General features: G+C 39.5%; 5 protein-coding genes, 1 long non-coding RNA gene and 1 pseudogene across 6 annotated transcripts; 4 read left to right on the top strand and 3 right to left on the bottom strand.

Annotated features, from left to right (window-relative positions):
• Positions 1-2,329: 2,329 nt before the first annotated feature.
• LOC110043303 (regulatory-associated protein of mTOR-like) lies at positions 2,330-26,768 on the top strand. Its single transcript, XM_020748745.2, has 33 exons — positions 2,330-2,649; positions 2,743-2,845; positions 3,840-3,922; positions 5,143-5,220; positions 5,799-5,879; positions 6,101-6,247; positions 6,749-6,912; positions 7,076-7,135; positions 7,781-7,881; positions 8,107-8,251; positions 8,749-8,824; positions 9,807-9,992; positions 10,332-10,442; positions 11,145-11,219; positions 11,363-11,428; positions 11,963-12,154; positions 13,016-13,156; positions 13,901-14,183; positions 15,261-15,418; positions 15,845-15,925; positions 16,834-16,943; positions 17,221-17,386; positions 18,316-18,453; positions 19,103-19,211; positions 19,723-19,831; positions 20,465-20,589; positions 20,726-20,839; positions 21,115-21,227; positions 21,693-21,823; positions 22,252-22,338; positions 23,006-23,122; positions 23,861-23,990; positions 24,165-26,768. The coding sequence occupies exons 1-33, from the start codon at positions 2,491-2,493 to the stop codon at positions 24,228-24,230; spliced, it is 4,005 nt and encodes a 1,334-aa protein (XP_020604404.2). The 5' UTR covers positions 2,330-2,490; the 3' UTR covers positions 24,231-26,768.
• Positions 26,769-28,496: 1,728 nt separating this feature from the next.
• On the top strand, positions 28,497-31,504 carry LOC110043273 (uncharacterized). Its single transcript, XR_002295986.2, has 2 exons — positions 28,497-29,080; positions 31,431-31,504. It is a non-coding gene; the product is annotated as an uncharacterized LOC110043273 (long non-coding RNA).
• A 5,753-nt stretch (positions 31,505-37,257) lies between these two features.
• LOC110043443 (IQ domain-containing protein K-like) lies at positions 37,258-42,515 on the bottom strand. The gene is made up of 7 exons (XM_089290193.1): positions 42,074-42,515; positions 40,673-40,770; positions 40,500-40,552; positions 39,401-39,478; positions 38,720-38,804; positions 38,314-38,370; positions 37,258-37,699 (listed from the first exon to the last, which is right to left on the bottom strand). The coding sequence occupies exons 1-7, from the start codon at positions 42,423-42,425 to the stop codon at positions 37,610-37,612; spliced, it is 813 nt and encodes a 270-aa protein (XP_089146319.1). The 5' UTR covers positions 42,426-42,515; the 3' UTR covers positions 37,258-37,609.
• Positions 42,516-45,168: 2,653 nt separating this feature from the next.
• Positions 45,169-48,051, top strand: LOC110043464 (extracellular calcium-sensing receptor-like). The gene has a single exon (XM_089290688.1). It carries the CDS (start codon positions 45,317-45,319, stop codon positions 47,846-47,848), a length of 2,532 nt encoding a protein of 843 aa, XP_089146814.1. The 5' UTR covers positions 45,169-45,316; the 3' UTR covers positions 47,849-48,051.
• Positions 48,052-51,465: 3,414 nt separating this feature from the next.
• Positions 51,466-53,533, bottom strand: LOC149112354 (uncharacterized). The gene has a single exon (XM_089289845.1). The coding sequence runs from the start codon at positions 52,088-52,090 to the stop codon at positions 51,614-51,616; it is 477 nt and encodes a 158-aa protein (XP_089145971.1). The 5' UTR covers positions 52,091-53,533; the 3' UTR covers positions 51,466-51,613.
• A 997-nt stretch (positions 53,534-54,530) lies between these two features.
• LOC149112353 (uncharacterized) lies at positions 54,531-54,983 on the bottom strand (annotated as a pseudogene).
• Positions 54,984-55,551: 568 nt separating this feature from the next.
• On the top strand, positions 55,552-69,591 carry LOC110043421 (polycomb protein suz12-B-like). The gene is made up of 14 exons (XM_020748873.2): positions 55,552-55,765; positions 55,868-55,914; positions 56,168-56,235; positions 58,400-58,474; positions 60,283-60,341; positions 60,752-60,852; positions 61,985-62,249; positions 62,601-62,890; positions 64,448-64,810; positions 65,502-65,659; positions 66,164-66,256; positions 66,830-66,935; positions 67,571-67,650; positions 68,275-69,591. The coding sequence occupies exons 1-14, from the start codon at positions 55,552-55,554 to the stop codon at positions 68,471-68,473; spliced, it is 2,118 nt and encodes a 705-aa protein (XP_020604532.2). The 3' UTR covers positions 68,474-69,591.
• The last annotated feature ends 1,157 nt before the right edge of the window (positions 69,592-70,748 follow it).

Below are 70,748 nucleotides of genomic sequence, written 5' to 3'. Positions count from 1 at the left end.
ATATATGAACAAAACTATTTAGAAAAAAACTTCAAAGACATGCCCAACTCGATTGGTAGAATAAGTTGTGAAAAGCTTTGCTTCGAATTGCCATCACAGGCTCATTCATTTCCCATATGAAAAGGAATATTTCCCACAACTGCGGCAACTTTTTACAAAATAGAACAACCATTGCACCCCCTTCCTCGAGATCCAATCTGCAGCTCCCCACCCCTCCCCCGCTAATTGTGGCTTGTGTAAGAAACTTAAAGTACATTTTTTTCAAATGCTTACTTTTGTACCGACTGACTTCGCGCCAACATTTCCACCAGTTGCAAGTTTTTAAGTAGAATTCCTGAAACTTGGCCATATCAAAGACCAATAGTGTCGTGATGATATAAACCAAAAAATCGTAACATTTATACGTCTGTCACGTGACATGAGATGATTTGTCCACTGGGTGTGGTATAAAATAAGGTTATTTCCAAATAAAGTCTGTAAAAAGCGCTGAAAATGAGAGTTAACTGTCAAAACTTAGGTTCATTGCACAGAACCAAAACAGAAACTTACACGATATGCTTATTTGACAGTCAAATCTTGTTTTGTAAAAGAGCAAGAAGTGTCAATACTGTAAAACACTACCTCAAAAGGCTGTGGCTGGTTTCCACAGCAACCATTTTGAGTAAAATTTTCAAAATTTAATTTCTCTTCTTGAGTGCAAAAGCACACAATTGGTCTTTCTTCACCATATTTAAACAAACTTTTTGGTCCATTTCAGGGTACCACCTTAACGATTGTCAAAAACCTTCTGTCGTTTTTCTTCGGCTCAGTAGCCTTAGAGTTCCCACAAAAGCTCCCGCTGTAAACCTTTTGAGGCTGAACGCCGTAATACGGGTGCCAAAAACGCTTTTTTATCCTAAAATAACAGATATGACGAGTACCCAGTCCTTTTTATATGGGAGCCCTCCCCCCCCCCCCCCCCTGGGAGTAGGCATGTAAACAGACTGCAGTTGAACGCTGCTACACTAAAAGAGAAATGAAACACAGTTTGAGATGGCGGAGGTTCGACTGAAAAAGCAAATCAAGTGAAAATGATTTGAGTCAGGCGAGATATCAAGAGATAGTTTCCAGGAAAAAAGAACGGCGGCCGCCATTCTGGTTGATCCAGGAAATCTGGCATGTCCGTGATAACCGAAGGCTTGGAACTGTTGCAGGCGATGCGATTAAGCCATTTGGAACGGTCCGACAGGAGAACAGAATTACCTCTTCGGAAGTTCCGTTTCGATTGGAAATTTCCTTCCCAGCTGGAAGTTCCGTAAAATGTCTTGTCAATGGAAAACAACCCCAAACATGTCATGCTCGCGTGTCTATTCATGATTCACATGCAGGCAAGAAAGAAAAAAGTTATAAAGTAATTGAAATTATGCGTATATCACTGCATAACGCAAGATCCTAATCCACTTCAATAACCTCAGCTTTAGAAAATCCTGAATTGCTGTCTCAGCATGAAAATTAGTCTGTGAGAGTGGCCTTGATTACTTTTTCTCTGAAAGAAGAAAAGGTCGTCTCAGGATAGTGCGGTTTTGCCCTGTAGGCTTTAGATTATGATCTTTGATTTTCAGTCGAGTCTCGGTGGCGAGTTAAAGCGGAAATTCGGAAGGAAACCTCGTGATAACCCTGCTGGTGTTTGCACCCAAGATTACCACCCTCGATGGTTACGTATTTTGCTGGAATGATAAAAAAAAGTTCTTTTTTTCCGCCAGGTGAACAACCTCTATGCAAAATAATCGATGACTGACATTTTTATAGTCGAGACTTAATATCATGCGAGGAAATACAGTAAAACAAATTCTAACTGAAAAAATGTTTTTCGGGACTGGTCTGTTCAAACACTGAGGTCCGTCGTCTCGGTCAGTTTTGCTGGCCTTCTTCAAGAAGGATAAGGGAAAAAAATCGAACATACAAAGACGAAAAGAAAACAAATTCTGAACGAGAAAATGACAGTGAAAAATCTCGTGATCCCCACACTTCGGCATGTGGTCATACATGCCCTTGATCAGACAATAGGGTCCCTGTTTATAAACTGAATTGTGAAATAGAATGTTGAAATAAATCAGTTATAGAACAATAAAATAATTTTGTGATCTTCCATTTGAGTAGCATTTGATTCGATTGTGCATGAGGGTAGTGCACTCCACTCCCTACCCTGGATGACGGCAAAATGATAACCGTGTGTTGAAATATAGCAACGAAATCCATTGGTTGGTTCGCTTCGTGACACTGGAATCTACTTGAAACAGAAAGCGACAAACGGGGCCCGCGGTATTTTCATTGCGATGAAAACATAAACATAAGCATGCGCAGTTGCGCAACTTTTGGCCGGCGGCTGAACACGTTGTGTTTCCCTTTTCACGTCCCCTTGAATTTACGAGAGCAGAAGCCGTTCAAGATGGATGTTGTTCAATTTCTGGAGCCTCAAATTCTATTATTGAGTGATTAAAGGCTTCTAAGATGTCAACGGACGATTTCGACTACGACGATTTGTTTTGCGATGAGGACGAAGGCGAAATAGTTGACTGGCAGTTGCCACTATGTTTCATGAAAAAACGCCACAAAGAGGTGATCGAAGGATCGAGACCACTGGCTCAGACATGGCGTATGAAAGAACGAGTGAGTGATCGAGCCATTGTCCAGCTCTCCTTTAATTAAAATAAAGTATCGACGCTATTTACCTGATTCTCATGTTTGGCAATTTTGTTCCAGATGAAGACCGTGAGCGTGGCTCTCGTCTTATGCTTGAACATTGGTGTCGACCCTCCTGATGTGGTTAAAACCTCACCATGTGCACGGATGGAGTGCTGGATTGGTCAGTCAAATAACTTTTCATGATAACATTGGTTTCATTTTCGTTTTGTTTGACAGACATGTGTTTTCCGGGTGAGCGAAATCCACCTCAGCTGTTGTTAACTCTTTCACTTTGAACACACGAACTCGCAGTTGTACAGTACATGTGCGTTTTAATTGCTAGTGAATCAATTTTTGGGTAAAGCTTAATCGTAATGATCGGAATGGATAACAACGAAGCTCTAGTACGTCTTGCACTTGCGTATTTTGGGGAGTTACATAACTTTTCCTGTCCAACTAATATATAGTACTTGCTTCGTGTCGAGTGGATTGTTGACAATATGTCTTGCAATTTGTACAAATATAGATCACGCTATCACGAAAAACGTACTTTCTGGAATGGGTTGTATGAGCTCATAATATGCAAATTCATCTGTCCTGTTTAAGAGCATTGAGCTTATTGCACCTCTTGGTTATATAAATAAAGGACTTTTTTGTGTGAGCAAACCACTGTAGCTGCACTTTAAACAAGACTTGAAAAGAGTATGCTCTACATTTTTCTTTCGGCATTCTAATTGTGTGATGTTCTTAATTCATATCGCTTTTACATTGAAAAGTGGGCACTGCAGAATGGTAATGTATCGATCAAATAGAAACATCAAAATCCCTCCGCTCAGGCATTTGAATTGTTGATGTGTCTCGACGGGGGGATTTGACATCTGTGGTTGGTATTGGAGTGGAGAGTTAGATGCCATATGGAAGGTGTAGGTGGGGATTTGAAAATGTTGCCTCCTAATCCTAGAAGACATCAAGGGACCACACCGGTACCATTCTTTGTATCATTGTGACTTGAAAAAAAAGCAGGACTATTAATATTTTGTAGGTATGAACCAAGAACTATATTCTTATAAGTAACTGGATTGTGTGTTGCAATATTTCAAACTAGTGGGCAGGGCTGTTTGTAGTCATGATTTTCAGAATATTAATATGTGAGTGTGTCTTGTGTTTCGTAACAGATCCTCTTTCAATGGGTCCACAAAAAGCTTTAGAAACTGTTGGCAACAAACTTCAGGAACAGTATGAACGCTGGCAGCCAAGGGTGAGGAGATATTTCTTAGAATTTAACTGAGCTTTTAAGATAGTTAAGAATGACAGTTACATACTTGAGTTCCATGCATAAAACTATTTATCAGACCATGTCAGTTACAGAATGAATGGTACATGTAGATTTTTGATCAAAGGCAGCTGAAGCTGTTGTGCTTCTGATTGGATTTTGAATCTACCTCCCTTCTAAAAGAAATTAGACAAATAGTTAAGAGGGTTTCTGCAGAACATTAGAGTAATAATGGCAAGAATTAAGTTACCAAAAAAACCTCATGGCATGGTAATATTTTGAATACAGTTAAGAAGAATTTATCTAGACTTTGGCTCTCAGACTGACCCCGTGAGAGAAAATTGAACCTGAAGTTATCCGTATTTCAATTAAAACAGACATTTCGCATTAGTTAAAAACACAATAACGCATGCTTTAAGCATTCTTATAAGGTTTGACATAAACTTATTTGAGAATGCTTGAGAATTTAATTGCACAGTCACTTAGAGAAATGAACTAATTGAAAAGTGAGTTGTTTTAAAATAGTATTCCAAAAGTTACCGTGCTATGAGTAGGTTTCAATAAAATAATATTTGCACTTGCTCAAAATTTGAACAGAAGTTGTCTTAAAAAACAAATAGAAATTTGCAGTGGCACATCCTGTCATGGAGAGGCTCTTCGTCTACTGTTTCAAAATCAAATTGGAATTTGAAAGTGTTTGTTTTTGTTAGAGGATGAAAACTGGAAAACCCAGAGAAAAATGCTTGGGGCAAGGCAAGAAGCGAACAATAAACTCAGCCCACTTGTGATGCCAGAATTCTAACCCACGTCACATTGGCAGGAGGATAGTGTTTTCACCATTGTGCCATCGCTGCTCCCCAACTGACACTGTTTGATCACTGCTCGTATGTGTCACTAAAGTCTAGTTGTAAAAGGGCAGCCATGGGGAAAAAAGCGAGCAATTCTACTATAAATAATTTATAGTAAAATGTTATTATATCCAAGTCCTGTGTTTCACTTTAAAAAAATTATTGCCCAAGCTATTGCCCCCTAAACAAAATCATGCATAACCTAAAGGTGAGAAAAAAATGTATACCCCACAAAGAATAATGGTCCATCCCTAGAGTTTCTCTACATCTCTTAGCCTGTACCAAATAGCTTCAATCCATGTTTCTTTTGTAAGTATTGAGAACAACTGGTAGAAGTGATATGCTTTTTCTTGGCAGGCACGCTATAAGCAGAGTCTTGACCCCACAGTTGAGGAGGTGAAGAAACTTTGTACCTCACTGCGTCGAAATGCCAAGGTGCTGCTTATTTGAAACTTATATAATATTATGTACCTCTTGCTAACCGAGCTTGCGGTCCGTACTGATCCCTAACCTACACTATGGACCGAGAAGATACCTCATGGAAATCTCTACTGTGTGTTGGACATGTTCAGTAGACCATTTAAAGAAAGGCTTAGTCACCCAGAATGGCTTCGAGTGACTGATATGCGTCAAAAGCAAGACTGCAATTTGAAATTGTCATTAGGTCGTTAGCAGTTTTAATATGTTGTGCATGTACACTGTACCACCAAATGTTTAGAACCAACATTCAAGGAAGTGAAAGGTAACAGGGATAATTTTGTTTTGTTTATGCTAGTACTTTCTCCCTTGGCAAGTGACTTTCTGAAATTTACAAAACATGTACATGTACTTGATATTGCATGTATTATAATGTATGTATCGACTGGTACCTTGTGGCCAATATACACTAGTTTCGTCTTACATTATGTGAATGATAAGCGAAAAATAAGATGCAAATTTAAAGTGGCAAACTGAGTGGAAAAAACCCTACATGAAGAAGTGGGCCATTATTTCATTGTTTGTTCACATTGCAGGAGGAGAGAGTGCTCTTTCATTATAATGGGCATGGAGTTCCAAGAGCAACTGCCAATGGTGAGATTTGGGTCTTCAACAAAGTAAGTACTGTACATTGTCTATCTTCTTTAATTTTGACAGGGTAGTTTTAGCCTGCGTTGCAGAAGTTATACATACCTCCAATATTTACAGGGTTAATTATTTTCTGTTTGCGACGCTGGATTGGTAGTTTTGATGTCCCAACCATTGTGTGATTTCATTAAATTTATTGACTAAATAGAGTTTTTTTTTCTATTTTTTTTCCTTTTTGTTTTTTTAACAGAGCTACACCCAGTACATTCCACTGTCAGTGTATGACCTACAAACATGGATGGGAAGTCCATCGATCTTTGTTTATGACTGTAACAATGCTGGACTCATTGTCCGATCATTCATTCAGTTTGCTGCTCAGCGTGAACAGGAACAGGAGGTGAATTCACATTTACAATGTACATGTACAACAAACTGTCATCTCACATAGTCTGACACCTCTCCTACATTGTAACTGGATGCAGCCATTGTCTGAGCAACACACAAACACTGCATTTTTAACCTCAAACAATTTTTTTTCTAGACTTGTAGGTTCTGTGGCATTTTTGAGCAAAGGGATTGCATGGCAGGACTTCATATTATCAGTTAAATAAAATAGAAAGCTACTTTTGAACCCGAAAGCACCAATGCATCTGACTTGAAGTAATGTCAGTTTTGATTCAGTTGAGTGACTTAACTTGGTCACTCTCTCTGAAATGCAAAGAGGATTCCATTACTCCATATGAAATCTGCGCAGGAATTTGCATTTTTGTCTGGGTGCTGTTTTTTGTTGGGATCATGTGACCCAAAAGGGATTGACTGCAACAAACAAAAAGGGCCTTGGAACTAGGCAAGTTTAACTCCAATTAACCTGTAATCTAATAATATTATATATTTTCAGCGTTGCTTGGCCCAGGGTACCCCTATGCCAGTTCCACTTGCTGTCAAGAACTGTATCCAGTTGGCGTCATGTGATGCAAACCAGCTGTTACCAATGAACCCAGACCTACCTGCCGACCTCTTTACTTCCTGCCTGAGCACACCTATCAAGGTGGCCTTACGATGGTGAGTCGCTATAAGGGATTTGAGGGGCATACTAAGCAGGGTGGCCGGTCTCTCAGCGTGCCAACCTTGAACTTGCATCCAAGGGTCTTATTGCTGTAACTGTACAGCATCTCTAATTTTTCAATGGATTCCTGTTGAAATTGGGTACCTTAATTTTTTTCAGGTTTTGTAGCCAGAAAAGTAGCAAGCTTGTTCCTGGTGTTACTCTGGAACTTATAGAAAAGTAAGTTTGACGCTTCGTTAACCTATGTACTTGTCAGTACATGTACTTACCTGTGTATCCACATGTACCATGTAAATTGTCCCGTTTGAATGACATGTAACAGAAGGTGCCCCTTAAATTCTGTTCTTTCAAAGCTCTTGTGTTGTGTTTGTCCTATTTCAAAAATGCATGACAGAAAGTTAAGAGCAGAGCATTTTGAGGCTTTGACACATAGCCATGCTCAATTTTGGGCAGATATCACACTACATTTTTGCTAGTCATCATCTAGTAACCACTTTGTTCCATGGGGGATGTAGGACTTCCACTATTGCTTGATTCTTACACCACATTGAAAGGTCCCCTGTTTCTGTTGAGGCATTATATTTTAACTGATCTTGTTCTTTTAGACAGCAACATGTGTGTTGGTTGAGTTTGATGTGTTGGCTATCTTCTTGCCTCTAGCAGTTATTGTCTGAGTGGTTTCTTGTTTTGTTTTGTTTTTTGTTTCTTTTTTTTGTTGTTGTTTTGCTTTTTTTTAAAAAAAATTAATGAAAAAGTCAGTATCAATTTGGAGTGCTGATAAATTTCATTATAAATAACATTGTCTCAAAGTATTTAAATTCCATTGATAATAATCTGATTCATTGATGTGTTTTTTTTTTGCAGGATTCCTGGTCGACTTAATGACAGAAGAACACCGTTAGGAGAGCTGAACTGGATTTTTACTGCTGTAACTGACACCATTGCTTGGAACATGTTGCCAAGAGGTATATAATATCATTTCAGACATGAATAAATGTTGAAATTTTAAGTTGTCAAATCAGTGTTTGAACAGTCATTTCTAATTATGCTTGTACTCCCATTGCTGTTTCTCACTCTTGATAGAGAAGCTTAATACTTGTGTCATACCATGGCATCTACATGTAGTTGATACACCCTATCCCTTGAGTTGTCTCTTAATATGTCATTTTTTCTTTTGTTTTGTCTTGTAGAGCTCTTCCACAAGCTGTTCAGGCAGGATCTGCTAGTCGCAAGCTTGTTCAGGAATTTCCTTCTCGCAGAGAGAGTGATGAGATCTTACAACTGTACACCTGTGTCAAGTCCCAGACTTCCTCCTACCTACATGCATCCGATGTGGTGAGTCAAGGGAATACTCTGAGAGTGGGGTGGTATAGGGGGCAGATACCTGTAACGTAGAGGGGGGCATGTCTGCAAGAAGTGGAAGAAGAGTAGCCTGCTCTCAGACGTCTGCTATTTCCTTTCATGCGTGAAAGATAATAGTAGATATCTGCATGCAGGCGAGTGCACAGGAGGCAGGAGTTCTAGTGGGTTATTCCAGTAAAAATTCCACACTCTCCTGACTGACAGCAAAGTTTTTTTACCCCCTCCTGCCCAGATTTCCATGACCACTAAACCCCCTTCCTCTCCAGACTGGATTTCTTGGGATAATTAACCCATTCTCAAGGTGGTGGTGAATGGAAGAAATAGAATGTAGTCCGGAGAATATCGTTGTCCTGAGGCTTTCTGTAAATATTACTTTCTTCATGGTAATAGCATTAAGCGCTGATATGTTGAAGTGCAGAGATGCTCTTTACAGATGTAATGAATGTTCTTCCCCCTTTTTTGCCTGGTAGGCAAGCGTGGGATTTAGCTGTTGATATTTGTCTGTCCCAGTTGCCAGATGTGATTGAAAACCCAGGAAGTTTTAAGGTATTTGGCTCTTGTAAGACATGTGACTTTGCTTGAAATTTCCTGGATTTTATAAAGTCAGTTATAATGAAATTAGGCAGATGGTTCTTCACTCTGCTTAGGTTGGTGTCCATCTGTATTATTTTGTGTCTGTGTGATATGTCTTTCCATTTCTCTGTCTGTCCTTCAGTGCAGCTCAGTTCAGTAACCAGCCAGTCCTCTGTGCATCCTCCAGTCTGTCCATCAGTCTGTCACTCTCTTTGTCTATCTGTTAGTCAGCCAGTCAGTTCCGTGTAGTCAGCCAGCCTATCTATCCTCTTCTGTCTGGCTATTTGTTAGTTGCGAACTTGATCAAACAACAAGGACAAGTAATTTATCATATGAAATGTGAAGGTGAATTAATCAACATGACACGAGCGTGAGACAAAGAAAAATTCTAAGTCCCCAACAGGAATTGAACCCATGACCTCCCGAACACCAGGCGGGCGCTCTATCCACTGAGCTATGAGAACTCATGGAGAGCAAGGTCATTTAACTGAGTTCATATATGACAGGTGTCCTGCATACTGCTAGGATCAACACGGATCAACATGAATAAATCGTCATTGATTAATTCACCTTCACATTTCATTACCAAGCTTAAAATTCACCATCTTTATTAACTTCACCTTCACATTTCATTACCGGGCTTAAAATTCACCATCTTTGTTAACTTATCACTACTCATGATGACTTTGATAGTGTTGATCCTAGCAGTATACAGGACACCTGTCATATATGAACTCAGTTAAATGACCTTGCTCTCCGTGAGTTCTCGTAGCACAGTGGATAGAGTGCCCGCCCGGTGTTCGGGAGGTCATGGGTTCGATTCCTGTTGGGGACTCAGAATTTTTCTTGTCTCACGCTCGTGTCATGTTGATTAATTCACCTTCACATTTCATTACCAAGCGTAAAATTCACCATCTTTATTAATTTATCATATATTCCTTAATTTATCTTTCAGCATAGTCCATTCTTCGCAGAGCAATTGACAGCATTCCAGGTATGGCTGGCCATGGGTGCAGAAGACCGCGACCCTCCTGAACAGCTGCCAATAGTTCTACAGGTTCTTTTGAGTCAAGTGCACAGACTCCGAGCCCTGGATCTGCTCGGCAGATTCTTGGATTTAGGACCCTGGGCTGTCAATTTGGTAAGTGTTTAAAGCTTTCAGTCTCCAGCAAATTTCTTGTTGCTTAGTGCTATATTAATTTTAGGGGTTTTTTTTCCTCTTAGTTGATGATTTCCTTTATTTTTGTCACATCTCTGAATGAAAATGTATTCATTACAAAACAAACAAACAAGGAATTAAGGCAAATGAAGTCACAACAAGAGAGGGAAACAAGTGGGTGTTTGATTATAATTAATTTTCATCCAAGCTGCAGACTTTGATTGGCTGAAACGGTTAAAAAAAAAACAATAGGAATTTGTGGGAAAAGTTTGTGTAGTTATTAATTTGTTCTTATTTTTATTATTATAATTATTTTTTCAGGCTTTGTCTGTTGGCATCTTTCCATATGTGCTCAAACTTCTTCAGAGTTCAGCTAGGGAGTTAAGACCTCTTTTGGTGTTCATCTGGGCAAAGATACTAGCTGTTGATAGTGTAAGTGACTTTTATGAGCCAGGAGCAACCCAGTGCTTGTTGCTAAAAAGCTGATTTAACACCAACAGTTTTCCAGTGTAGAGTTGTGTACACTCCTGGTTTGAGAGAGGGGTTGAGGGAGGAAAGAGTCTTGCTTGAGAGCAAGCACAATGTCGTGGACAAGACCTTTCACCCTTGACCTCCAAAATCTGATGTATAATGCACGTGCATATGTGGTGTTATACAATATTTCAAATTATTCTGATTTGCAATTTGTTTGGTTCTTGCTTATGATCTATTGGAGCACAGAACCGAGGCATAGCTATAGAAGATGTCGTTATCAATTTTCTTTATTATATAAACAAGTAGATTCCATGTTGCCATGCATCTGTTTAGTAAGAGATCACAGAAGGTGTCAAACGTGATAAGAACATCAGAGACACCTTGTGTAACAGCTTATGTTCCTTTTTTTTGTTCTTACTACATTTTTGACGTCTGTGATCTATTACTGCCCAGATGCATGGCAACTTAAAATCTAGTTGTTGATCCAGCTAGATCTGTTGCACTTCCCTCTGGTGTCAAATTCCTTCACAAAGTGGTCAAGGATTATGAGTAGCAATGTACAAAGACAATAGAGAATAATAATAACTATAACAAGGTAGTGTTTGTAACATTCATTTGTATTTGATTTGTTTGTTTGTTTGTTTGTTTGTTTGTTTGCAGTCTTGCCAAGCAGACCTAGTTAAAGACAATGGTCATAAATATTTCTTATCTGTATTGGCAGATGCATACATGCGGGTAAGTCAAATTCAGCTTTATACATGGTGTGTATTTTCAAGCCACTCTGTCAGCCTTATTGCTGGGTGTACCTTGTCAACACTGGTTGGGTTTTAAATGCCACTACTCCATTACATATTTATACATTTTTCTTCTTTTTTTAGGCTGAGCAGCGTACAATGGCAGCATTTGTGTTGTCAATCATTGTGAATGAATATCCAATTGGTCAAGTGAGTGCAATAGTTTACATGTATTGTTATTTGAAAGCTTTGTTTAAGAAGTGAGGATACAGTAAAAGTCACAAGGATTTGTGAAATCACTGAGCAAGGTGATAGTGCCTAATGCAGTGGTTGTTGGCATCCTTCTGATCATTACAATCATTTGGTCACCTTTTTACTAGTTACAGTGGTACAAGATAAGTGTTACACTGTAATCATTTTAAGAAATCAAATCAATATTGTAATGACTTGAAGGTGCTACTGTAATCTCATGCTAATCTCACAACCCACCCTTCTCCCACGATATACATGTACTTTATTGGAACAGACTTTTGATACCCTCTTGGTTTTTGCTTCCTAAGTTTCACCAATACATGTACGGTGTTTGTGTGGTAGGTTGAAAGCTACTTTGCTTTTTTCTTCCGCAATAATCTGTATCTTAACAAACTTAAAATTAATTGACTCTCAGGCTTTGTCTTCTAAGTTCCTCCAGTACATTTAATGCTGTTTTTTTTTGTTGTTGTTTTTTTTTGTTTTCATTCCCAGGAAGCTTGTGTTCAAGGCAACCTGATTGCCATCTGTCTGGAGCAGTTGACAGATCCTTACCCTCCCTTGCGACAGTGGCTGGCTATATGTCTTGGCAGGGTGTGGTTCAATTACGAGGCTGCCAGGTGGTGTGCTGTGAGGGACAGTGCACCAGACAAACTGTACTGTCTGTTGTCTGATCCATTGCCAGAGGTGAGGGTCGAGATAATGTGTAGTTCCAGAAAATGTCCATACTTCTCCCACAAGGGTTTTTTGGTTTGAACAACCCCACTCCCACATCACTCTAGAAATTCCAGTTTTGGTTCATACTTTCCTTTTAAAAGTTTGGCTTTTTGAGACTGGGCCCATTCCCCAACAATCCCTCTTTGGGTGGTTATGGATATTTTCTGGAACTGACCAGTGTGTATTAAAATATAGTTTGTCCAAAAACGTTTCATTACACCACATGGAACATAATGCCCAACAGAGCTCAACGTTGCGATGGCTGGGGTCGCCAATGTGAGCAATTTTTTTTCACTGGTGACTCACTTTTCCCGCTTTTGACTGAAACACTTTTGCTGGCAACTAAATCTGAAAACTTAGGGACCAGCTAGCCCCAAGATTTTTTCCTGAAAGTTGAGCCCTGCCCAATGGGTTTCTGTAGTTGTTTGCCATTTTTTTAGTGTGAAAGAATTGGCCCGCACTCAAACACTGACCTGGAGGGTCAGGGGCTAGGCTTTTATTACGCCTCCACCTTCACCAATTTGGGCATGGTTGAATCACCAGGACCCAATTGTTCAAAGTGTGGGTGATGCTATCCACCAGATAAATTGCTATCCAGCAGATAAGTGTTGATAAGTGTTGAACCACGCTATCCACTGGATAGGGTTATCCATCCTTAAAATAACTGGGGCCAGGGGTCTACGCCTCAGCATACTTGTAGCTCTCAGGATCACTGGCAAGCTTCACCATGACAAGGTCAGATATATCCCCAGTGTGAAGTAGTAAAATTAATATTATTAACTGTGTTTTATATCATTTTATATTCTTGCATTTGTTGAATACTTCTTTAAGGTTCGTGCTGCAGCAGTGTTTGCTTTAGGAAGATTTATAGCCAACACTGGAGATAGATCTGACCAAGCAAATCAGATTGATTTTGGAGTGGCAATGACGTTGACACAGTTGTCTCAGGATGGAAGTCCGCTTGTTAGAAAGGTATGAACATGTATGTCAGTATACAACAAGTGACCCTTTTGTCAAGCATGTTAGTAAAAGGTCCTCTTACAAGCTCGTAAAACAAAAGTAAGGAAAGACTTTTGAACCCTATTGTACACCAACTTTATACATAAGTTGTGTACTGTAGCATGAAAAAACAAAAGTAAGGAAAGGGATTTCAACCCCACCGATACACCAACATTACACATACCTCTACACATAAGCTCGGCATTTCTTCTAGGAAGCCACGTCAGTCTGTTAAACTGCAGCATCTGCTATACTATTCATTACGACACCTTATGGTACTCAAATTAGCCAATCAAACCTTATCTGTTCAGTCCTAGTGATTCCTGAGATATTGATGTACCTGATATTGTCGGCGCAGTAAATACCTAATCATACCTATTTGGCATGTTCAGCAGCATAATTATCAGAGTTGTTTGGTCTCACTGTGATTGTTTTGGCTTGACTACATCTCGCTGAAATTTTTGTAAAAGCAAGAGCTCAATCAAAGTCACCTGACATATATGGAATATGTGACAGCATGTCAAAAACATTCATATGTTTGAGTGTAAGCATTACTACCACAGAGTATTACTCATAGTTGTATTGTGAGTTACTCAGGTAATAGTTTTTCATGCCTTGTTTTCTTCAATGTGTCACTTAAAACCATGGAGAGGTAAGAAATTAATTACTGCTGAGAATTTAAGGTTCAGTCTAATGTGCTTTCCTTTGTTATTTCAGGAACTGGTAGTTGGTCTCCATGGCCTAGTGATGCAGTTTGAAACCAACTTTGGTGTAGTGGCACTTCAATTCCTTGAAGAGGATCGCCAAAGAGAAAATGCACCCCCTGCAGCAGCAATCACACCCAGTGGCTGGATTGTCGTAGGTTCCGGCCCATCATCAAATGTGGAAGGTGTAACAAACGCAATCCCTGGAAGTGAGAGGAAGAGTTCTAGGGGACTGCGTGCAAGCTTTTCAACATCTCATCTCAGCAACTTTGCAACCAATCCACCTGTTGTCAGTGGTGAGTATTTCAATACAGTTGTCTTGCTATGAACATGTTTGCATGTACCTATAGAAGTCCCCATTAAACGAAGTGAAAATGTTACTCCATTAATCCCTTGTGACTATCTTTAGCGATTTTCATCAGAATGCATCATCTACGGCGCTATTTTCAGACTGCTTTACCTGTGGCTATACTGTTAGCATAATTTAACGTTGTGTTATTACAAATTACATCAAATATTTTGTTTTCTGTGGTTGCAAAAAATCCTTTCTGCCGCACCTCTTAATGACCAGGTCTCCACCCAGGTGTGTAAAGGGGTATTCAATGCCGGGGGGGGGGGGTACTCCCAGAAAAATTGATTAGGGGTGTGCAGCCCGCTTCTCAAAACCCTTACCCTATTTATGACCAAAATCTGCAATTTTCCCTACCCTATTTATGACCTTGGCCACTCTGTTGCAGACCTGCCTTATAAATTAGTTCCGTACACCAGATCAATGTTAAATTGTCATAAACATAATTTGTGAAGGGCTTTTGTTGATGGGCTTATTGATAATGATGAAAAAGTAGCTTCTCCTTAAAAAAAAAAAAAAAAAAAGAAAACATGTCAAGCCTAGAGTGCAATTCATTATCCAAATGGCCAAAATCGATACCCTATTTATGACCAAAATTGCTCAAACACCCTACCCTTTAGGGTTGCACATACCTATATAGCTCATCCAAGGATAATGGGAATACTTCTAGTTGCTTCATGCTACAGAAGCCAGGATAAGCTCTGGTAGTATGAACCATTTGGCCCGATGCAGTTTTTACGTTAACTTGACAGATTAGCTGTGCTGTGTGGTCTCCACAACATCATTGAACCTCACTGTGAACAGAACATTACCATAATTCTAGACTACGAGCAGTCCCTCTTTCACTTTGTCCGTGGTGCGTGACGCGAAAGAAAATCGCGAGAAAAAAAATAGCCTCACGATTTACGGTCTCGCTGGACGGACTAAGCGAAAGAAGGACTACTCGTAGTCTACCATAATTCAAGTCAATGGATCAAGGTTATTTTATTACTATTGAATAGATGTTTTAACATTGTTCTTGTAGGTCAACACATTGCGCCTGCTCTTATGACATACAGTAGTAGTAGTGGAAGCTCTGGTAGTAATGAACTTGTCTCAAGCATCAAAGATCTGCGGCGGTCTGCCTCCCAGAATTCACTTTCTTCCAGTTTCCAGTCCAATGTGTATGCCAACGTTTGGAAGGTTGGTCTTTAAAATATCAGAGTCAACTGCAGTGTGCGGTTGTTAACATAATGACTGCCGCTTCGTTGCGTTTTCAAAGTGCCTCTGAAAAGGATTTAGATAAAGTTTTGAACGAACAGGAGATTTAGAGTAAAGCAATTAGATTACTCGCTCTCACTTTCTATGCATGATAGTTGACTCGGGCCGCGACCTCATCAGCTATCAAGCGATAAAAATCTCAAGCTCATAATTTAATTGTAAAATAGATTTAATGAGTCAACACACATCGGTCATCAGGGATCAAAACAATTTAAGGTGACTAGCTCATGATTTCTCTGATATTCTCTCGAATGTAGTATCTTTGTTAGGGGTTTCTCTTCCTAGCTTGCATATATTTGTCATGAAAGATTTGCCAAGTTAAATCTAACTTATGATTACAAATTGTAGGCTCTGCTCAATCTGTCCGTCGATCCTTTTGTGGGTGTTGCTGAAATCGCCAAAAAGATAGTCAATGGCATAACATTAAAGGTAGGATAGACTGACTGATGAAAACTTACTAGTTCTAGTAATTTAGTTACGATCGTACTAAAGGAAGTCTTTAACCCGCATAGTCCAGCTTCCATATGGTGCAGTCCTGTGAACTGTATCTTTACTGAAATGGAACTTACCATCTACTCGGACACCTTCCTCTAATTTCTGTAAAAGACATGAGGTTCAATTGTACGACGACGGAGAAATTTCTAAGAGTTTTGCTGTAGCAAGCCAGCGAAAAAAAAAACTTTATTCTTATTGTTTCAGAGTTGGCGTGATGTCCTCTGGATGTTACCGACGAAACAATATTTAGATTTTAGATTTGGAGTGGTTTTCCATTGAGTGTTGTAAATCCAAAGCCAAAGTAATCACTCACAAAGCACACAGAGTATCCAGTGAACCAATCAAAACTCGAAACGCATGCATGTAGCTGACGCGAAGCGCGGGAAATGTGTGCGAGCGCGTCACGATTGATTTTGGTTTTACCTCTGATTGGATGAAAAAGTGCCGCGAATTTTTTTTAAGCCAATCGTGTAGGCGCACTAGTGCAAAACAAAACAACGTGTAACTTAAGGCTGCCGAACACTAGCCGATTTTTTGTCGGCCGACAAAAAATCTTCACTTGTCGGCTAGTGTGCGGTGAATTCAGACAAGTCTGCGACAAGATCGGGGTTCGCCGGGCCTTGTCGGCTAGTGTGCGGTGGACCAAGACAATTTGTCGGCGCTCGCGCGCACCCCAACCAATTGAGAAATGTCAAGCCTCAACGCGGTTAGTCGCGACAAAAAATTGGCTAGTGTGCGGCAGCCTTTACTACGACACTCTAAGTGAAAACTGTTGTATCTACACGTAGCAACTATATGATTGATACCTGAAATTTATCGTGATAAATGTTGCCATTTTTCAGGCCACTATTGCGGCTTGTCCCCAGAGGATCTCCTCGTCAGCTTCCAACCTTTCCACATCAGCTCCATCGTCACCCGGAAGATTCTCAATGCCTTACCACGCAGGCTCAGAGTAAGTGAAGTGAAGTGACTTGAAGCTATGTCCATTAACACATATTTCATTTATTTAGCCGTTTGCCGTAAACTTCATCCGAAACCTCAGTTTATGTTAACATCGCGAAACTTGCCAGTTCCGGGAATAACAAATGAATGGGAGAAAAATCCAACTCAACTCGGTTATTCATTGACACAAACTGACCAAGCTGCCCATGTTTTTATCATTACTTTTTTTTTGTTTCGTTTTGTTTTGTTTCTTTTTTTCTTTAAACGTGCTTTGTTTTCTGTTTCAGCCCTGGCATGTCGCCTCCCCGTCACGGCAGTTCTAATGAGACGCCTCGTTCAATAAAAGGTGATTCGACTCAGGCTAAAGCGCCCACCCCTGGTCCCCTAGGGGCAGTATTTCCTCACTCCTACGAGTTCCATACGAAACGAAAAATGTTTGACAAAGGTCCAGAGGTACAGTAAACCTTTAGTATTTATTTATATTATCTATTTCTGAGGTGGTTTCTGTGGTATTAACTGCGGCATATCCGGCACTCCGAACTTTTCTTGAGATAAGGGTACCTAAAAGAAAAAGTAGCTGTAGAGCACACGGCGCCATGGATACGCGGTTATTCGGCCACATGGGTTCAATCAGTTAGCAAGCACCATTATCAAAAATGAAGTCAGCAAATCAGGCCGAATGAACCGATTATTACTGCTATAGATTACCTTTCTTTTACTGCTTAACGGATGTAGAGTTAGAAGATTTTAACAAAAAAAACGACAAATATTCACGCTATGCAGGTACATCTTAGCCACTTTCATAGGCGTACGGGCATCTTCGGACTTGGGGGAATGGTGACCTTCTTGCCCAAAAACTTTACGCAATGCCCGAATACGTGAGTGTTAAAATCGGGGTGCAAACGCACTCAAATTGCATGAAAAACAAAAAAGTTCACAATTCCCACATCTAATGAAACTGCGATAATTCCAAAAAATGGATGTTCAAAGCTTACATAATCAATCAATCATACTCTATCAACAGTCTCAATCCGAGTAAAATCTAAAAGTTATTAAAAGAAAAAATTCTAAAAAACGTACCTAACTAGAAACTGTATTTACGAGTTTTTGAAATCACGCCAACAGCACTATTTTGTAATGTTTTCTTTCAAGTGTCGTTGCCCCGAATCATCAGCGTTTTGCCCGAAAAATCACATAATTAGCTGGGGCGGGGGGGGGTGGCTGCAGTCCCCCTAGTCCCCCCCCCCCTCCCCCAGCTCGTGCGCCTTTGGCCACTGTTTTGCTCAGGTCGTTGCCGTGGCTCAGTACTGTTAGCCACATAGCTGCCGCAGCCGTACACAGACAAACCTTTAAATAAATAAACGAACTTTTCGTTTTGTCAGCACAACAAACAGCCAAGCAGCGCGAGCGAAGACAACGACCAAGATTCTGACGAAGACGCAGGCTCTTCTAAACCTCCCATGATCAGCACTAACTTTGCCGAGTGGTGTGCCAGTTATTTTGCTCAGTCTGTGATGAAGGTAAAACTCAGATATAAATGCAATAGGTTTGCCAATAGACAGCACTCATAGCAGCCTCAATTCTGGTAATTCGTTACGTGTAAGACTAGTCAGTTCTCTTGTTTTTCTCCGACCGTAAGAAACCCTTGAGTTTTAGTTGAAAATGCCCTTTCTGACAAATTCGGAGCCTGCGTTATTTTGAGCAACCTAGTCGCTTAGCAACATGTGTTGTTCATACCTGACGTCAGTGACAGCTGTCGGGGTAGTTTATTTTTGATCGATGAATTCATAGGAAACTCCTTGAAAATTTTTGCGGAGGTTTTTAAAAAACGTGATTGGTTTCCTTGATTGCTGAAAGCCTGTTGAAAAGGAAATACATAGAGGATATTACACGGTGGCGAGAAGATATGAATTTTATGTTCGAGTGGCAAGAACATTATTATATGGAGACTAAATATTGAAACCAATTCAACAAAAGCAAAAGGCGGGAATCGTGCCGTCATTGAACGATACGACACTCACAAAGGTGACATACGGAAAATACGCCACTCGGGTCCCGGATGAAGTGGCGTATGGAATCTACGAGTGGTTTAGTTCCCAGTAAAACACTCTTCTCCATATAATAATTTTTAATATTTTATGTTTTTGATGGAGTTGTTTCCCTTTGCAGCCTCCTGAGGAACATGATCCTCAAAGTCAGCTGCATCTTGAAAGAGAGTGGAGATTTGAAAGGAACACACAAGTACGGCGAGAGGCGGCCAAGCAACAAGCTAAAACAGGTCAACAACAATAGGCCATTTTCGAGTCCTCGTGCAAAACTTTTCGTATGAAAACGAGTTGATTTGCATGAAAATGAACATGTAGGCGGAACTCATTTTATGTGGAAGGTTTCGCACAAAAACTCATTTTGACACCGAGGCAAAAGGGAAATCGGAAATGGCCCACTAACAAGTTGAAAGTGGCTTAACGGCCCTTTTTTGAAACGCACTGCATCAGAAAATCGGACACCAAGTGGAACATTCGCCAGTCTCATTAAATTAACATACGTTTGACTCCACCCCCCCCCCCCTTCGCAGTGCCCATCAAGACATCAACAGTGCTCGACATCTCACAGAGGGCACACAACACCCAGTTCCCCCCCCCCCCTCCCCCCTCACTCCACTCTCCGCTGTAGACAGGCTTCCTGGATAGGTCACTCTTTGAAACAGTCTCTTTGTTTGTTTTTGAAACAAGCAGGCAAAAGAATGATTACCAATATGTTTTTTGTATTTTTTGTACTCTCGGCCTCAGGCAAAGTCGACGACCAGATATTTATCAACAAAAACATCAGTGCTCCGGGCGTGTTGAGATTTCATCCTTACGAGCCTCACCTAGCAGTTGCTGACAGGGGTGGTGTGAGGTAAGTATTGCACTAAACCCCTCACGTGATTTGTCCTTGATAGTTCATTCAGAATGTTACAGGAGAAAGCGATAACTTCATGTTAGACTACGGTTACCTCCTTTTCACCTCCAATAAAGTATTTTTTTCTCTGCCCTTTCTGCTAGTCTTTGCCAATTCCCTTTTGAGGCCCTTATCAGTAAGGGTCTTTTGTAACAAGTTACGGTGAAAAAAAAATGGTGGTAAAAGTTCCGAACGACGTTTCGACCGCTCTTCGGTCATTATCAATTTGTTTATAGAAAGAGATAATGAAATAAAGGTATGTGCTAAAAGATAAAAAAAAAGGAGTCTTTATTCAAGCGCCATAATAAAGGGAAAATTCTGAGTTGGAAGAAAATGAGGAAAATATATTCTCCGACTCCATAAAATGGCGAATGTGCGGTGCTTGAGAGGTTGAGTCAAGAAGTCATGGAACGTCCAACTCATACTGATTTTTACTTGAAAAATACAATCAGTATTAAAGAATAATGCTAACAATTTATTGTGACAAAAACTAGAGCTAAGCTTTACAAAATGCTATAATCAGTATTAAAGAAAGGTTGAAGTATTTATCGTACGTAAATGATTACATGAGTTTTAGTTTCTGTTTTGCAGTATCTGGAACTGGGAGGAGGGGGTTCGAATGAACTACATCGTCAACAATAACCCCAAAGTGTCTCGCATCACAACCATGAGCTTCCTTAATGCGCATGACCTGACACTTTTATTAACAGGAACCGGTAAGAACCAAAACTTTTTTGTTTTTGTTTGTTTTGTTGTTGTTGTTGTTGTTGTTGTTGTTGTTGTTGTTGTTGTTTCTTTCTACGTTTGATTTTTTTTCTTTTTCTCATTTTGTCTCTCCGCTATTGTTTTCAGATGATGGTTCAGTTCGTGTGTGGAGGAATCTTGAGGGCGAGACGTACAGTGACAAGAGTTTGGAAATGGTGACAGCCTGGCAAGCGCTGTCTGGAATGCTTCCGTCCACTCGAGGTACGCATGAGCCTCGGTTTGAGCTCGAGGCGAAGAGTTTGCTAGATGGTGTGATGCGTGAAAACTTAAGGTCGCTATAGTTTCGAGTATTTTTACTCTATATGTTTGGCAACTGGGTAAGAGAGGCTGTATCCCCCATTTAGTCCTTGTTCTTAATGTAATTCCTACACACCTTCCACCTACTTAATAAACGGACGGCAGTCCGGTCTGCGTATGTAGACTAGTCATTTTAAGGCCATCGGAATCATTCAACTTGTTTGATGCTGTTCTTACAGGAAGTGGTTCGGGTTTAGTCGTATGCTGGGAACAGGAGACGGGCATTTTGTTAGCATCTGGTGACGTCAGATTCATTCGAGTCTGGGACACACAGAGAGAGATGAGAATGCAGGTAAGAATTACATATATTATATGGCAGACTGGTCCAAGATGAAAAGGACAATTCTGATGGGTGCCTTGAGGGTCCGAGTTTTGCAATGCCTGCCGCTAAGATGGATCCCTCACGAGTTGGTTTTAGAGTTAGTTTTTTTTCGCGCACGTGTAACGACAATGGATCGGGGAGACCCATCTTTTTTTTTATCTCCAGAGTTTTAAGGGCCATTATAATAAATAGTTTGTACTACATAGCATGTTTAGTTCAAGTTAATCAGAGAGATTTGAGTGTCAAATAACACTTCAACTGTTTAACACGTGCGGAGTTTTTGGCGGGAAACTACTGGGAGCTGTGGCGGGCACGTCACAACTTGGCGGGAAAACTCCGTTGCAACCGTTTCACTGGGATCTCGTCGAAGTTTTTTTAATCGCATTTAGAAACAAAGTGAAGTAAAGGTTCTCTTATGTCCAATTTCGTCTGCAGGACATCCCGACAGGCGCTGACAGTTGCGTGACCAGTTTAGCGTGTGACTCAGTGGGCAGGTCGTTATTGATAGCAGGATGTGGAGACGGCTCTGTCAGACTGTTTGATAGAAGATTGCCGCCGAGTGACAGGTAACCAACAACTGCGTAGATCTGTGTTGGTTATGTACATGATGTAGTTAAGCTTCACGTTGTGAATTTCCTTGACTTTTTCTTGACTTGGAGCCCTCGAGCACGTCGTATATTTTTCTTTTCTTAGAATTAGCATTTTGTACATTAAGATACAATACCTGTTAAGGGATATTTTCTCCAAAGCGTTAACATACAGGTACTGTAGTCACTTCAGTGTATAAGCTTAATACATCTTTTAAGCTGGTCCATATTCCATTTTCATCCTGGTCGTCATCACGCAAAATCCCTTTCAGATTTGTTGTGCCATAGCTCGAGCTCTCTTCCACAAAATCAAATCACTGTTGAATGAGTTTCATGTCATCCAAGCAGTGTAGGAGCTTCTTGAGTTAATGCAGAAGAGATTTGATAGTAACATCTTTATGTTTCAGCCGAGTGATGGCGCTCCGAGAGCATGCTGGATGGGTGACGGGCGTCTTTCTTCCGAAGGGTGGGGACGGTAACATCATCAGTGGCAGGTAAGCTTATAACTTGTTTTAAATTGGTGAAAGGTTCAATCTTGTTTGCTTCTGCTCCTGTATTTAGACAGTAATTATTTTTTACACCAAGCGCCTTATTATCAGCTTGCATTTTGATGAAAGGCTCTTCAGATTTAGTAGGGTACTGCTTCCCCGAGTCTGTGAGTCTGTGTTTGAAGCTGAGAATCAGAATGATAGGCTTTTAGGTATGATTTGTTTGCCTGCAAAACATTTCGTAAAGTAGGGGTTGCTGTTCTACTGGGACTACATCGTCTCGCGGTTCAGCCATTCTTCTCTGCAAGAAAGCGGAAGAAGCAAGGGAGAGGCACTCCAACATAGATTGTAGTGGTGAAGCATTCCAGTATTCCACGTATTCTAACATTCTAAGATTATAGAGCAACCCTGGCAAACGAATCAACTATTTTACAAGTCAAGACAACTCCTCAAGACTAAACTTTGCCACGTGCAAATCAAACGTTGCTTGCAATTAGCCCAGTCAATTTTCTGAATCGGTGTGGTAGCAAATTCGAAGAAACAGATCACGTTCTATAGCAACAGCCCTGATTGAAAACTATATTCTCCTAAGGATAATGGTAGAAGAAGCCAAAAAAAGTTATGAGAATTTTAACGCTGCCCTGATGATCCCCGTTGTGTGTGTCTTTCACAGTGTTGCCGGAGACGTCAAATTCTGGGATCCTCGTTTCACGGAATCCGTGCGGACCCTGGAAACTATCGGGAACTCGGCTGCATTCGAGGTTCATCATCAAGCCAAAGTGTTTGCCACGTGAGTAGTATCAAGGTTGATCCAATACTGGTTTGATGTTGTGCTGATGTTGACGGTGTTTGTTATGGTTTAATTTGAATGAATGATGAATGAATGACAACTTTATTTAAGTCTCAGTCTTAATAGCTGAGCACAAGTGCTCTACTAATTGGGGAGGCTAAAACATAAAGTAAAATGTATTCACCTATTCACCTGTTCAATAGTCAAGTCTGTTTTTGGTTGATTCTCTGTGAAAATCCGTTTAGGGTTTAGCAGGACTCAAAAGTCGGTAGTTTAAGCTAAAATTTGAGTTAGTCTTGTGTTTCATTTAGGTCAGCTTTTGCCAAGTTCAGTAAGTCGTCGAAAAGAAATAGTTGATTGTGCTCTTACCGCGACAGTTAAGATATTTATTTATCCAACCAAAAACAAATCCTGGAAAAAAACAGAACAAAACTAACGAGAGGTGGTTTTGTCGCTGTCCCCAGTAGCGCTTAGTGACGTTTTCTCCTCGTTATTATTGACATTCGCCACTTTAAAATAGAGAAGAAATATGGGACGAGTTTCACCTCGCAGTGGCTTGTGGGATCGTTACCGGAGAAAGTATAGCTTCTCGTATTTTGTTTTGACCCCAATATAACGGTCCCACAAGCCACTGCGAGACGAGACTTGCCCCAGGTTCATTTCAGTGGCGAATGTCAGACGAAAGCAATAGATAACAGAAACAGACCTTTACTTTATAATTCTATGTTTTCCCCGTAGTGGTTCTGCGAGTCAGATGATCAAAGTGTACAACTTAGACGGCGGAAATCTGAGCACCATACGATATCACGACGGTTTTATGGGCCAGCGGATTGGGCCCATCAGTTGTCTTGAATTTCACCCCCACAGGGTAAGTGGATTAATTCATATGTTGTCTTGTGGTTAACTTTACAGCAGCATACATTTCACCGTTGCCTTGAGCGTCACGCAATCTTGGCCGTGAATATTGCGTGACGAGAGAAGAGAACCACTTCGAAGGTATTTGTCAGGCAGCGTTGTAATTTTTCTTTTCCGTAATTTCCAGGTTCATTTGGCTGCAGGCAGCACGGATTCTTTTATATCGATCTACTCTACTGAGAAGAAGCGGTAGAAAAGAATTAATTTACGTTAAGCATTAATGTAGATAACAATCTACGAGTTAACGTGATCTTAAAATATAAATACATGTGCATAAGACATCGAAACTATCCAATTCGTTTGAAAAGAAAAAATAACGTGCGAGAATGAAGTTTTCTTGCGGAAGCTACTAAGAGGATTAGGCGGTTTGCGTCAAATTGTTGAGTAGCAATTGAAGTTTAATTTGTACAGACTGAAACCGAGGTATGGACTCGGTTAATGGGGAATTTACGTGGAACGAATAACCCATATAACACCACAATAATACAGGTTGAATGGTATTAAAAACATAGACTTTTCCTCTAGATACCAAAATAAAAGTTACATATCACATTTTACTTGAATATAAACAATTTCCACTGGGTGTCGCACTTACTTGGAGTGAATACGACACTACTTTACATAAAAACTAAATTAGGAAGTGAATTTACAACTTCGCCATTATTTTTATACGTAACCTGCTGTTGCGCAGAAAGCAAAAGATTTTGCTGACATCATAGTTCTCAGCCATTCTTGGTTGTTAAGTAATGGAACAACACGTTTTTATGTTTTTAAGCAATCTTTTGGTTATATCTTTACACCCCAAAGTTAGTATAAGTCTCGTTTCTGTTTTTATATATTTTGTGCAAGTAACAGAGGGAGAGAGAGAATTTGTTATTATATTTGGAGAAACTTTGAAACTGCCTATAGAGATAAAGTTTTTCATTTCCCTCTTTTGAATTTACGTTAACATGTTTAAAGCAGATAAGATGAAGTTACAGCTGGGGTTAAAAGGGTTACAAACGTGTGTAGAGTTTTATAAATGGTGTTTAACAACCAAGACATAGCCGATCTGTAGTACGTTCAGAATTGTACACCGTATCTAGAGTGTAGACATAAATGTTTGTAAAGTTTTCATTCATAAATTAGGCGGTAGCTGGTAATTTAAAATTTAATAAGTAAGAGCTGTTTAGTTGCGTTTTGAAACTTTCACCCTCAAGAGTTCTGTGCCCTTAAGGTGGCTCAAAACGGTTTCCAGCTCTTATATTGTGATGGGTCGTTATAACCACTCTTTATCACTTGATGCTACAGTCATGGTGTCAAAAACCTGCCCAATCATTGGTGAACACGTTGTTATCATTTTCGTGACACAATAGGTTACCATAGCAACAGTATGACCTGCTAAAAACAACCTTTGATTACAGATTTAGGGGCGTATAATTCAAAAACGGCGCGGTGAAATTTTTTTACATTGTCAAAGTTTGATAAGCATGATAAGACGCAACTTTTGACAAAGTTTTAAAAAAATCTGTACGTAGGGTTCACCAATGATTGGGCAGTTTTTTGATACCATGATTGTAGCATTAAGTGATTAAGACTGGTGATCATGACCCATTAAAACCTAACTGCTGGAAACTGTTTTGAGCCACCTTAAGCATGATTTCCTTGTAAAATGGTTTTACAATGCTGTTAAAAAGGTACTGAGCAGTACTTTCATGCAGTATCGTTTATTAAGCTGTGGAAGGTGATAAAACTCCAGTGTGTGGCCATTCGAAATAGAGCTGTTGAGCAGTACTTTCATATAGCACCGTTTTAGTTAACGTTATTTCGCAAATTGAAGTTTGAAATTTATTTTTCTTATACCTTTTGGTGTTTGTGAGAGTGAAAGAGTCAAACGATACTCCACAACGCACTTGAGCTAGCAAGAATGTCAATTTAATGTAATATATTGTTAGTATTTGCAAATAATCACTAAGTCTCTCCGTGGCTGGTAAATGTAGTCGAGTTGCCTCGATGGAAAAATTCAATTTAAGAAAAAAATGTATGCCTTTGTCACAGTCGGGAGCTTAGTTCTCTAGACTTCCTAGACATGCTGTTGCCATGGCGATTTGTAATTTTATACTGTAATTAAAAATAACTATATTGTTTAAGAGAGGATCTGCTTCCTTGTTAGTCTTTCAGTGTTTCACTTTCCACGAAGCATATGTATAATCATTTCATGTTCATAGCAACGGTTGAAAAAGAAAATGAAAACAATGTAACCACAGATATGATACAGTTGTGCGTGTTAGCCAAGGTTTTCCTAACTGTATTTTTGTATATAGAGATATTTTTGAAGTAAAATGAAATGCTAATTGTGAATTATTTATTATACTTAAAGGAATTTAAAGGTTCTGTTTTCACTAAATTATGCGAGCGTGTGCTTTTTAGCAGTGCGAAGTTTTTCCGTGTTTTTCAAAGGTGTTCAGTTTGAAGAACAAGTCACATTTGTTTGTGAAGTTTTTGCGAGTTTGCCAGATTTTGTTTGTCGAGAAAAGATCTTCATCTTTGTTGAACATAACGTGTCGAAATAACTCGCATAATACACGTAGGGTTTCCGTTTAAGCGTGTTAAACAGCTAAAGCACGACTAGAAATTCAGTGAAGACAGAACTCAAACACTAATTGTGAAAATCAGATTTGTCAATTTATACATTTTAATGGTTTCCCCAAAAAACAACATTCAAATAAAGATATTAACGTTGCAAAATTAACTGTAGTGTAAATATTATGTCGAAATCAAGTTTCGTGTGGACGTCGACATTTCAGGATTTCAAGTAATGTGGGCGCATTTTGTGGGGACGTCGATGATCGTGTGGACGCGGGCTAAAAGAGGCGCCAAAACAATTGCGTTCCTGCGGTGGGTCCCCTCCCTCCCTCTCCGATAGCATTTTTTTTTTTTTTTTTGGTGATCTTGTTGCGCCTGCCAGGCAGTCTAGGACAAGTCATGTAATTTCTCTCTTTCTTTTTACTCTCTTTCTCTCTTTCTACATTTCTCTTTCCATATATATAATTTGAACTCTGACTTCTAAATGAACTGATCTTAATTTGATTGTAACATATATCTCCTTCAGTTGCTGTCATTACCTCGTGGAAATCTATTTTCTGAAAATTATTGCTACCAACCCAATTGCGTCTGGCGCGAAACCATACACTCCACAAATTTCCATTTCAAATTAACAAGTGCACGTGCTCGTGCTGATAATTATTCATATCAAGTTGTCGCCTTCACCTTCGTTGCTTCTTGCTCCGTCCGCGTTTCTACAAAAAAAGAGAGAGAGACGTGGGCTTAACCTAAGCTTATAAAACTGGCGGTTTTTTTGTTAAGACAAAAAGACAGGTTTGCTCCATGGCTAGGTGACGATTATTGGACCCAAGCAACGACGTATTTGACGTGAAGACAAGTTACACGTGGAGGTTCAATCGAGATTGTATGTTCGTGATGTGGTTTGCAAGTCTTCGTTTGATGTTTATCAGGTTGGTAGAACTATCGAAACCATTTCGAATCAGTCACTGCTTATTTTTAGAACTTTGCAACTTGCAACAGTATGTGCACAGTTTTTTTCGTTTTGGTTTTTAAATAGAACTCTAGTACTTGTCTTTAATCGTTAGACTTACCTATTTGCAGTAGAATAACAAACACAAAACAAAGAATTCAACGACTTCATTACGCGTGAACATCCCTCTAGTTTCACAAGCAACTTAGTACTTCATGAAGTGTATATAAAAGGAACTTTTACATGACATTGAACTTTCACTTACAGTACACAAAAAAAAAACCTGCCCCAGTTGTTCAAATCATGGTAAATCTAATCCAGGATGCCTGCCTGCCTAAGTGAATAAATAACTGATTTGTTAACTGAATACATGTAATGCCTTCACTGACTGTCATCAAACGACTCGGTCATTTGATGATTGAGTGGTTGATTGTTTAAATTGATTGACTGCCTTTTATTTGATGGACTGACTGATCTGACAGACTGACTTACTGTCTGATTGTTTGACTGACAGATTGACTGACTGATTGATGACTGATTGACTGTCTGACTGATTGAGTGACTGACTGACTGACTGACTGACTGACTGACAGACTGACCGACTTACTAACTGACTGGCTGACTCACTGACTGAAGGATTAACAGGCCGACTTGCTGTCTGACTACCTGACGGAACAACCGACCGACTGACTAACTGACCGACCGACCGAAAGACCGACCGACTGACTGACTGACTGATTCCCTGATTCACTGATTCACTGTCTGACTGATTGAGCGACTGACTGACTTACTGACTAACTGTCTGACTTGCTGACTTACTGACTGAAGGATTAATATGCTGACTTGCTGGCTGACTGACTGACCGACCGACCGACTGACTGACTGATTGACTGACAACTGACTGACTGACTGACTGACTTACCGACTTAAAGATTAACAGACTGACTGACTGACTAATGGACCTACAGACGTACAAGCCTGATTGATTGAATGACTGATTGACTGATTGATTGATTGATTGATTGATTAATTGGTTGATTGATTGATTGATTGATTGATTGATTGATTAATTGATTGGCTTGTGATTGATTGACTGTTTGATTGGTTGCTTAATTGATTGACTTGTGATTAATTGACTGACTGATTGATTGATCGATAGATCGATTGATTGATTGATTGATTGATTGATTGATTGATTGATTGATTGATTGATTGATTGATTGAGGGACTGAATAAGCTGACTGATCTTACTGACTAATAGACTAATTGACTGCTATTGAAAATAGAGCGGATTTCAATTGTGTCGTAAAACCAAAACCAGAACCAATTACTTACCACTATTCAGCCAGTCTCAAACCGTAGTAAGACCAAAACCAAAATCAAAGAAATAGCCTGATTACTTTCTACACTCAATTGAAAACCACTCTACTGATGCATTATAATTAGTTTAATGTTAGGACTGTTTTGTTTTAATTTTTGCAGTTCAATGCAGTGATTCTGATCCACCAATGTGGAAATTAGAAGATATGGTAAGTTAACAAGCCTAATCATTTTCTTTATTTACTTAGAGTAGAAACCTCTGAGCGCATTACTAACCAATCAAATACAAAATCAAAAACAGTGGTGATTGTACACGCGCGTTTTCCCACCTTTATCGTCCATTAGATATATATATAGATATACACTGCATGACACAAGATTTTATCGTTTTGTGATTGGCTATTGAATTGGTGTTATTTTTGAATTTGGATTTACGATATTCCATTCTACTGAGATACTGAATTAGTTGTTTTTTTCGGTGCTACATATCCTTATTGGTAATAACCATCATTGTACGCACCCTTCGTTCAGAGAATACTTTCAGGTTGGGCAGAAAATCACCTTGTCAGAGTGAAACTACCGGGCCACTGTCGCAAGCCAAATTCTTTTGTTTTCTTTTTTTTGGTGGGAAAGGGAATAATTAAGTATGAAAGGATTTCTCTAAATTTTTTGAGGCAGAAAATAAGTGCAAATTACATTCAGGACGGGACAATGTCGAAACAACCGTTTTGCTTGAGTGAAATTGTCTGGGGTTTTCAGTTTTCCATGAACATGCATGTAGAACGTTCGCCCTTTTGAAAAACTAAAGATTGAGTTTAGCGTCGACGTCGAGATGATTCTACTCATAGCAACCTCTTAGCAGTTTCTCCGTGGAATAATGTTGCTCGCCTGGAAACGTCCACAGAGATAAACCTTATAATAATTTTAGATTTGCCAATGTCTACAGTAGCCCAGCCAATTCAAGGTTGTATCCTTTTTTCGTCACTTTGACCGTGGTACAGAGTGAGAGCCACTTTAATTTTCCAAAAAGTAAGTGTTTGAGCCTTGGTAAACCACATATATAGTCAACTTGAATTGTGATATGAAAACCAAAATGGTGGCTATCATGACTGAATAGGGTCTATTGACTTCCTATTGACTTAGGAATCACCGTGGAAAGGTAAAATACAAAGTTTTGTTGCTGTGTGTTACTGCTTTTGCATGACATCACAGTCATTTCACGGTATTACTCAAAGGTTCGATGTACATGTCTCCATAGCAACAAAAATCTGCGACAAATCAAAATCTTCCCTACAATTTCACAAAATATCTCCTGAAAATTTAATCCAAAATTGTCCAATTAAGCCTAAATTCCGTTCGTAAGGAACTGAAATAAACGAAAAAAGAAAATAAAGAGAAAGTAGCCTTTTCCTTTGGGATAATTCACACGCAATACCGTTTGAATAATCTCTGAGATAGTGGTTCTAACAAGAAATGCCAAAATTTGGTTAGCAGCGATTCCATTCATTTTCGTTATCTGTACTCAATTCCACGTATCAATATCTCTCAGACTTCAGAATGTTATTATGTAATGCGGGCTTTTCAAGTTTAATTTTCCTTTTTGAATTCATGTTCAAACGTTTCGTGCTCAAGTGCCCAGCCTTCGACGATTTGTGCGTACCAGTGCTGATGTGGCGCCTCTTTTGACAAAATGAGTCGTTGACTATTTTATTTTGATTGCTCAAATATCGTTGGAAACGTCATCGATTTAGTATTAAGTTTGTATTTTTTATTTTTATTTCTCATTTCCTATAAAGAAAAATCTGCGAATTGCGTAGATTTTAGTCATTTGTCTTGCCGGAGAAATGAAGAAAATATAGATTGCAGATGTGGAATTATCGTATCGATTGATAAAATAACAAATGTTTGTCGGGCGTAAGGAAACAGTGAAGCAGCAAAAACAACGACAAAAATGTTAGTATTTCTCCTCACACATCATGTAAGATAATTAACATAAAAAAGATAATTTGCTTTTCCAGACAAGCACCTATTGTTAGAAGTGTATCTATTATCCGCACCCTTCATTTTAGCCAGGTTGCATTAAAATTTCAAAGAAAGCTTGAGAAGCAGAGCTTTTAAGATTTCGTGGGAAGTCAGTTTCCTCATATTTTTGTAGCAACGATTGAGGTCCTCATTTTTGTTTGTGTCATGACTGTGGTAAACTGCCGATATCTACGTTTCTCAGCATGAATGGTTGCAAAGGCCAAGAAATTTAAGACCATGTGACTATTCAAACACAGGGACTACAAGGATAATACAAAATTTTAATACGTTACGCCTCGCCTCGCCTCGCCTCGCCCGTCGAGAGTGAATTTTTCCAATACGCTATATCGTAATGTTGACGTTGCAAAAACGTTAGAAAGCTGTTTCTGTCATATGCTAACGTTTGAATAAGATGTGCACGCCTTGGCACAGAATATCTGTTCTTTTGGAATTGAACGCGACATTACGCGATTTAAATTATCGTTGTCTTTATTCATTTCTCTATTTCTTAATATATTTTTTTTCCTTCTTTTGCAGGAGTGAAGCAAGTTTATCACGCCATTAAACTTCAGTTGTAGACTGTAATTTGGTATAATAAAGCTAAGATCTCATCGTGGAATAATTTTCTTGCTGAATACGGACAGATGTATTTAAGAAAGAACCCGAGAACACGCCGGGTATTTGTTTAGGTTAAGATGCATCAGGGCAAGAATGCAGAAAGCCTTGACAGCGAAAATAATTGTGTTCCATCATGTTACTTGTTTATATTTATTCAAAAAATTCTAAGTCATTTTGCTAGAAACTGCGCTCTTGCAATTTAAAAAAAGGTGCGCTTTTAACAGTGCCTTTTGGCGAGAAAATGGTATGCGCTTTTAACGGGGCCTGGAAATTTTTCAAAAATATACTAAGTCTTTTGGCGGGAAAATGGTATGCGCTTTTAACGGTGCCTGGAAATATTTCAAAAATAAACTAAGTCTTTTGGCGGGAAAAAAGTCTGCGCTTTTAGACAGAGTCTAGAAATTTGTCAAAAATAAACTAAGTCTTTTGGCGGGAAAAATCTGTGCAGTGTGCAGTCAGATTTGGCCCATCAAAAGCCAGCCTTTATTTTGGCTTGTTACTAGACCCTGTTTAAAAGTGCAGAACGTTTTTCCACGTCGGCAACCCTACATAGTCAAAAAATAGTAAAAGAGATAGCCTACATTCCGACTAGTTTCCAGGCCCCTTTAAAAGCGCGCATTTTTTTGTATTAAGTGGTACAAGACTCCTTTGTTAATTACAATATTTCTTTATTTCATTTCAATAAAGTCTCAAAATGATAACTGATTTACAAGTTGTGATCTTTATTGTTTGCAAACTTACAAGTGTGAAAACTGTTTAACCAACTACTATAGTCAATAGATGCAGAGCAATTTCAAGAGTCGTGAAATTTCTCTGTATCTATCGATCATAGTAATTATTTAGAACAGTTGACAATTATTACTAAGTCTTAAAAATATCTAAGAACTCATTACAACAATCAAAGGAAAAAACCAAGTACCTAGAATTCAAAACTGAAATTAAAGATTCAAGTAAAAATTTTTCTCGTTTCTACAAACAATGTTTACTGATAGGTGGAAATTATTGTCAAAAAGACTTTTTCCTTTCGCCAAAAATACTTGTCACGAATCAGGTCATATTTATTAGAATAATGTTCTAGATTTACGAAATAACTGAAGCCAAGCAATAATCCCCAGACAAAAGCGAACGTTTGAAAAACAAGTTTCGAATGAAAAATACACCGCCTTGCGGTTCTGAAAAAAAACTTGATAAGATTGCTAATTTACTCAAGGCGCTGAGTATAAACTAAACGCGGACCCATGCAAAGAAACCACACCAAAGTGTTACAGTTGTTAAAATAACAAAACAATTTTGCGAGAAATTCAGTGTTGGCTTCAAGAATAACTATACAAAAGTAAAATTTAGTAAATTAAGTTGCCTGTATCAGGATACTTCTTTCACTGCGTACTTTACTGTAAACTTTTGACACTTGAAATTTACATACAGTTTTATGGCCGACAATGAAATTGGCTCTCTGGAGAAAAAATGCGGCGAGATCTTTTATGAACATCCACAATTCATTTCGCCGTTAAATAGAAGACCACATTAACTCGCAAAATTTAAGTTAAGTCGCCTGAACGACGACAAATTTAGGACTCTGATAGAGAAAAAAAACGTGCAGCGAGACTTTAATAAACGTTTAAAATTAATTTTCACCGCAAAATTCCAGACGAATTAAATCGAATTACCTTAAAAAATTTACATACAGTCTCATGGTCGGTAATAAAATTGGGTCTCTGGAGGAAAGAAATACGGCGAGATATTTTTGAAAAATTGACAATTAATTGTGCCGTAAAATAGGAGGCCAAGTTAACTCGAAAAATTCAGCCAAACTTGCATGAACAACAACAAATTTAGAACCTATAGAAAAAAAAGATTGGAAATATTCACAGTTGATTGTGCCTTAAAATGAATAAAGTCTCTAGTTAACAAAACATGGGTCCGCGCGCTGCCAATTTTGAAATCTTAATTCTCTTTACAGATTAGCCTACATTTCTTTCAAACTATGAGAATTTGATCGTACATTAGGGCAATATTCTTTAGTGTAAGTCTTGTCACCTACACTGAATTTGTTTGTTGGACGAAATTTTATGTCCTAATTGTTCTTGGAAATAATAGACTCAATATTGTTTCTGTACAATTAATTGTTCTTTACCTAACGAGCCACAAACAAAGTAAACCATATGAGTTAGACTCTTCATCTTGTCTAAAGACATCTGGCTTCCACCAGGATCCATGATAGCATAATCATCTATGAGGATATCTTGGCCTGTGTCCTAAGTTCATGTTGAGCAAGGAGTCACACTGCAGAAAAATAAACCCATTCATTTTAGCAATGTATTGCCTTCCAATTCAGGAGCATTCAGTTTGCGAACAATTTCTTTAAAAAGAAGCATGTGCTAGAGGTTCAAACGTTCACACCTATCGAACCAAAAATAAACAAATAAAAAAACAGAACAGAAAAAGGAACAAATAGGGAGCTTAAAGGCCGCCGAACACTAGCCGATTTTTTGTCGGCCGACAAAGAATCTTCACTTGTCGGCTAGTGCGCGGTGAATTCAGACAAGTCTGCGACAATGCAAGATCAGGACTTGTCGGGCGATATCTGACAGTGCTAGATCTCAAAACGTCTTGTCGGGCCTTGTCGGCTAGTGTGCGGGGGACCAAGACAATTTATCGGGGCTCGTGCGCGCCTCAACCAATTAGGAAATGTCATGAGGGTCACGTCAGTGGAATAGGCGCCATCTTGATTTTGGATGACTCGGCCCCAAGCCTCAACGCGGTTAGTCGCGACAAAAAATCGGCTAGTGCGCGGCAAGCTGATGGCGCGACAAATTTTAACCCGATTTGACCCCGACAAAAAATCTGCAGTTCTACGACAAAAAATCGGCTAGTGTGCGGCAACTTTAAACCACGACGGCAACGGCAACGGCAACGTCGCCAAACAAAAGGTTTAATGAGGAGAACAATGGCTGTGCACGTACGTTATAATTCTCCTTTGCCGTCCTCTGCAAAACAACAACGTGAAATGACCAAATTCTGCGTTGTCTGGAGAACGTGAACCACGACGGCTAATTGTTTAAATTTTTATTTCTAATTTATCGATGTGTCCCAGATTCAGTTTCATGGTAGCTTTGACAGTGATAAACAAACTAAATGACTTTAGTGTACCGCGAGATTCGTAGGTAAAATATAAAATCATTTTTCAATCGACGTTGTCCTCGGCGTCGCCGTCGTGGTTTCTTAAACTCCCTAATTTGCATCAGAATGAAATTATCAACACCCTGTTGAAGGTCATTCAAGGTCACCCAGATTGGTCAGGGGAGTAGAAAGTTGTAGTCCAAAACAGCAAGAATTGAGCATTTTATCTTTTTCTCTTGAAAAAACTTTTCCGAAGTTTTTCGAATGTATCATATTTAAAGAAGGTATAAAAAAAATAAGGATTTGGTCGAAATTTCTTACTTGTGTTGTTGGCTCCTTTGGGAATCACATGATTAATTTGCATCATAATATTAAATAAAATACAACATTGCACTGAAGGTCATTCAAGGTCACGTAAATTGGACACTAGCATATTAAATCTGGAGTTCAAATATTGCGGAATAGAATGTTTCTTCCACAGTGCACGTAACGATTTCAATCACCACTGCATTCTTAGAAACTGTATGGTATGAAAAACATTTTCCCCTGTTCACATAAATACTCTTTTTGAACTACTGGTATAGTTTCAAATTTTGTTACAAAATTTCTTTTTGGATTCCTTCAATTATCCGGATTGGATAATACAACTCGGAAAACTTAATGAATGACTCGGCAAAGATTTGCCAATTTATATTTTACCAGCGCAATTCGCGATTGTCCACATGTAGATCTGTTCGGTACGCCAATGGCTCTAAAACGGGCTCAAGCTAACTATGCAATGATTCGATTGCAAAATAGAAATACGAAAAACTAGCCGTCGTCATTCGCGTTCCTCAGTCTACGCAGAACTTGGTCATTTCACGTTGTTGTTTTGCGGAGGGCAGCTAAGAAATGTACAAGGATTTATAACGCACGTGCACAGCTACTGTTTTTCTCATTAAATCTTTTGTTTGGTGGCGTTTTTGTTGCCGTTGTCTTCGTGGTTTGCTTAAGTTCCCTTTACAAAACATAAACGATTGAGTAAAATAAGAACCACGAACTCACCATGAATGAGCTGAGCAGGACATTTGCCAATCACTGAGTTGAATTTATCAAGCGCCTCATCAAAGCAATTCTAGTCTACAACAACATAAACACAAAACAACATAAGTGTTGAATTTCTTAGAGACAACAGTAACAATGGTACAGTTACAGCTACAGAATATGTCAGAACAAGGTAGTTTCTGATATTTTGTGATTTTATGTGGATAGCGGCATGTTTTTAATACTTTCAAATACATTGTGATCAGCATGTTGAGGTCCAACTTTTTGCAAAATTTGAAGATGTTGTTTCCATGTAACTCCAAATTCTCACAACTGGCATTGTTAAAAAATGTATAGCAATGCAAGGAGAATTGACATTATGATCAAGCGATCTAAATTATCGAGTTACCTGAACTAATCTTGTCATAGGTGGCCTTACGAGTGTCACCGTTTGCAGCCATCTCTTTTCTGGAAGAAAATATCAGAAAGGAAAGAAATTTGCCATTTACAGTAAACAACTAAAGCTTACAACAGTTACAACTATTTCCCTGTAACGTTAAAGCAAATTTGGTAGCAAATTCTTGAAAAGATTGTTGGTGCGAGGAATTCGACATTCATGTTTAACTAAAATGTAACATTACTTAATTCCCAGTTCTCGCCAAGAAAATGCTTCCTATCACAAAAGCGAATGTGTCGTTAAGGACAAGGAAAAACTAGGTTCTACAGACAAATGCTAGTTACACTGTTAGCTGAAACATCCAACAGCTTTCCTACAGCTTTCAAGCTTTCCACGGCAAACAAAGCTTATGTGTCTATGCAAAATACAGCATTACTTTTGACTAGTTTTGTACGTAGCTCTTACCTTTAGAAGAACTCAAATTGAACCATTCAGTGTCCTGAGAAAGCACTTTGGCATCTCTTGCGAACCACTAATTGCGGTTACTTCAACCATGTGCTTGCGAAGTTAGAGTTCTCGTTCTAGGTAGCCAGGTATTTGTGTCAGTTCGTAGCAGCTCAAATTGTAGAAATGAGGGAGAAGAGAAGAGAAAATTTTTGTCGAAGTTGTATCTGCTAAACGCAAGTAAACGACAATCGAGCACATGTAAATTTGTAATTCCAATATTGCCACGCACCGAGTGATTGTTTCATTGCAACCATTTGATTGGATGAGTTGCTCATTGTTATTTGGGCGGGAAATTTAAAGTTTTTTAACCGCGCTTTCCATTGAACCAAAAATTCCTGTTTGTATTTCCGAAAATTTCCAGTTCTTAAAAATATTTCCAGAGTTAAGAGGGCAACTTCACGAGCTACACCCAATTTTTCCTACCAGAAATTTCTTTTCCATTGGATTTTCCGTCCCGGAATTTTCCGTTGATTGATTTGCATTTCGGACATCTGTCATTTTCCGGATTTTTCGGAAACTTTCAAGAAACCAGCAACGATTATTCTAACAGATCACAGCAAATATATCCGATGTCATTTTTCCGCCAATTAGCACGTTTCCATCCCTCCTTTGAAGCTCATTCAACGTCATTGCTCACCGCAACGAGTGGAGTCTGGGAACCAGCAAGAGTGTTCTTTTTAGAACAGGTAATGTAACGGATGACGGCTTGCTTTAGTGGTTTATTCCAAAATTTTCTCCATGAAATTTCTAATACAACCCGTTTACACTGTGTCTATGAAATTCTCTAAGCTAAAAATCCAAAAAAGTTCGTGTTTACACCCAATATGGCTAAAACAATATATGTTACAAAGACAAGTTTAAGTCCAATGACAGTATGGCCTTTAATCAAATACGTTGAACTATCAACTGTTTAAATAGCACAGTGAAGTAGTAGTGTATCTGGTCAGACGTCTTACAAACGGCAAGTATGAACCAAGAGAACTTGTCTTATTTGATCGAGTTGCTGTTGATTTGTTTGGTGCTGTGCACTCTGTGTACTCTTCTTCGTTGTTCATTCAAGTTTTTTCTCCTCTTCATCTCCCTCCTCTACGGGATGTTTCTTCCAGAAGTCTTCGACTTTCAAGAAAATATCAACAGCTTCCTACAAAGTAAGATCGTGAGAGAAAACAACGTACATTACAACCTGCGTGGATCGCCTAGCCCCTTCAATAGCTAATAAGAGTAAATTGTTCATAGAAGAAGAATACAACGCTTTAATAAAAGGGCAAAAGTGGTTAAACTATAATATGAAAGTATAGTGTACCAATCCGTTCCATAATGTTTGAGTTCAAACAGGAAAACTTCAAAGTTTCCAAAAACAAATTACATGTAAAATTCACACTGATGACGTAACAGTATTCAAGTACCAGACGTTTTCAAAATGTCACGCAAACTGAGAAAAACGCTCTCGTGCGAATTTAGTGATTCACCTCCAACACAAAGTCATGCAAATCACGAATTACATCTACTTGTTCTACACATCCTTCAGTTAAAATTGTAGTTGTCATCCTCATTATTATCAAGATCATCATCATCATCGACGTCGTCAACATCAGCAACGAGGTGCTTCCTTCACTCGCCGTGAGCAAATGTGACTTCGTTATACCCTTGCTGAAACCTCTCTACAACGGTCAATTAATTCTGCCTCCTGTGTGATCTTTGCAGAGATGTTCTACTCTAGCCTAGAGTTATTTACAGTCCTATCTAGTTCCCTACATTTCTCATTTCTTTTTGATATTCTCTCAACTCTTGGACATCAGGCCGTTTGCGCACCTGGGAGAAAGATAAAATAAATACAAGGAACAATTCACCCAATGTGATAATTAAGGAAATAAAGAAGTTAAGACCATTTACGTAAAATTTGACAGGTGTCTTAAACCATAACAGAAATTTAGAAAACCCAAGATGTCGGCAAGCAGGGCAGGGCCTTTCTTAGACGCGTTGAAAAATAACTGCAGACTTTATGCTTTTTTCTTATTTAAAGCAACACTTGCTTCTCAAAAATAAACTAAGGAAGAAATACATGTCCTGTATTATAGCAACAATATTCTGTAAAATAGAGAAGGAACCCTTCGCGTTTTCATAGCAGAAGGTTTTCTCATACTAGAAGTATAACAAATACCAGATATCCTCTGTAGAAAGACTGAATGATGATAGCAGCTTCTTCATCGCTGAGTAACAGTGATAATGGCAGTGGAGGGCGAGGACTAAAGAAAAGATAGAGTGTATTTTATTCACAAGAATCAAACTTTATGTATTTTGACGCAGACCGAGTGAATTAATATCTGCTCCAGGCTCACTCAGTACATTTACAGTAATTCCAACCATGTTTGAGCCCCGAAGCAAGATGGCATCAGAAACTGTGAAAAGGTCTGTTCACTGGTACAAGATAATTTGGTGTTACCATTCTACATGTACATGCTTGTCTCCAAGCACTTTAACTAAGAAGGCTGTTCAAGCACACCAATGTGTAAAAAGTAGTACCAGGCATGAGGCCAGCACGTGAGACCATGCAACCCAGACATTTAGACTTGAAGGCCCAATATGAAACCTGGCTAGATCCACTCTTTCCATCATTCTTTTCTCTGAGTGCAAGAGTTTAATACATAGATACTCAATTCAACAGCTGGTTGCCTGTTTTTCTCGTTTGTAAGTTTGTTTGTTTGTTTTGTGTTTTCTTCTTGAGTCTTAAATTAAATCCAATCATCTTCACTAAAATAATTACGTACATGTAACCAGCTTAATGTAACAAGCACAGTACTTTGACAATAGCCACTTCAGCTTCATCATACATGTAACTTACTTTTCTGCCAGTATTGTTTGTACAAATGGAATGTCCTCCAGTGTTACATTCGACCGGTCCTTGTATTTAGGGTTGTTTCTATCAACAGAAAAAGTATTTAGAAATTTGAACTGGTATCTTATATGTGAATGAACTGTTAACAGACTTCTTAAAGGACCCATGTCACGGTTTGTGCGTCTTGTGAAGTTTAGCCTAAATTTTTCAAGTTTGTTGATACCGGTAATTGTAATCTGTGTTAATTTTCTCCACAGCTCAGTAAATGTTCCAAATCTGAAGAGAAGGATAAAATCTTGTACCAATGAGAACAGTCAGACACCTTTATCCCCCGACCCCAAAAGGAAACTGGCCCTCACCTCATCACCATCAAGGAGCTACATCATGGTTTGTGCATCTTGAAAAGTTTAGCCTAAATTTTTCAAGTTTGCCCTTTGTAATCCATGTCAATCTTCTCCCATCCTTCACCATCCTTGATCCTTTATGGTTTATTACTATCTCTTTGGAGTTTTTGTATAACTACTATTTTCAGGTTTCCTTTGATTAATTTTGTATGTGGCTAAAATAACTCAAACAATACAGAAAACTGTGACTGAGTTCCTTTATATCCAGCTGAATATTGATCTATTATAGTCATGTGCAGCAAAAGTAAAGCCATCCAGGATTTGAGGAAGGATCTCTTGGTGTGGAATCCAACAAACTAATGTTGACAATTGCATCTCCCATATGTAAGAGTATTAAAAGCTGGCATCCTGCTGGGCATTCTGTTATGAATCACCAGCTATTAATGTTTAGCAGTTTCCAAAAATTGGTAATGGCATACTAGCAGAAGCTATTAACTTAAGGGACTTTCTTCTTACAGTATGTTACTCTCTGGTGGGTGTTGCACTAGGGCAGCCACCTACTTCAAATTTTATTGAAAGTACTGAGTACTCTCGGCTTTTCTACTCATAATTTCTACTTTTTTTCTGTTTTAGAATCAGCTGCATCCTTCAAGACAAAGTGACAGCAAATCACACAAACTATAATCAATTACATGTACATGAAAAATCACAGATACAGATTTTCACTTGTTATTTAATAAAATGAAAGACAAACTGCACACCTGAATAAGTACTCTGTCAGAAAATCACAGGCATTGAATTTTGTTCTTCTTCTCTGTGTGAGCAAAAGTAAGATTACAAGTCAGCACTTTGTGACTCCTCCACTGCTTCCTTTCTTCTTGACACTTCAAGGCAAAAAATAATGCACCACAGACATTATCAATATGAGACAAACCTCAAATACTTTGTTTTCTTTAGCAGCTATCAGCATTTGTTCAATTGCTGGCAAAAGAACTGGAAACATGTAAGCTTCAAGGTATTCTCTTGGGCTACCTGAAAATCAGCAGAAACAGAGCTGGAACACACACAAGAGACTTGATCCCAGGGATGGTGCAACAGGGAAGGTTAAAGTAAATGTACAATTCTTTTAAAAAGTCATTTGACTATTAATGTTTTCAGCCAGTTGCAGGAGCAAATGAGGGCATTAGATCTCACCATTCTATGCCCATGTTTATTCTTCATCTTGAGAAATTCATACCCATTTGGAGACCTTCACACTGAAATACATGTAGGTACCCCTTTTAGGCATGGTGAATAATCCTTCAAAAACCATGGATCTTGCAAAATTTTAATCAAATTTCACGAGTCCTGCAGTCTCAGTTTTTTAAGTAGGTATGTGCACCTCGTAGTCTCAACTTTTTCCTGAAGGCATCTCGCAGTCTAGATTTTATTTTTTGCAAGGCTAAGAAAGTGTCTAAGTCCCAATTTCTGATTTGTTCTTATAAATCTGAATGTCATAGTCCGAACGTCTTGCACTCGCATGTGGAATACTTTGGGGTATTGTAGTTCAAAAGTCAAAGTGTCTCAGGCTCTGGTCTTGTCTTCTTGGAAATTCTTGCATTTACAATTCACCACCCCTCCTTTTGGGCTTGACTTCCCCTTACAGCTGACTCGTCCCCAGTCGTCTCTCAGTGTCGTATTGAAAACCCAATTGACTCTCGCTCCCTGACTCATCCCCAGCCATCTCTCATTCCCTTCAGAGACTCAGAGATGGCTGGGGACGAGTCAGTCCTTACGGTCAATTATATAGGGCGTATCCCTGCATATAGGGGAAACTAATCTGCCACAAAATCACCCCCAACATTTAACTCACTGGTAACCCAAACATGTCTTGCCTAAAAACACAGTTATCCCAGCCAAATCCAGAGTTAGGTACTGTGACCATTAGGTCAAACACAACCTCCCTGTGACTATAGCTACTGCTTGGAGTAAATTAATTCTCACTGTGACACTGTCAGTGGTAATCTTTGCATATGGCCTCATGAATTATTATTACGAATGAAGTTTCTTTCACGCCATCCTTGTCATGTCATGAGCAGTACAAAACTGCAAGCTTAATGAAGCATGGGGATCATATACGTGTACACTCTACAGACATTTTGCCCGCTTAATTGCTAGTCTTCTCCTAGACTTGTACTTCCATGTGGTACTTACTCGTGCAAGCATACAGTAGTTCAACATATTTAATCTATACTTCCCAGCAAATCATCGTGAAAGTGGAAAATAAAATTTTGACAGGATAAGTCCTTGGTACTGTAGTTACTTCTATAAATGACGTTGTGAATGATTTACTCACACTCTTTGGGATCGGGTAATGGCGGAGATTCCTGTTTAGGAGGTGCGGGTTTTCTGTCCAATAAAACGTAACCAAACGTCGCTGGATGATTGATAGAAGGATCAAATTCTGGATACAGAGAAGATCTGGTTGACGTGCCATCTTCTCCCTCGCGGATCTCAGCTACGGAATCAGAAAGTTTATGCCCATAACGACCAAAAAACACAGGCGAACTTTTCGCAGCATCGTAACTGCTTCCCACTGATAACTGCTCCTCCTCTGAATAGTCCCGCTTGCTGCTATTTCGAGCTGCATGAAGTTCTAGCATCTCACTAAATATGGAGGAAGACGGACTACATGGTGCAGGGTACATTTTAAGAGGAATACTTGAAGATTTCTGGACACAAAATTTAGTTTATCTTTCGTCCGCCATTTTTCATCGATGTTGTCAGTGGTAACTGCCGCTGGCCAAAACAGAGTGCGGGCCCAAAAAGATATCTGCAGGTTATCTGTCGGTTATCTGCAGGATGAATTAAAGTTTGTAGGTTATGTAAGACTACGTATAATGTCCCGAGAATATGGCTGTAGCTCTTGTATACCCCTGTAAACCTCTGTTTACCCGTGTATACCCCTGTAAGCCCTTGTATGCCCCTTTTAATCCCTGTATACCACTGTAAACCCTTGTATACCCCTGCAAACCCTTGTATACCCCTGTAAACCTTTGTATGCCCCTTTTAATCTCTGTATACCACTGTAAACCCTTGCATACCCCTGTAAACCCTTCTATATCCCTGTAAACCCCTTTATACCCCTGTAAACCCCTTTACACCCCTGTAAGCCCTTTTATACCTTTGTATACGAAACCCTTGTATACCCATGTAGAACCTTGTATACCCCTGTCAACCCTTGAATACCCCTGTATACCTTTGTTTACCGTTGTATACCCCTGTAAACCACGGTACACCCCTGTAAACGCCTGTATACCCTTGTAAACCCTTGTATACCCCTGTAAACCTTTGTTTACTATTGTATACCCCTGTAAGCCCTTGTACACCACTGCATACCCCTGTAAACCCTTGTATACCCTTGTATACCACTGTAAACCCTTGTATACCCTTGTTATACAGGGGTATACAAGGGTATACAGGGGTTTACAGGGGTATACAAGGGTTTACAGGGGTGTACAGGAGTATACAAGGGTTTGCAGGGGTATACAGAGATTCAAAGGAGTATGCAAGGGTTTACAGGGGTATACGAGGGTATACAAGGGTTTACAGGGGTATACAGGGGTTTACAGGGGTGTACAAGAGTTTACAGGGGTATACAAGGATATACAAGGGTTTACGGGGGTATACAGGGATTTACAGGGGTATTTAAGGGAGTACAGGGGTATACAAGTGTTTACAGGGGTATACAGGGATTTACAGGGGTATACAAGGGTTTATAGTGGTTTACAGGGGTTTACAGGGGTTTACAGGGGTATACAAGGGTTTACAGGGGTATACAAGGGTAAACAAAGGTTTACAGGGGTGTACAAGGGTAAACAAAGGTTTACAGGGGTATCCTAGAGCTACAGCCATATTCTCGGGACATTATACGTAGTCTTACATAAAGTACTAACCTGAATTAAAATATAGAAATCTGAGTTCACCGTCATCTATTTCCAAAGTTAGACCATATAAGAACTTTTTAATTTGTTGGCAAATTTGAAATAACTAGCAAGAAGCTAGCTATAAAGGTTTATAGCTCGCCTGACATTTTGATTGGCAATTATTGTCATAATTGTTTTCTCGCCCACCGAGAGCGGAGGGGCCTGAAGGCGTACTGCACTGGGATTTGTTATTTTTTTCCACTGGGAAAATGAGATTGGGGACACTAGGACTGGGAGTCACAAACCGAAACATAAGACTGGGATCCAGGGGAAAATAGGCTGGAAAGTGGGATTTGGGTAAAATTTGACCTTGAGCAATGGGATTTGATCCCTTCTCCATCCCCTACTCTTCAAGACCCTGTTATTAGAACTGAGCTGTAAACGACCATTTAACTGACAAGTCCTAATGCAGGCTTCTTGAAGAAAGATCAATAAAGAGATGGAGAGAGAAATTGTCTCTCATGTTGTATTTTTAGACAGGAAACATTTTTGTTTTGTTTTTTCAAATGGAATGAAGCTTGCGTCCCATGTTTGCACGAACAATTTAACCAACAGTGCAGATGGACAGTCTTTGGAAGAGCATCTTGATCACAATTACCAACACACGCAAGCCCCAGGAGAAATCTTATTTATTTGAAGGTTCTTTACCCGGTTGACTGTCGGAGAATTTGTCATCCAGGCAGGTTATTGTAAATGGTCTCCTGGTTTGCCTAGCGTGACGTCAGTTGTGGCATAACACCCATTTCATTAGTAGCCCACAAGTGGTCGTTCACCATGATTGATGCAATTAAATGAACAAATTATATTCTATTACTTTTGTGATGTGATGGAAAAAAATTAGGAAGAGGCGAAAAAAATAAAAAGTTTTCAGACGTGGAAGGGGACGCACAATAGCTCAATTCTTCCGTACCAACGTTAATGTTCAAAACGCACCTTATTTTTTTAAAATCATGAGTTTTATTTTAGTTTTTTTTTTTTTTTTTTTTCAGTGTTTTACATTTATCAGCCTTGAACAGCTGGACTAGATGTTTGGCATATAATAACTGCTATTGCTCCCCTAGACTGTCAGCTCTTTTTTTATCATCAGCTAAGCAATTATATAGAAGCATAAGACAATGTTTAAAAGCCCGGAAAAGCACCTGCAAGTTTAACATATAAATTAAAATATCTCAGTGCTGGGAGAAACTCACAATGGTTCACTTCAGAGCATTTAGCGTCAGCTTTATATTTTCATCTGCGATTGCCCTCAGCTGTTCAATTGTAGTAAGAACTCAACGGAATAATCACTAGAACAGTGCTGTCACGGAAAGGTAAATTAATCTAACTAGTCAAGGACATAGAGTCTAGGTAACTGATATCTCTAAAAGCTAGAACAGACAGTTTTAAGTAAAGCAGCTGCTTTTTTTATTCAAAACCACTAAAAGATAAGCAACGATATTTTATTCAAACCAACACGAATTGAAAGTGCTTTCTCGTTGTTACTAGGTCTTCTTCCTCCACTGGAATAGAGTCACGGAGTTAAACGTCAAACGGAGTTATCCTTCGCTCCTGCCTTCGCCTTAATTCTACAGTCCGCTTAGCAGGTCAAAACAACGCCGGAGAAGATTCTGAAGATGATTCCTACCAAGAATTCACTTTGCTATCTAATTTTTTGCTTATGGCTGACGACTGTTGTACAAGCTTCGAACAAGGAAGGCGATTTCATTGTGGGCGGACTTTTCCCCGTTAATTTCCTGGCAACAACAGGACACGGCCCGTGCGGTGACCTCAACACGAAGGGACTGGGTCGCGCATTGTCCATGATTTTCGCCATTCAAAAGCTTAACAGCAATTCAAGCATACTTGAGAATGTAACTCTTGGTTACGATATAAGAGCTTACTGCGAAAGTGCTATAGAGGCCACACACCTGACTTACGACCTGGTAAAGGAAAGGTGCTGCAGGAACACTGCGAAAGCAAAAATGGGAAATAACTCGATCGTGGGACTAATAGGACCGGAAGAATCTTCCACCGCCCTTGCCATCGGTGGATTTCTCGAAATTTTCAATGTCTCAGGCATTAGTGGTTCAACAACGAGCCCGGAGCTGAGTTCGAATCTGAACAATTTCTATCGAACAGTGCCATCCGATACCTTTCGAGTAAAAGCCATGGCCGACATCATAGAGCACTTCAATTGGAGCTATGTAGCCGCTGTTGGCATCTATGATTCCTATGGGCGAAGTGGCGTGTGGGGGCTAGTCGAAGAGGCCGGGAGACGAAATAACTCCTTCTGTATCGCCATGACAGAACTCATAACCAGTGATTTTTCGCGTATTAATGGCGTCGTTACAAAGTTAAGGTGGCGTGAAAATATCAAAGTGGTCGTGTTGTGGACTTACGGGGCCGTTCAAAGAATGTTCTTTCGGGAAGTTAACAGACAAAACCTCTCTGGAAGAGTTTGGATTCTTAGCGAAGTAACTTTCTCATCAAATGAGAACTACTTTCCGCACTCGGGTCTTTCTCCTCTTCACGGGTCCATAGCATTCCAACCTCACAATTTCGACGACGGTGGATTCCTGCAACATCTGAAAACTTTACTTGCAAATGAAGCGAATGAGCCGAACTTTCCGGGATTGTGGAGCCAGGTATTGGCGCTGAAAAAGGACTGCGAGGCTCAAAATAACAAAGACCAAGACAAATTATGTCTTCAGGAAGTTGTTGATGACATGTACAGCTCCTATATTCCATACATTATGGACGCTGTGTATTCCGTAGGACAGGCTCTCAGTATGTTAATACAGGATATCGATATCCGGAAAAAACTTGCCGATGTCAATGTCGACAGTATGAAAGCGCTTCTTTCCAAAGTTAACTTTGTTGGACTGACAGGAGAAATAAATTTCGATGGATTTGGCGATAGGAGATCTGCGGTGTACGACATTGTCAATTTCCAACAAGTGCAAGAAGCTGAAGCCAAGCGATTAAACCAAGTTATTGTTGGAAAATGGGACTCTGGAGACGGGTTACACTTACACGAAAAAATTCTTTGGAATAATCAAAACGGACGGCCTCCAAAATCTGAATGCTCTGAGCAGTGCTCAGCGGGAACAAGAAAATCCACCACCTCGCCCTGTTGTTGGAGGTGCTTTCCCTGTCCCCGCGGTACGGTCAACACGATTCCAGGAGCTGAAAGCTGTGTTGAGTGTCCCAGAGAAAAACGCGCCAATGAGGTGAAAACAGCGTGTGTTGATTTGCCTTTAGCCAATTTAAGTTACTCCAGTGCAGGAGGAATTTCGATTCTCGCATTTAGCGTTGTGGGAATCATCGTTGCGCTCTTTTCATTCGCTGTATTTTGCAAATTTTGGAACACTCCTATTGTCAAGGCATGCAACAGGGAACTTAGCCTCGCTCTCCTAGCAGTCATTATCTCATTGTTATCCATTGCGTTGGTTAATCTCTTTGAACCTACAAGCACAATTTGTAAGATCATTTATCCATGGCGCTTCCTAACTTACAACCTTTGTCTTTCTATCGTGTTGGTAAAAGTCTTGGGCATTTCTTTTGCCTTCAAAGTTCCAGCCGTCACGACCGAAGTGCTCGGTTTTGCGATCAGTTCTCTTACCAATCGAATGCAAGCGGTGATAGTAATAACTCTGCACATTTTGCTGCTATTTATTTTACTACCATGGTTTCTTCTTGATCCACCGGTCATTACCCAACACATATATCCAGAACAATCTATTTTTATTGAATGCAAGGCATATAACTTGTCATCTGGTAAAACCCTCTTTATGCTTACGACTACTTTCATTTTCGTTCAAATGTTACTTTCCGCTTTTTGTTCCTTCAAGGTTAGGAACATCCCAGAAAACTTTAGTGAGGCCAAGCGAATAGCATTCTCTTTGTACATATTGTTATTTTCAATACTAGCTTATTATCCGATAGAGTTTTCGACGCATGGATGGTACGTCACTGTCGTCGACTGTGTGACGTCACTGTTGAGTGCTTATGGCTTCCTTTGTTGCGTATTTTTGCCCAAAATGTATATCCTTCTCTTTAGGCCGGAGCTGAACACTTCTGCTAGCGTGGGTCAAGAGGTAACTCAATTCTCGTTTAGAACAAGTATTATACACGTTAATCCCGCATTTGATAGCTCCGCCCAATAAGGGCACAGATAAACACTGAGTAATTTTGTCAATCTTAAACTTGGAGAACGTTCTTTACAATCGTTTTTAGCTGATCACAGAATGCTATGTTGTATAACTGAAGCTAACTCAGAAAGGAAGGCCGATGTGTTCTCCTTTGGCTTGTATTATATATCTTTTCATTTTGTGTATTAGAATCGGTATATTACATATATTCAAAGAGATCAGAAAAAAAGTCGTTGTTCTCTCGTTTGTTTGTTCTATAATTTATTTATCAATTATTGTGCCCTTTCGTGGAGGGGAACGACATATCGGCGCGGAACAGATGATGTAAAACCTAGTAATTTGGCCTGAAGAATAATTATAAATGGGTCATTTTGTTAAGGATGGGGACAAATTAAGGTGGCTTATTACAGTTTTTCGGAGACTCAGTAGCGCGCGTTATGATTGCCAGCCATACCTCAGTATTAATCGCGCGTGCAAGAATATTAATAGGGGGCTTTAGATTGGACAACGAGTACGAGATTGAATACGAGTACGATTTTCGTTGTTCAAACCAATGACGTTTCCAGAGCCCTAATTCTTCATGCTGGTTTTAGGCAGAGAGGATAGCTCATGGGATGAGATGGGTATGTGATGTGATAATGTGGAGACCTGCAAACGTGAATTGAAATGTCAATTTCGTAGTCAATCTCGCACTCGTACTCAAATCTTAAGTCCCCTATGACACAAGTAACCCTAAGAAAAAACGAAAACCACTTCAGCGCTTGAAATTAAGGCGTTAAATCGCTTCGGTATACGCAGCAATAGTTTCAAACTCAGTTCAAACATGTGTTAAAGCCTAGGGTCCAAAAATATGACAAAAAAAAGCTCGATAAACAACCGGTAAAAGAGCTCTAATTTACTCTTGCTTTCTTGCACGCGATACATGGCGTCTCAAAGCCAGTCTTTGATCGAGGATTGCTCGAAAACCTACCGTACAACCCATGCTGAAATTTTCACAGTTATTTGTAGGGACGAATCACGTTTAAAGCCAAAATTTTAAAAAAATCTGTAAAACCAATTTTGAGCTATTATTGATTTCACATTTTCTTAGTTTGCGAAAAATCTGTCGGACAGATGCATGAATGTTAAATCAGAGCCAATTGCTTCTCCCTGAAATTTTGAGGCGGGGTCATATGGGTAGATTTTTAGAAAAACGTGATTTAACCTGCTAGTGCCCAGTCTCTCCTTAGCTACTCGGTCGTTCATTTTGGCCGATTGTTGACGTTTAATTGTTCAAGTTTCATATAGAATGGTAGAAGACTTAAGAAAACAGTAAACAGAGAAAGGAAAAACATCTTGGAACATTTTTCAAAAGAGTTAGAAGTTGGGCTGTTATAATCCATCAAAACTGTAGTAAGCCACCTTAAATGGGCTTACTGACAAGGCGTTTGTCCGATAAAAAGCATATTTCACCTGGCAATCAATTGCCTTTCCAAATTAAAACTTCCCTTTATTCAACACAAAGGGTCCTTTGAAAATCAATAAGACTAATGTCCACCGTGTCATCAAAAACACGATTGGAACTCCAGACTCATGGTGCCATGGATTGCCAATTCATTTTCAGGCAATCAAGGAAAACAAATTAAACCCGCTCTTTATATTAGCTAGAAAACTAAGACCATCATTCATATCTTCAAATTATCGACTTATTAGACAACTAATATCAAAAGATTTTGTGGCCTTAGGTGTCCTACGGGGCCCGATGAGGATAACAACAAAAATACCAACGGCTTTTGGAGTCGAATTAACTCCCAGGGCTATTGGGAAAAGTCTCAACAGAAACTGAAAACTGTGGTCTCGGTTCTTGCAATTGCCTTTGAAACACAGCTAAATCGAAAGCCAAAATGATATCTATCTCTGCTTAAGAGCAGGTAATAGATATGCCAATAAAGCATTTTTACAATCAATATTGACTCCACCGTCCCCGACAATTAAACGTATTTTAATGATCCTACACAAAGCCCGCCAGGCTGAAATTGTTTCATATTCATCTGAAAATTAAAAACAACTGGCTGTTTGACGTATAATCATCAGTTAAGAAGAACTCAGACTCTTTCCGTCTTTTTGACAATTTAGCCGATTATGCAAAACAAATTAAAGGAATATGGAATAGTGGAACATGGAAATTTTCGTCAGTAACATAATATAGGAAACTATATTCTAACAACCAACAAAACGAACGGGAAGTTGCCGTCATATTATATCATAACCAGCTGGAGTCATAATTAAGGAAAATGAAAAAAAGGTAAACAAATTATTGAAACTTTACGCAAATGAAGGGACGTTAATGTGGAGACGGATTTTGACCGGATATGACTTCCAAGTTGATAGACTTGCCTGTTAAAAACTTTTCAAACTCCCTTCCGCTTCTTTCATTCTCCCTCCAGAAAAGGTAACAGAATCAACATTTTAGGTAGCTCAGGTTCCTTTCAAAGAGTAAATCTTAATGCACATCACTGAACGAAAAAGGTCTAGAATTGTTTGGTTAATCACCCTCACCAGTGCAAAAGGTTGACTCAAATACTGGAATGTTTAGGAGTAGAAAAGCGCGCCTATCTACGTGACCACAAGGCGGCCTTCGCTTGTTTAACTCGCTGTAATATGTGAATCAAGGCTTTACAGGAAGCATCTATAGGACAAAGAGCATTATCCGTCATAATACTTCATATCTGCTCAGTAGTTCGCTCTCAAAACAGGTGAAACGTAACCTAACAAATCAAGGCAACAATTCTTAATGTTGATACAGTCCTAGATAACTCTAAAACAAAATTCAACTATAAACCCATTTTCTCGTGCTGGATGCGGGTTTCTTCTTTTACGCGCCCTTCGCGCGGTTGCATTTTTCCCGCGCTTGCATTGAGGACTGGCTTGAGGTCAGACCGTTTTCCCGCGCTTGCTATCATGAGTTGTATGTTCTCCCGTGCTTAACTTCCGTTCTTACCAAATCGATAAATATGAAAAGGTACAATTGTACTGAACATAAAGTTTCGCCCTTTGTTTCATTTTGGAGGATAACTTTTAGCCTGGAAGCAAGAGTCGCTTTGGGTCACTCGCGCAAGTGGCGAAGCCAAGAAGCTCCAAGAGGACAAGTGACGAACGGCGCGAGCTGGCAAGACGCGCACGTGAAAAAACAGATTTTAAATCAATTTACTCTAAGGCTGAGGAGAAAATGAACTCTGTATTCAATTCACTGAGTTTAAAAGACAGCGAAAACATTCTACTGTTGCTGAACAAGTCGCTTGTTCAGGCTCAAAAGTTTTAGAAATCATGTGGTGAGTTATCAAAATGTAAAATGCATTAGGGGAGCCAGCTAGCCGCGTAGTATCGAACACGCGCAGTTCCAAAGTGTCGTAGCCATTTAGCTACATAGCCAAGCTGCTCAGCTGAGAGGCCCCATAGTCTTAAAGCGTTGGAGTCACCTAGTAGCTTAGGTACGTAACCGCAAAGGCTAGTATCCGTGCATCCATACAGGTGCATGGAGATGTAGCCTACCGAACCATAGCTACCTAACCGTAGCTGTACATAATTTTTGCAGCAACTCGCTTGAACATGTTAAATTACCACTTTATTATTCTACATCTCTTTTTAACTTAGTTTATAAGTACGATAGTCAGCATTTGAATGACTTTATAATTATTATTTAAGCTGTTCGCAGTTCATAACCTGTCTCATGAATCGTCATTTCATTATTGTCCTCTTGGTTATGGTTAAAGTTTCTTCAAACGTATTCATTATATTGATTCAGAAAAAGAATGGTTTTGTCATTTTAAACAACGCATAAGCTGCTACACTGTCAAACACCAAGGCGCAACCAATCTTGATATAGCGACAAACTCGAGCACTTGTGGTGTATTTTAAAGCGTTTTGTGCTGCATCAGGTATTTTGTCTTCCTGCGCATGCGGCGTCTTGTACTTGTCTTGCTCTTTAGATCTCTCAATCTTTTCATTCATCTCTTTTACAGCTGAGTACAGCTTAGCTTGTGTTTCAGCATCTTTCCTTACTATATCCTTTTCTGCTTTGGCTTTCAACTTGAACCATTCTATATCAGCCTTTGCTTGTTCACACATTTCTTCAACATTGTCCAAGTCATCAAAGTACATATCGACTCGTTTTTCGAGTTCGTAAAACTGTCGTTGCAATCTTTCAATAGAGCTTTCTTTTTCACCAGGCGTACGACACACAGATTCCAGCTTGTGTTTTACAGTGGTAGAATCCATTTTGCTTGTCTTCACTCTTATCAGGCCTTCTTTATTGATCGCAAGTCTTATGCGCTCAAGTTTGCTAGTAAGCGAAAAGACTTTACTTTTTGGAAGTGACGTAACAATTGAGTTGTGCTCTTTGTCAAGAAAGCACGCGCTTCTTGAGAATGATCGCGCGCGCACCTCATAACCGGTCCAGTCCCAGAGCTCCCCTTTCCCCGCCCTATATAGTGGTTAAACCCACGCGGGCGAAAAGAAAGTCCACCATAACTTTTCCGCTTGTGCTCAGAACGCCGCTTTTTTTCCCAAATCGGGGCAAACCCATATCTGGAAGTAGTTTCAAGATTCAGCTTGAAGCGCAATTTTCTCAATTATGTAAGCGTTTCAGACAAGGAAGAATATGATAAGAAATTTTTGTGGAGTGAAGGCAAATTTAAAATTTGGATTTCGTCGCTTGAGAGTTTTCTCATGCGAAGGCACACATTTAACCTTGATTGATCCCAGCTCTTGGGTAGTGGCTACTTCATTGTTCCTCTACTTTACAAACTACGTTATTCCCTTTTTTCTTACAGCACAAACAAACGTGCCGCGAAGAATTAGGTAAGGGTAAAGTCTGCATGCGAGCCAAGTGGCCCATCAGGCCGGAGCTTATCCCGGTTTCTGTAGCATGAAGCGACTAGGAGTATTTCTACTTCCCCCTGGATGGGATGCTAGTCCATCGCAGGGTAACCCCCAGCATTAAGTTCGCCGGTACCCATTTATACACCTGGGTGGAGAGAGGCACTGTGAGAGTAAAGTGTCTTGCCCAAGAACACAACACAATGTCCCCGGCCAGGGCTCGAACCCGGACCGCTCGATCCGGAGACGAGCGCACTAACCATGAGGCCACCGCGCCTCCCAAGCCGCGAAGAATTAGCGGCGAAAGATGGTTTGCAATAGTTGTCGTAGTTATTTTCCAGATATTTTCCAGCGTCTCTTTTTTCTCCAATTTTCGTGACAATAACGGCGAGTTTTGGAAAACCCTTTCTTGACGAGCACTGAAATCCTACAGTAATTTTCATATATTGTCTTCCGCCGTTGGAGTTTCCATGATTGTTCCTTTTCCGCAATGGCTGAAAAATCAAGTTCCCGAGTACGCGCGACTTGGCACGCGTATTGTTCGTGCTGTTTACATCAAATCAGAAGGTTGGGGTCTAGTAATTTTTGATTGGCTCGTCCTTAGCATGCGCATTTAAGTTATCCTGAACTCTCCTTTCGTCCGCCTGGGTTCATCCCTATATAGGGCGAAGAAAAGGAGAGTTCAAGCACTGGACTACGAAGCAGTAGAAAAAATTACCCTCTAAGAAGTGGGTTGGCTCTGGGTAGCATACGCCTACTATACTGTAGCCTCCTACACAGAGGCTCTCTGGCTCGTCACGCAATCTTCCTCCCGCGAGGAGCCCAAAGTGCGTCACCCGTAGGAGGCTAGCCTACGTCTTGAGTCACTATCCATTTGTTTCAGCGTTTGTGGATCCGGCGATTGTAACTCTTAATTGCCTCATGCTTATTACAAGGATAATTTTAAAGAAAGAACCACAAAACACACAACGTAACGATTTTACCTGAACTCGAAACAAGATGCAACTGGTACAAAGCGCGGGAGTCGAGTCAAGATCTTTGGCTATCATATTGTTCCTGACTGGTTGGAGGAACAACGCTGTTAACCAAATTGCGCTTTTCACTGTATAGATATTTATCTAAAGGATAACGTTTACCATCGTTATAATTTTAACGAACTGCGCAGCCTTCTTGTGTCAGAAATATTTTGTTCAATGTGGAGGTCTCTATAATTCTCGGCTTTATTTTATTTTTGCCGTTACGCTCCATTTTCGTATTTTAGGAACGTTTGTTCCTCCTTTGACACTCCCATTGCCAACAAACCTGGTAATTGTTATCTTCCCAAGATGCAATGTCTTAATATTGTAATGTAATGCAAAAACAGAACAAAATGAAAAACTCTTGCTCGAGAAATAATTAAAGAGTTTAAGAAATGAAGCCATTTCGTGACTTTGTAGCCCAGTTCTGCAAGACACCTTTAATTATGATATTTTCACAATTAATTTAGGCTCCAAAGAATAAGAAAGAAGGAAGCACGAAGTAATGTCAACGTACCTTACGAGTAGAATTAGTAACGTTACTGAACAGGAAAATCAAAAAAGTCCTCTTTTTTCCAAATAGAGAGCTCTGTGTTGCTGTAGGAAATAATTAAGCAAAAATAATTTTATTTGTATATACTGTTATCATTAATTTTCCGGGAAGCATTCAAAAGACTGCGAACTTTGACCATATATTACAGTAGTTACAATTTACAGGGATTTACATTTACTTATAAAACTGTTCGCGGTTCACAATCTCTGTCATCCTTTGTCTCCTCGTTGAATTGTCCTGTTAATTGTCAGTAAAAATTCTTCAAAGGTTTTCAGAAAAAGAATGGTTTTGTAATTTTAAACAGCGCATAAGCTGCTACACTGTCAAATACCAAGGCCCAACCAATCTTGATATAGCGGTACACTCGAGCACTTGTGTCTTAAAGCTTCTGGCACTCTGTCTTCCTGCGCATGCACTTTCGTATCTTTCTCTTTCATTTTCTTCACCTTTTCGTTAAGCTCTTTAACGGCTGAGTACAGCTTAGCTTGCATTTCTGCATCTTTCTTCACTATCTCCTTTTCCACTTTGGCTTTCAGCTGGAACCTGTCTATATCAGCCTTTGCTTGCTCGCACAAGTCTGCCACATTGTCCAAGTCATCAATGTACTTATCGACTCCTTTCTCGAGTTCCTGAAGTTGTCTTTGCAATCTGTCAATACAGCTTCCCTTTTATCAGGTAAACTCCGCGTAGATTCCAGCTGGTTCTTAACAGGGGAAGAAACCATTTTGCTTTTCTTTGCTTTATTCAAATGCTTTTTACTAATATGCAGATTTGTACGCTTTAGTTTGCTACCAAGCGGAAACTTTTCTGCTCTCTGATAGTGACGTAACAATTGCATTGCCATCTTTGTTGAAAAAGCGCGCGCTCATTAAAAAAGACTGCGCGTGCACGTCATTTGCTCGGGAAACGTGTTAATCTGAACCCAGATCTCCCACGGTAAGAGAGAGATCAGGGTACGAGATTAGACAAGTATTACTTTGGTTGTGCAAAAATAAAAAGTGGCAACCAACCTAATGTGGTTCACCCGGCCTATGGAACAAAGCACGGTCTAAATGCGACTCTAACAGCTTTATTTGAGAACGCACTCTCGAGTGACCGAGGTAAATCACAATATGTAGCAACAGGGAAAATATCTCTACCCAGACGTATACAAAAGTTACAACGCACACCAAAAGGTCTTTGTCTCAAGACAATTTTGCGAGGACGTGAAAGGAGACAGCCGATAAGGGGAGGATCGGGGTATATTGGACTTCTTGCTGGCAGCGCACGGGGTTCGCGCAAAATCACCCACAATGTATTGCGGTCGTTGTTCGCGTGCATTTCGCGCGGTTCTCAAACGCCAGGAAGTGAAAGGGCGAGTAGAGTTTGCCGTTTGTTCTCCGTGCACCTTGGAAGATCCAGCGAAAATGACCAGTGAAAAGGCTGACGTGATCTATCCGAGTCCCAAGAAGACCAAATTCGAGCAACTGCGGGCAGATCATGAATTATTTCTTCAAGCTTTTGAAAGTAGGTTTGTTGTTTTCGGAAGGCCGAAGTACACGGTCTTTCGCTTCATTCAGTTCAGTCAAAGCGCTCTTGACTTGTAATTTCTCGATTTTCCGCTTTCAGAACCCACACAAATTTATCGCTTTCTTCGAACAAGAAATGCTGTTGCGGTAGGTAGTATTTTCCCTGATCTAATTTTGTGCTAGCGAGTGAAGGCACGACTTTGTTGTCTTCCTTCCAAGATGGTGTAAGCCGACAAAATGCAAAGCAAATTTGTCTTTGTGTACACCCAAAATCGCATTTATTTGCAGTCGATAGAAAACCTTGAAAGGTAGTATAACTACACTAACTGAAACAGAATTTATCTTTTTACAAGATTGCGAATCAAGCCGATGTGCTAACTGTTTAAAATGTTTGTTGCAGCCGGTATTTCTTCATCGCACTTTGTCCTACATGAAGCATCGACGAACCAGACCGGCGGCCAAGAAACGGTTAGTGTACATCTAAAACTAGGATCGCAGCCTTCATTGCTTTTCCACGGAAGACAATTCATTCAGATGAAGATGGTTTTATGTTTCTGCATGTTAAATTATTAGGTAGCAGATACGGTTGTTGTCCAGCTTTTTGGAATTTCTTACGACTTTTAAACAAAGACTCAACACGTGTGGTTCGTTTGACACGTGTTTGTGTTGTTTAATAATTTTTACTTAATCTTCTCTGTAATCATTCTCGTAAAATGAAGCATGCCGCCCATCTTCCTCTGTGAGAAAGAACACTTTGTTGTACAATCCCCCACCTTGTGAATTTGATTAATAGGTTTTATAGTGACCTATTAGGCGTAACATTATTCTAAAATACACACAATGTGTATGAAAAAAGGAAAACATTCATAAATTCGTTTTGTGAAGATGTAGTTGTTGAGCGATATATTTCACTTAACCTGTCTGCGAGCTTCAGACAAGGGTATCATTAAAACAAAAATGGGAAAAAGACATCAAAAAATACGTAGTTTCACTGACACACAGACATACAGACATACAGAGAGACAAGTAACAGATGGACAGAAACTGTATGTACACAAGAGAAGAGTGCTGGAGTGAAGAAGTTCAAACAGATGCAGTGCAGTTCTGGTTTCTTGAACTGCTCAGTTTCCCTTTCCTCAGTCAAACACAGAATTTTACCCCCAATTTCTCGAACTACCCGATTTTTCTAACCAATTTTTATTTCCCTTGGAGGTTCATAAAATCAGGATTCCTACGTACTTGGTGAATCTTCAGGTGCTTTGGGAATTAAGACTTTTCCAAATTTGCAAGACATATTTCAATGTAAAATATCAGAAATTTTGAAATCAAACCTTAGAATGTGTGCTCAATGAAACAAATACTGGTTGAATTAACAAATTAGATCCATATAAATTATTGCCCTCAAAAATGACAGAAATATTGGTGGTAGGAGTATTGTAACAGTTTTCTTACAAAAGGTAGTTGTGGCATGTATATTGTAGTATAAATGAATATGATTTATAAAGTTGTACATTCCTGTATTGAAAGTATGTAACTGTCCTCTAAGTACTGTACTTTTCATTCAATTAAAGTTAAGGACCAAAACTGTGTATTTGATTCACAAAGAAATCGCACTTGTGAAACTATCTTCCATAGAGTATGAAAGGTTTTCGAACACAGAGGTTGGAATCCTGGAAGGGTTGTCCCGAGAGCCATTCAGAGGGATATTTTGTTAGCGCTGTCTTAAACAGCATCTGCCATAAACACTTTCAAATACATCTTAGTCATCAAATTATGTAACAAATAATATTATCCCTGTAACATTTAACAATACTTTTTCAACTGACAGTCAACGTAATATCAAGTATAAGAGAACAAAGTAAAACATATCTCTGAATTCAGCATATTGTAATTGCTTTTGACAGCCATGGCTATTTTTGCAGCATCAATTTGTATATTTCTGCTCCAAAATGTCTTTATTGGAACATTTTGTAAGAGCCTCTATTATAGACACAAATACAAAGTAACTTATTCATTGGTTACAAATATTTAGTGGAAAAATCTAAACACCCGAGTACAGGAAAACTGTTGGCTTCCAGAACATGTTAAAACATTTTGTAGCGCTAAAATGCACCAATTATATTTTGTAATTTGTCTGTGATCAGTTTTAGACCAAGTTGAGAGATCTTTCAATTAGATACATGTTTTAAGGGGCACAGGAGGTTGTAGAAACTGAAAACCAATATAACTCAAACAAGGTCGAGAAAACATCAGAACATTAAACACTGGTTAAAATTGTGACCATTTGGTTTTAAAACACACAGAAAAGTGGATTTCAAGAAAGGAACACATTCAGTGTTTAGTCACTTATTTGTTTGTGATCCATTTCAATTCTCTCTGATAACTAGTTTCCCTTCTCCTGTTGTTTGTCTTCTTAGATATGGTATTGCAGTATTGTTATTGAGTTTTGAGTCACCTTTTCCCTTGATCTTCACACTTGCAACACTAACATGTTGCTTTGTGAGTGAGTTACATCAACATAATAGTGCATACCCATCTTTTCAAGGCTTTGTGGTGTATTTAATGCTGTAAATGATATTTAACACCTATAGTTCTTTAGTTCTATGATAATGTTGTATGTGTTTCTTTGCAGACAAAGTTTCAAGCTTGACAACATGTTGGAGAAAGTTGAGAGTGACAGCAGCAAGTCAGATGTAGGGGATCCTCTGTGAGTAATGAAAAAGGAAGACACCACTAAGCTTTCTTTCTGCATGTTACTATCAAAATCAGAATTAAGTGCATGAATGTGCTGCTCAATAGTCCTCATTTGAATGGTCTCATGGTTTCATCCACAATCTTTTGAGTTAGGAGTGCTCTGTACAGCATAATAAACGGTACTTAACACATAAGAGTACTGCCCATAATTTACACACAAACTTAGAAATTAGAAGCACATAAACTGCTCAACAAGGGTTAACAAAATATTTTGAATCACTACAATTTCCACAGCCACACATACTGGCACAGAACAGATGGGAATATTAAAACGTTCAATCATTTACATGTAGCAAGTGTTGTGGAAAATTATGACTTTCTTCTGCACATTTCTTCAATCAATTAAATTTCAGTTCAACCACTGACATCACATCTAGTATATTTGTAATGATTATGAAGCCTTACCTGCTTTCTTCTTATAGGCAGTGCCCTGCTGAGGTTTCATTAGAGGATTGGCACAGGGCAAAATCATTACCTTTAACGACAGTTTTGCCCAGCTGCTTTTATCATCTTAGTTGAAAAGAGTTCTTAGCCTTTTACTCTCTGACTCAAAGTGTTAAATGAAATCTCTGAGTGCCAACCTAACCAAGCAATACCCACTAATCTTAGGCACATGTGACCAACCAAATGCAACATTTGGTGGTTTGCTGTTCTGGTAATGTAATCCCTGCATCTTTCATTGGACCAGTTCATTATAGGTTTTGAATTATTTAATGTAAGCATTTGGCTAAACAGACAAAATAAATATTATTTTTAAAAACAGAGATTTTACCCAATTAACTTCTCCTTTATGGTACAATGTCATTGAAAGAGTGACTGCATACAAAACTGAACAGTAGGCCAAGATCTTTAATTGTGTCAATTTAGTATTAGATGATACATGTAGATTGTTAGAACCATTTTGACCTTAGATTGTCTCTCATGAATCTCTCTATCAGACTCAAAATAAACAAACAATACAAAGGTGTAGTGTAGAAAAAAAGTGGACCAAATGATTCTTTGCGGCTAAATGGTGTATGATTCCTCAACTGATCTCTGGCTAATGTATATGTAACTAATTTGTAACAATCAGTGAGTCATTGCAACAGTGAAGAATCAACATCTAGCCAAATGCAAGATTAGTAGATTGACATCTATTTTTTCCTTACAAGATCACATTTTCAAGCAGAGAATTAAGAGAGTCATTTATGAGGGTTTTAATTGCGAATATACATGTAGTACTAATATTAGAAGCTGGAGAGTAGAGAATTAATTCTAAAGCAGTTTGGAGTTCTGGGAATGAATTTAAGTATTTGGAGAAGGAAATGCTTGGGTAATGGTTTGCTGCACAAATTTCGTAAAAGTTTTAACTTTTAGGAAATTTGTTCTGCAACTCAACCTAAGAAGTCAGAATTAAAATTCTGTAATGCACTACAGGCCAATCATAACAACACATTAGTGTATCACTAGATTATAACAATAATTATTATGTACAATAGTTAGTAAATTTCAAAGCACCACAAACACTACTTAGTAACAAATAATGCCGTTTGAACCACAACTGATTTTGACATTTGCTAGAGTGTACCACTGTGGCTGCCTTAACCTTGAAATATTCTGTCAAGTGACTAAAAATAAAGAACTTATATTATTCAGGCATTGTAGCTTGGCAACTGTGAAAACAATTTTTTAAGACTTTGGAATTTTTTTGTTAAAGTTACACTGAGGTTGATTTTAGGTTCTCGGGAATTACCGCATCATCTTTTCATTTTCAATTTGCAGTGAGAACAGTGGCTACATGAATCTCACCTTTACGGGTTTTTTCCATGGATCTGGTCCAGGTAATTTATTGCACATGCACCTCTGTTAGGGCGGTTTTCAATTCATTATCGTGAAACCAAAACCTATTACACTACTCGGCCAATCTCAAACCGTAGTAAAACCAAAGCCATAGTAATTGCCCGGTTACTTTTGACACTCAATTGAAAACCGCTCTATCCCAATGCACAGTAAGCTAACAAACAAGAGGAATCCTCGTTTTGCCCGTGCAACTCCCGAAAGCGTCACCGTGAATAGCCCCCTTCAAGGTTAATTGTTTTTATTTGTATTAAAACTCAACGTGGATGCGAGGCAATTTTGTGCAGAAACTTCAATCATTCACGTTGGCTAAATGCGCAAAAAAAAAATTACCGTGTCTGTTAATTTGCATACATTTTAGTGTACTCATGGCGTTTATTTCCGCCTTCTGCAGTGAATGGTGACCTTTCAAACAGCAAGAAGAGCACATTACTGGTGGAAGATTTTATCAAGGTTGATGTGCTGCTCGTGAAAGTCTGTCACAAGAGGAGGAAGGTAACTTCAATTGTGTAATTAGTAACCAGTACTGAAGGACCAACTTAAAAACGTAGGGCTGGGAGCAGTTTTATAAATGTTAATTTGTTTATTTTAAGCAACACAAAGGTAAATGCCGTATAATTATGAGCAGCTGATAATTTCGGATCCACAAAACTCGTCACATTTTCCGCTCGATTTTTTGCCCATCTTGCGTGACAACATACATGTACGAAGGAAAGTAGAGACTGCTCATAGGACACAAAATTACCTTGCGACTCAAAACTGATATGTAAATCATTGGCAACGAGTGCCTTCTTTAAAGTGAGTCAGTGATTATCGCAGGAGAAGTTGCTAAGGCTCTTCACGAGGCGGAGGCTCGTCCCGTTTTTCCGCTCGCTTTTTTGGCTATCTTGCGTGACAACCTACGAAGGAAGGGAGAGACTGCTCATAGGACGCAAAATTACGCTTCGATTCAAAACTGATCAAAATAAATCATTGGAAACAAGTGCCTTCTTCGGAATGAGCCAGTGCTAATCGCGGGAGAAGTTGCTTAGCAGCGGGAAGTATTTCATAACAATCAGCTAACATTACTTCCGGTATTCTAACGAATTCTTTGTGAAGACGAATCACTCATTCCTTCGAGTTTGATTTCTTCCTTGTATCTCTGCTTCAAAGTACAATCGAACCTCCCGTAAGCGCTTACGTGAGGTGGTCGCCTACGAGGGCTTAGACCATATTGGATCAGAATTTTGCCTCATTAGCATTTGGTAACTGCAGAGACTTAACTATGTTTAAAATGTTTTATTCAGGTGAAAAGTCAATTTCGCGAAAAAAAATCCGGTACTTCCCATTGGGAAATTTCCGTCTCTTGTACTACCCAGGAATGCATAATGTTACAACACCTAATTATCCAATTTTCGCTCTATTATCAGTCAAGTGGTCGCTTTTAACTCTAGAAGTGGACACGGCTGCTTACAAGAGGTTCAAAATATACTGATTTGACTTACAAACTTTTGATATTTTGGAAAGCTGGTCGCTGAAGAGAGGTGGTCGCTTACGAGAGGTTGTCTCAACCGGAGATTCGACTGTAAGTGATTTTTTTTTTTTAACTAAGGGTTTTGCTTACTAGTTGCCTATCTTTCGTGTACAGGAAAGTGAATCACAAGTATTAACAGTTCCACTCGGCCAAGGTTCCGCTCCGTTCAACCCTCGTTCTCAGTTGTTACCAGTCTCCCCATCCGCCAGTGTTTCTGTTCCTAACGGCACGTTCAAGAGCGGCAAGACGAGTCGTACGTGTATTCTGAGCCTGCAAGTTAGCGTGCCTTACCGCGTCAATAACAAAGGCGTTACGAAAAGAGGAAAGAAGAAAAAGAAGGCAGGCGAATTCATTGCAGATGCAGCCGCTGACGAGAACGGTATGTTTTGCGATAGACCTTCACATGCTGCCTACCACACCCCTTACCTTTTGAATTACTGGGTGTTGAAGAGAAAGTCGAAATTCTGGAAGGAAATAATTACCGACAAGTGTTCTTCTGATAGGTCTGCAAAGCGTCCAAAATTTCTTTCATTAACAACGAATTGAACTTTTGCGAGAGTTTCTCTTTGACCTTTGAAATAACAGCTTTCTTTCCAAGATGGCAAAAATAAAATTTCGGATTTTTTTCATTTAAGTGCAAGGCTTAAAGACGATATATCCAGTACGAGGACGCTTTCAATTTCTCTTCACTCCGTCTTGGTGACAATACGTCTCTTAATCCATCTCACAGGTGTTAACGACAATCTTACCCCAGACGAGCCCCCTCCGAAACGACGTAGAGTCGCTCGAGGCAGTCCCCAGGGGGAGTGGGATGATGGCAATGTGTCGGAAAATTCGAACTCGTGCGAGACAGAGCACACAGTGTACACGGCAGAACTGATCGTGTTTGATAATAACAAGCACTGTTTGCTTACGGACGGTGATTATGAACTGGCACTGAGCGAGAAGCACAAGAGACCTGGCAGGAAGAAGGGAATACTGTCTAACAGGACCTCGTGGGAGAATGTGTTTGAAGGACAGGTGAGTAACACTGCACAGGAACATTAAATTGAAGCTGTTTCCAATAACATGCAGTGTTTGTTTATTTTTTTTATTTTTTTTTTTTTTGCCATTTACATGTATAAATATATTTACAAAATATTAATGTATAAGGTAAGGAAGCCCAGGGAAGCCTAGTCTACGAGTAGTCCCTCCTTCGCTTAGTCCACCGATCGTGACCGTAAATAAACCGCGAGGAAAAAATGGCCGCGTGAAATCCGTGGCACGAAGTACTCTTTAAGGGCCCATTAACCGATCTTTTCGAGCCGTTGCTAAGGAAAATTTATTCTCATATAGCCTCATCATTTTTAGTTAGTTCAGAGTTATTTCATGTGTTTTAACTTTTTCATGATCGTAACACTAGTGATGACGTCATCAGACCACGCCCATGGTCATGTGACTAATACTGAAAAAACGCAAAGGCTCCCAGGCAAATTACGCTATCGGGATTGTTTTCATTGATTTAATATTTTAATTTAAATCCTCATTACGCTATGCATAGCTTTTGTTTCATTTTTAAAAGGTCAGATTTTGGGAGAATTTCAAAATATTAAAAAATTCGTAATTTTCTGAAAAAAGCATGATTTGGAAAAAGGAATGCATAGCTATCTTTCCAACGTTGGCTTTAATCGAAATCCGTCGAAAAAGGCTGGATTTAATGAAAAACCGCGTTTCCTTTAGCATTCAAAGAAACCGGAAGTGCGCCCGATATATATTGGAAGTTACCTTATCAGCGCGTGCGCAATTTATACTACCAGCACACTTTGGTAAGATCAGACAAATCCACACGGGGTTAGTTTTTCTCTTTCTATTACTCTTGTTTTTCTGTCTTTCTCTTATTTATTTCTTTGCTTGTACTTTTTTTACTTTGCATTTTGTGAAACACAAAAAAAAAAACATCTAAAATGTCAGCGAATTTGCAAGTCATCGAGTTGTTTTTATTTTCCGCGCTCAGGCTGACGTAAGTAAACGGAAGTGAAATTTCACCTCCTTAGCAACGCGCGCGAGCGCGCGCATAAATCGGTTAATGAGCCCTTAAGCACGATTCACGCCCGCAGGATCTCGCGCGGCCATGTTTCCTCGAGGTTTTCTTTCGCGCCACGCACGATGGACTAAGCATAAGACGGATTACTCGTAGTTTAAGGGAAGCCAAATTTCTAGGATCAGATCCGTTTTGATTCCTGGATTAGGTTTACCAATTTTATTACTGTGGAAATTAAACTGAACTAAAATTGCGGAATCTAGTTTAGTGTTGTGATACACCAAGCGGTTCCAGCCACTGAAATTCAGTTCAAGAGAAGAGACGCGGCCACTATGATTTGAAGGCGATAAAGAACTAGAAGCCATCGAATAGCCATTTTGAAGCTGAGGTGGTAATTCCTAGAATTTAATTTTCGGGTGTGAGAAGTACACAAAGGCGGAGATAAAACTTCCAAATACAATTTTTTCTCTCGCTGAAGGAAGGGGCGAACTTTCAGCTGTTTTCGTTTCGTTGACCTTCCAAGCTCGATTTTCAAATCAAATTCTTTCTTTTCACAGATGGGTCCTTTCGAGGTGTTTGCGTACGGCCCCACCCTAAAGTTTAAACTGTCTTGGTCGGGCACTCCATTGGCGCGGCCTCCAAGGCGCCCAACGTCACTTCCGCTTCGTGCACCGCTGACCAGTCAGAACGTAGCTTCCACGAACGACATCCGCTCGCCCGCCGAAGAAGCTATTCGGAATAACGAAAATAGAAAGAAACAGCGAATATTTTACCAGTTCATCTACAACAACAACACGCGGCAACAGACGGAGGCTCGCGAGGACTTGTACTGCCCCTGGTGCTCTATCGATTGTCGTAGGCTGTACAGCTTGCTGAAACATCTCAAACTCTGTCACCGACGTTTCATCTTCACCTATGCTGTAAGTATATGTATCTTCATGAGCACTTTAAGTAAGCATACATTGATATCTGTAGCGCTTTGATGGTACAGCGGACATCCCTTTGGCCAAAACTTTAGTTTGTGATTAACGTGAACGAAAAGAAAGGAAAAATTCCACCTAATGACGTAATTCTCCAGAGATCAGTTTAGTGGCCAGGTCATTGAAGGAGCTCAGTCACGGCATTTTGACTTACTTTGGCCACGTTCAAAATTACCTTTAAATTGAAGGAAACCAGAAAATAATAGTTCACTGCGATAAAGAAACTCCACAGAGATAATAATAAACCATAAAGGAACAAGGATGGTTAAGGATGGAGAGGATTAACACGGATTACAAACGACGAACTTGAAAAATTTAGGCTCAGCTTTTCGAGATGCGCAAATCGAGACGTAGCTCCTTTATGGGCCGTAACCCTGACACCTGTTGCGGCTGTATGATTGGTTAAGAGCTTTCGCGCGCAAATATCAACCAATCAGAGACATACGGATCTCGGTGTTGCAACGCCATCGACCTGAGCTTTTCGGGTTGAATCTCAGGCGTCTCACTGGGAAAGTTGAGAGCGGGACAAGAAACGTTAAATCAGGTTTCTTTGGTCTACGTATTACGTTTATTTTTGCTGTCAACCTAATCCCCGTCTATACGTGAGGAATCCCTTCTTTTTTGTCTTCAGCCTCACAGTAAAGGAGAGAGGATCGATGTTAGTGTGAACGAGAATTATGATGGATCCTACGATGGCAAACCCGAGGACATGAACGATCTGCTAGGTTACGCTCTGAGTCGGGAGGGACCGTGCAGAAGAGTGGCAAATACACATGTCATGGTCTGGAGGTAACGCAATCCTCTTGTACGACGTCATTGTAACGCAGTCTCATTTTGTGATTTAATAAGAGACCGTGACTAGAAATATAGAGTTCCAATCGCCGGCCGGGTTCGAAAAATCGAAAATCCTGATCCTTTGCCTGAAGGAGAAGAAGGACACTTTTGGAGATTTGTCTTCGAATATATTTTTGTATCTTTCTAAAAAATTATTTTATAACGATATGTATTCTATGACAACGTAAAATAATCAGCCATCTGGAATTTTGATATTGGTGGAACCCCAAAATGCAGGTAAATCATAATTACGACTACTTGTTGGAGATTATCTTCATCAGTACTGTGACGTAGCTCCTTTAATGGATAATTCCCCTTTATTCATCTCTAAACAAACGATGGGCCCTTCAAAGATAATCTAAAAAAATGAACATGACTGAAATTCAAGATCACACGGAAAAAGAGCTCCTTCTCAGATTTTGCTCAAAAATTTTCAACTCCTAAGTCATTGTCTTTCAGACCCCAGCGACGAAGAGAAAGTCTGTCGGAATTCTTGGAACCGGATGACGGCGAGTTTGATGGCAGCAGACCTTTCTATAACGGACATCATAGGTATCAATATATCCATCTTTAAATTTCCAGTGAACATGAAGTTCGAATCAAACCTTAGTTGCTACAACCAGGAATTCATTCTCTGTAGTTTGTTTTGTCCGGTCTTCTTGATTGGACAGTGGCTGGTTCAACATTAGATGATGTCTTTGTTTTTCTCCATGGGATGTGCGATTGCTTCATGGTTAGTCCGCTCGTCTCCAGATTGTGTTCTTGGGCAAGGCGCTTTACTCTCACAGTGCCCCTCTCCACCTTGGTGTATAAATGGGTACTGGCAAATTTAATGCTGGGGGTAACCCTGCGATGGACTAGCATCCCATCCAGGGGGGAGTAGAAATACGCCTTGTCGTCTCATGCTACAGAACCAGGAGATAAGCGCCGGCCTGATGGGCCACTTGGCTCGTAAGCATTCTTTACCTTATTTTTCTCCAAGTCATGTTATGGTTCCCTTGTTCACATGTATGCTTTCTAGCGCTTTTCTTGCGCGCTTCAGAGGCATTGCTAAGGTACGTGGTGCCGTTGTAGTGGCACGTGATTTGCGCGTGACGGACAGTTTGCTCTTCTCTTTCTCTTTAGGATGTACTTTCATTCGGAGACAACCCTTCCTATCAGAACAACGGAGAAGGACCAAGACAGTGAAGACGAGACTATCCCAGAATGGATGAGAGTCAAGACAATTCAGGTGGACTTTATAGATGGAGTTAAAACAAATTCACCCAAAGAAACAACTATTTTCGGTGGCAATCTTGTTAACTTTTTATAACACAACACGAAGGTCTCTTTTCGAACTAATCATTAAATCAGACTTTAGATTCAGAGGACGAGAATTTTAGCTTAACAGTTGCCCTTGTGATTGGTATTCCTGATCAGTGCACTGCACTTTCTCAGTGCCTCTTCCCTCTTTCCTAGTTTGTCCGTAGCCGTTTTTCCTTCGTCATACAGTTTAAGCGAAGTGAGCGGGCCAAAACGAGTGCACACCCCTGCCCTTTTGCGTTCGCGCTCGTTCAGTTACACGCGGTTTTGGTTTGTTCGCACCCAGACCCTAGACGATCTCAAGAAGAATAGAGAGACTGTGAACAGACTACCTCCTTCCCGGGAAGAAAGTAGCCACCAATTCATTGATAAGGAAGTAATCTTGAAAAGATGCTGGGCGGTGACCTGATCTCTACTGACATGTTACAGCTATACAGGGAGAAAAGCAATATTGTTTGTCACTTCCTTCTGCAGAAACCTGACTGTACTTACTCTAATTTGTAGTTACTGTAATTACACTAATGTGTGTCTCTTAAAGACCCTGTTGTGTTAATTCGTTTTCAGTTAATCGACGAGTTTACGGACGTGAATGACGGAGAAAAACAACTGATGAAACTTTGGAATCTTCATTTGATGAAGAACAGGTTGGTTGACTTTCACGTGTAGTCACACGTTTTGTTGTGTTTTACCGAGAAGTCAACGAGGTTTAGCTGTTATACAACAGAAGGAAAGAATGATGTTCATAGTTAATTACGTTAGTTTGTTTCGTCTGTTTTGTTTTATCTTGTCGTAAATACTGTAGAAGAGAACGAAGGTATTTTAAATTTAATGCGGATTTTCAAGGTTGTGTTTAGCAATCCGTCGTAACATTTTCCAGTGTTGACCGCCCTTGTTGCGTTACCTACCTCAGTGACAAGTTTTACTTTGAGGGTTCTGTCGATTCGGTGATACAACCGTTGAACTGGAAAACACTTTACCACTGGGAAAGCGCCGGAAAACTCACGCTTGTCGGAACGCATGTCGTACCTGATTGGCTAAAATCGCGTAGCCTATGAAAAGCGCGGGAAAAATCCAACAAACCAAGTTACACGTCGTCCCTGATAGGCCAGAAACAGACAATACCTGTTTTCTGATTGGTTAGGCAAGTTAAACACGTTATTTCTTTAGAAATGAAAACAAATGTTTATACGTTGTATGCACTGAATGAGAAACACTGGTTAAAAAAGGTATCTATCTATATTTGTTGAATTTTTTTTTCTGTGTTTTAGTTACATTGCCGACTTCCAAGTAATCGACGCTTGTCGCTCGTTCATCGACAAAAACAGCCAAGAACTCAAGGAAAAGAACTTGGAAAGGAATTTTCTGCTTCACCTTATAAATCTGCACGACTTCAACTTGATCACATCTAGTCAGATTGAAGAGATCACTGGCAAATTGAGGGATGTTGGAAAGAGCTTGGTCCAGTGACGTGTTGAGAACAGTGTACTTAACTGTTAGGGGCTAGATAGTAGACACTGATAGGGGGTCATTTAAAGTGCCTAAACACTTCCATTAAGCTTTGGAGAATGCTAGTGTTCAAATACTTTGACTGTTTCTTGGTGTCGCGAGTTACGGAAAGTTCACGGCGACTGTTCACGCCCTAACAACAAATCGCAGTTCTGAAACGCAACTAAACAACACCAAGGAACAGTCGATATTTTACTGAGGAAGCTTAAACTTTTTGTGTCTGGTTGAAGGCATCTTGCAAAGAGGGAAACAAGCGTCATTTTTCTGTCTTGTCCTGATGGTAGTAGGCGACAAGTTTGGTCGCCATGACGACACGTCATGTTGCTTAGCAGCAATTCTGACGTAAACCTGGGGTCCTGGGAAATCTCTCAGATGGAGTTCGACCGAAAAAGGTGCTGTTTCCTGAACCTTCAAAATTGGCGGGAAAACCGTTCTAAAAATAACCCAACTTGTACAAAGGTTGATCCAAAGACACTGTATGGGAGGTGACTCTCCCGGTTATGTACTCTTGACCAAAGAGAGGGATAGATAGTGGTAGTAGTGATTGTTTTGTTATGTACATATTAGCCTTTTCTATGTATTATGTATGGAATTATTGCATGACTGTTTAGACTACAAGAAGTTTACACTTTAATGGTACTTTCACTTTATGAACCTTCAATTTGATAATCATTTTCACTTCTTCTTGTACAGATAGCAAAAAATTTCAACGCTTATTTTTCTATTTATTTGATATGAAATGACATACTTTGGTTGAAGAAATTTTATACCCAAGTGAACAAGCTGACTTACTGCAAACTTTGAATACAAAACGCTGAAAAATCCAACGAATTATACTGCAAACTATTATTAATATTTCCCCGTGTAACCTTACCATACTACATTTTACTGTCGCCAGGATCTGCTACTTACATAGAGTTATCGAGCAAAGGTAGCTTATGCTTTGTAGAGGGGTTATTTTTCGCGAGCTTTTTCACGAAGCATTTTAATGAGATGCATTATATGTATTAACCAATCCTCAACAATTCAAAGCAACACATTAGGATCATGAGAATAAACTTCCTAAACAAAAAGGAAAATTTGTCGTAATATATGTAATTAAATTCTCCTTGCTATCAAATATAAGAATTGCGTACAAACGGGTCGGGAGAATTTGAATGTTGACATGAGGGCTTACCAAGCTAAATCCAAAACGTAGTCACGCTCAAAACGTACCTCGAGCTTATGATCTTTCCCGTTCTTTTTTCCATCTTCTCGACTACTTTTTGTGAAGTTATTTCGGTTGATTATTTGAAATTTGTGAATTTTTAAGACTGTGGCATTCGCTTCAATGTAATTCTGACGGGAGGGAGGGAAAGTTTAACAACTTATTAAAAGATGTATAGATTCCCAATTTCGGTGTTAAAACGTAACTTCGATTTTATGATTCTTTGTGCAATGGACAATTTTGCCAATCATTCTGATCACGTGCCTACTCTTTTTTCATGCAGTTGTAAAAGATACTTTCTTTCTAGATGGCGGTTATGAAGAGGATCTCGGATCAACCATGAGAACGAGATTGCACTCGATCTTCGAAACGGGAGGGAATGAGATTGAAATATCTGGCAAAAAATAGAAAAGTTTGGGCACTCGCGAGGTTACCCTTATTCGAAAATTTCGGAAAACATTTTTCATTCATTCAGTACAGTCCAGCGGAAAATGCGGTTCCACGTGCCATTGGAAATTTACTCAAATTTGACCCCGGCATTTTTGCTGATTAACGGGATGGCGCCAAAGTATCATGAAAGAGTAATGAGAAGAAATTCTAATAAGCAACCACGACGGAGGATGTCAAAGATAGTGTCTTTTTGTATTTTACTGTCAAAATGTTGTATAGCTGGTTTTCACATGACGTCACTAAAATTCGAACCACAAAACTATTGATCTTCCTGAGATTTTACTTAAATGATGTATAAGAGCAGCTGAAAACTAATATTCATACAAATTTTCGCTCCGAATGGGTTCTTGGTTGTGTGATACGCTACGCTTGAATTTCTAAGCTTTTGCGTGACGCGGCATTTACATGGCGGCCTAGAGAGCTGTCATGATGGTTAAAAAAGTGACTTATTTCGGGAAACTTGGCTATCTGAACAGTTCATGTCTTAGAAAAAGTATTATTTTAATGTTTTAGAGTTCCTCGACGGATAAACTTACGCTTTTGTAGCAAAACTCAGTGACAGATGTTTCTGTTGGTTTC

This window comes from Orbicella faveolata, unplaced genomic scaffold (assembly GCF_042242905.1).
Source record: "Orbicella faveolata isolate gen_17 unplaced genomic scaffold, um_ofav_v1 contig_2, whole genome shotgun sequence".
In the NCBI taxonomy this organism is placed as follows: domain Eukaryota; kingdom Metazoa; phylum Cnidaria; class Anthozoa; order Scleractinia; family Merulinidae; genus Orbicella; species Orbicella faveolata.
Note: the sequence above shows the minus strand (reverse complement) of the source record. Positions and strands in the feature narration are given on the sequence as shown.

Coding starts and splice junctions, on each gene's coding strand:
- LOC110043303 (XM_020748745.2), top strand. CDS start 2,491: ATGTCAACGGACGATTTCGACTACGACGATTTGTTTTGCGATGAGGAC. Junction 17,387..18,315: donor TGTTTGACAAAGGTCCAGAG/GTACAGTAAACC, acceptor TCGTTTTGTCAG/CACAACAAACAGCCAAGCAG. Junction 23,123..23,860: donor CAAGCCAAAGTGTTTGCCAC/GTGAGTAGTATC, acceptor TTTTCCCCGTAG/TGGTTCTGCGAGTCAGATGA.
- LOC110043443 (XM_089290193.1), bottom strand. CDS start 42,425: ATGTACCCTGCACCATGTAGTCCGTCTTCCTCCATATTTAGTGAGATG. Junction 38,805..39,400: donor CAAACAATACTGGCAGAAAA/GTAAGTTACATG, acceptor TCTTTTCTTTAG/TCCTCGCCCTCCACTGCCAT. Junction 38,371..38,719: donor CTTTCTACAGAGGATATCTG/GTATTTGTTATA, acceptor TCTTTCTCCCAG/GTGCGCAAACGGCCTGATGT.
- LOC110043464 (XM_089290688.1), top strand. CDS start 45,317: ATGATTCCTACCAAGAATTCACTTTGCTATCTAATTTTTTGCTTATGG.
- LOC149112354 (XM_089289845.1), bottom strand. CDS start 52,090: ATGGATTCTACCACTGTAAAACACAAGCTGGAATCTGTGTGTCGTACG.
- LOC110043421 (XM_020748873.2), top strand. CDS start 55,552: ATGTATTGCGGTCGTTGTTCGCGTGCATTTCGCGCGGTTCTCAAACGC. Junction 55,915..56,167: donor GAACAAGAAATGCTGTTGCG/GTAGGTAGTATT, acceptor TGTTTGTTGCAG/CCGGTATTTCTTCATCGCAC. Junction 65,660..66,163: donor ACACATGTCATGGTCTGGAG/GTAACGCAATCC, acceptor ATTGTCTTTCAG/ACCCCAGCGACGAAGAGAAA.